The 67,029-nt window shown below is 38.5% G+C and overlaps 2 protein-coding genes and 1 pseudogene across 5 annotated transcripts; all 3 read right to left on the bottom strand.

The window, feature by feature from the left end:
* Positions 1 to 43,278: 43,278 nt before the first annotated feature.
* On the bottom strand, positions 43,279 to 43,967 carry LOC107790036 (protein VACUOLELESS GAMETOPHYTES-like; annotated as a pseudogene).
* Positions 43,968 to 44,884: 917 nt separating this feature from the next.
* LOC107790038 (uncharacterized) lies at positions 44,885 to 52,494 on the bottom strand. Of its 4 annotated transcripts, none has more exons than XM_016611935.2 (9): positions 52,325 to 52,494; positions 51,078 to 51,241; positions 50,573 to 50,882; positions 48,950 to 49,194; positions 48,586 to 48,801; positions 48,419 to 48,511; positions 48,202 to 48,318; positions 47,739 to 48,119; positions 44,885 to 45,172 (listed from the first exon to the last, which is right to left on the bottom strand). In XM_016611935.2, the coding sequence occupies exons 3-9, from the start codon at positions 50,877 to 50,879 to the stop codon at positions 45,086 to 45,088; spliced, it is 1,446 nt and encodes a 481-aa protein (XP_016467421.1). In that variant the 5' UTR covers positions 50,880 to 50,882; positions 51,078 to 51,241; positions 52,325 to 52,494; the 3' UTR covers positions 44,885 to 45,085. The 4 variants fall into 4 exon arrangements, with proteins under 4 accessions (XP_016467421.1, XP_075094983.1, XP_016467419.1 ...); XM_075238882.1 differs by having other exon boundaries at positions 51,074 to 51,241; positions 52,325 to 52,493; XM_016611933.2 differs by lacking the exon at positions 44,885 to 45,172 and adding an exon at positions 46,821 to 47,061 and having other exon boundaries at positions 51,074 to 51,241; positions 52,325 to 52,493.
* A 9,840-nt stretch (positions 52,495 to 62,334) lies between these two features.
* On the bottom strand, positions 62,335 to 63,055 carry LOC107790037 (protein VACUOLELESS GAMETOPHYTES). Its single transcript, XM_016611931.2, has one exon. The coding sequence runs from the start codon at positions 63,053 to 63,055 to the stop codon at positions 62,483 to 62,485; it is 573 nt and encodes a 190-aa protein (XP_016467417.1). The 3' UTR covers positions 62,335 to 62,482.
* Positions 63,056 to 67,029: the final 3,974 nt, after the last annotated feature.

Below are 67,029 nucleotides of genomic sequence, written 5' to 3' on the forward strand. Positions count from 1 at the left end.
TCACTCTTTACATTGTATTCCCCCACCATATGTCCCCTTCTCATTATTCCTGTGTTATTTCTTTATTTACTGTTGTTGCCACTAGCATGATTATATTGTTCAGGTAATATGTGGGTGTCTTGTCCTAGCCTCGTCACTATTTTGCTGAGATTAGGCTCGACACTTACCAGTACATAGGGTCGGTTGTACTGATGCTGCACTCTGTACTTTCTGTACAGATTTTGGTACCGGCTCAGGTTGATCGAGATTTTGCTATTGGTCCGCTGTCCGGAGACTCAAGGTAGATCTGTCAGCATTCACAGACCTTGAAGTCCTCGTCTATCTTTTATGTCCTACTGCTTTCTTTCATTCAGACAGTTGTATTTCTTTCAGATTATTACTTGTAGTAAATTCTAGAATGCTCGTGAATTGTGACTCCAGATTCGGGTAGTAGTAATTAATACAGTTTTATAATATTCTGTACTTATTATATTTCATCTTAGTTAATTATTGTTATTTACTGAATGGAAATAAGGAATTGGTTTAATGATTCTCTAACGTTGACTTGCCTAGCAAGTGAAATGTTAGGCGTCATCACGGTCCCGTCGGTGGGAAATCTCGGGTCGTGAAAATTCATATCTGGTCGGTACCCCATGTGGAATATATGAGTGTTAATACAATGATAGTGCTGGCAATAAGGCTCCGGCTATACCTCAAAATACGATAACACATACGAAACAAAAGATGCACAACCCCGGAATGAGATGAGGCTCACCAAGTCAGCTGGGAAGAATGAGCACCGCTATCACTAGTCAATATCCTCCGTTGTGGAACCACCTGCATCCATTAAAGATGCAGCGCCCCGGCATAAAGGACGTTAGTACATGTCAAATAGTACTCGTATGAAAACCAAACACCAATTTAATAACTCGAAAATACAATATGAATATGATGAACCAGGGTGACAATAGGATAGCATAGATAGTCGTTTAGACCAAAGCAAGCTTATCAAGAGTTGTCATTAACATTTATAAAATTTAAGATGAGATCCTCTGTAACCATTTTCACACAAAGTGGTCATGCCGCCTCACCCCCCAATGTATGCAGGTGGAGGTGTAAGCACAATACCAAAACTCTACTCAAGCGGCCTTGCCGTCTCACTCCAATGTATGCGGGTGGAGGTATAACCACAGTACCAAAACCCTACACAAAGTGGCCATGTCGCCTCACCCCAATATATGCGGGTGAAAATGCATCAGCGATACCAATACCTACACAAATCGGCCATTTTGCCTCACCCCAATATATATATATGTGGGTGGTGATGAAACAACAATACCAAAATCATACACAAAGCTGCATTGTCGCCTCACCCCAATGTATGTGGGTGGAGGTGTAATCACAATCACAATCTCTACATAATTTGACATAATAATTTCAACATAAATCACTACTTGGAATCAAAACATGTAGATACAAAATTCTCAGTTTGGAATACATCCTCAATTTATAATACAATATGATAAGAGCGTTTGAAACACGAATTGAACATATATCTTTGTCAAAAAACTTATTCGGAATAATCGATTTGTAATAAATATCTTGGAACTTACAAGGATATTGGGGGTTCCAATTCTTAAAGAAGAGTTTAGCCAACATACCTCAATTGAGCTTCCTTAAACTCTAAAATATTCTAGAATTCTTAGCAACTTCAATCTATTTTATAAATATAACAAGTTGAACCAAAATTAGGAAGATGATCATGGTTCTAGCTCATTTGAGCATTTTATCAAACACTAGGTATGCATTAAGGTTTCAAGGTCCTTTTATGGAGGATTCCATCATCCCACAACCCATTCTTTACCATTTTTAGCTCACAATCTTCCTACACCCTTTGATAACACATGCATGCAAAATAAACAAATCTCATACCCAAGAATTGTCTTGCTAATTACCCATTCTTAGATAAATTTCGAAATTAAGGGCTAGGGTGTAGAATCTTACCTCTAGGATGAAGACCTAGTGAGTTTTCCTTGTTAATCTTCAAAGATTTGAGCAAGAATCGAAGGACAATTTGTTAAAGATCACTCTTCCACTCTAGGTCACTCTCTCACTCTCAAACTATCAGGTTTTAGCTCAAAAATGGTCCATTGCTTACTTAATTTGAAATAAAAAGAAAAACAATAAATTCTTCTTCTTTATATGTTTTTGTCGTTTCTCTTTCCCAATTCCAACTGAAAGTTTTGTCAGGGGTACAATTATTTGATGTATAGCGTATATTATGGATGCGCTATACATGTATAAATTATTGGTGCGTCAGTTAAGTGCAGATGACTTATTGGTGGGGGGCATATTTTTTTATATAGCGCGGTTATCTACCGCGCTATACTTTAATGGAGAAAACTGTCGTTAAGGTATAGCGTAGTCGATAATCGCGCTATATATAAAATGGTGCCCAACTTTCTTTTTAACATATGTATGTCTCTTGAGTCTAATGGAACCATACTTTGGTTCCGGACTCATATATGTCAATCGTGCTCAAGTCTTCACAAAATGACACGCCAGCTTGGAAACTACCTATTGTGACATAGTATAATTGATCCACAATTTCTGCAGCCACCATATCCTTGAGCAGTGACATTGTTGCTTATTGAAAATTTAGAGGGAAAAAAAACGGGTTGGGGTGGGGGCATAACTAAGGGGTCATTTGGTTGGAGGGATAAAGGATAATTAATTTGGGGATTAAATTTGAGATGAGTTTATCCCACGTTTGGTTGGGATAAAATACCGTATAACTAATTTCAGGATTAGTTATCCTGGGATTGTAATATTATTTTTATCCCTATATGAGGGGAACAGTGTAACTAATTTCGAGATAGTTATCCCGTGATAATTAATTTTGGGATAACTTGTTTCCCAACCAACACCCCATACAGAACTAATATAAACTTTGCTATGTTTAGGGACACATGAACACACTTCTTGACAATTATTCCATGAACAAATGGAATAATAATGATAATATTATTTTTGGGATTCAATTAAGTTGCAATATGAATCTAAAATAAATTCAACAATGAATTTAGAATGTCCAGAATCATGAATTGAAAAATATTCAAGAATGAATGCGACTTCTAATTCGCATTAAAATTTATCAAGTGTTATTATGCATATAACTCCGACCGGAATTGTCTGTGTTTATTAAGAAAATTACTTTCCACCTACTTTACATGATGAAAATATTGGTAAGATCAATCTATCAGGAATTGTTTCTAAACATCCCAACCAAAATTGGGGATTTGCATCTATACCCAGTTTTTGGATCACATTTTAACCTATACCCGCTTTGCAAAAAAAATTGCAAGCGTACCCACTTTTCGGGTAACTTCAGGCATACGGGCCTGAAGTAGCAAATATTTATGTCTGAAGTTTGAACTTCAGAATTTTTTGCCTGAAGTGTAACCTTATCAAAGCAAAACTTCAGATATTTTTGCCTGAACTTTGGCCTGACTTGCAACGGCAATCACGCAAACTTCAGTTCATAGTGCAAGGGAAAACTTTAGTTTTCCCGCACTTCATAGTGCAAACTTCAGACAAATTAGTCTGAAGTTCTTCAATTTGTAGTGCAAACTTCAGGAACTTCAGTTCATAGTGCAAGGACAAACTTCAGTTTTCCCTCACTTCATAGTGCAAACTTCAGACAAATTAGTCTGAAGTTCTTCAATTTGTAGTGCAAACTTCAGGAACTTCAGTTCATAGTACAAGGGCAAACTTCAATTTTCCCTCACTTCATATTGCAAACTTCAAACAAATTAGTCTGAAATTCTTCAATTTATAGTGCAAACTTCAGGACAAATTAACTTTTCAGTGTAACTAAGAGCTGGTTTGGCATCACATCGGGCTTTACCTCATGGGAAATTCTTCATGTTCTTCATACTGGATTTGGAACTTCTGTATATTCAGTATGCGATAAACACATAATAAGATGAACTAGAGAGTATCTGTTGCGCTCTCGATACATTTGGATTTGTATCTCGAGCTTGCAAAATAAAGGATTGTAAAATTTGCAGAAACCCACGTTTTACCTTCTGTTGACAGGGTTTCTGAATTCAAATAGAGAACAATAACAATACTCTATTTTATTATTTTATGACAGTATTTGATCAACTGTAGGTTAAGTTGTTAATTTGACTTCACATTTTATTAGTGAATATATTAAAGTAGTGGTTGAAAAGTTAATTTGATAGACAAGAAGAGGAGGAAGAAAGAGCGCATAGGTCAGGAGGAAGAAGATGAGGCATATGAAGTTGTTAAAATTAGAGTATATGTTAAATAATTTTAAAAATATGGGTATAGGTTAAATGAGGGCGACCAAATAAGGCGCCCCGTGCAATTTTTACCCAAAATTGGTCTATAAATTCATTAAGTGAATACAATCTCATCCTCTTTTATTTATAATAAGTAGAAATATGCACATTCATTACATCTTTTCAAAAAATGAGAATTTTATTGATGGATCAACAATGGTAACTTTACTTATTTATCCGTTTGAATGTAAGATAATGATATTAGGTAGGATTTTCAAAAAGATTAATTAATTTATAACAAGCTTTATCTCATTTCTTTACAAGTTTCAACCACTAATTCTTTGCCTAATCCTTTGATCGAAGGATTTGCTACATTACACATGAATTTCACATGTTAAAGGGATATTATGCCATTCTCCTATAATTTTCTCCCTTGATTGCGTTTCCAAAAATTACTTTCAAACACAAATCATTAGGGTAATATCTCAAACTTGAATTGTATTAGTGGAAAAAAGGCATGACACGTGGATCATCAAAAAGGTGACATGTGGCATTGAGTTAAAGAATTCAAGAAGGCACGGGTAGTCAAGGCAATTAATGCTATTAATCATCCCAAATTAAGTATAAAAACCGTTATAAATTCTATACTACTTTATAAGGACTGAGTCCTCATTTATAAGATCATCGGATAATTATTAAAATTTATGCAATCATTCTTTACTTTATTCTCAAAGTTCTAAACCGTAATTTTGGGAGTGATTATCAATCTATTTCATATTTTCTTTATCAATGATTTCCATTCCTTGATTTATTCTTCAAATTATTTGGAAAGTGAAATAAATCTTGGTTATTAGTAACCTGATCTCTTCTTGATATTGACTTTGACCGAGAAATCTATTTTTGGGCTGAACAAATTGGTTTCGTTACCAAAAATCTGATAATCTGTTCCCTTTACAAACTTCATTTTTAACGATCAAGTATGTCAACCGTTATCACGCCCCTCTTTCTCCCGAAATCGGGTTTCGACGTTGACAACTCTTTTAAAAGGAAGGGTTATTAAAAGAGAGAGTCACCACCTAACGGATTAAGGTGCGTTAGGGCACCTATTTGTAAATGACTCGGGTTTACTAGTTTGCGTCACCAAAGATCGGGTAACGGCTCAAATTACCTCGAGGAGAAGGTGTTAGGCACTCCTCGAGGTCCATAACGGTGGGTCCCGACCGAACTCAAATCATGTGAATTAGTCTAGGAGAAAAGAAATAATGTAGACAAAGAAAGAACTATTTTAACAGGAAAGGGGGGGTCCTAAGTTTTTTAGTGTCACGACCCGAATGTTTTCACCGACGGGACCGTGATGGCACCTAACATTTCATTTGCTAGGCAAGCCAACGTTAGAAAATCGTTAAACCAATTCCTTATTTTCATTCAGTAAATAACAATAATTAACTAAGATGAAATATAATAAGTGCGGAATATCATAAACTGTATTAATTACTACCACCAGGATCTGGAGTCATAATTCACAAGCATTCTAGAATTTACTACAAGTAATAGTCTGAAAGAAATATAACTGTCTGAATGAAAGAAAACAGCAGGACATAAAATATAGACGGGGACTTCAAGGTCTGTGAACGCCGACAGATCTACCTTGAGTCTTCGGACAATGGACCAGTAGCAAATCTCGATCAACCTGAGCCGGTATAAAAATTTGCACAGAAAGTGCAGAGTGCAGCATCAGTACAACCGACCCCATGTACTGGTAAGTGTCGAACCTAACATCGGCGAAGTAGTGACGAGGCTAGGATAAGACACCCACATATAACCTGAACAGTATAATCATGCTACAGGCAACAACAATAAGTAAAGCAATAAATGCAGAAATAATGGGAGGGGAACATACAGTGGGGGAATACAACATAAAGAGTGAGTATAATGAAAAGACATAATTAAACCGGAAATCCTTAAATGAATTGAGCAATTAAGACAGTAAGGAAAACTGCACGGCATCTCTCTTCATGCTTTTACTCTCAACCTAACCAAATAACAAATAAGACTGCACGGCATCACCCTTCGTGCTTTTACTCTCTTCCTCACAATATAAATAAATTATGCACGGTATCACCCTTCGTGCTTTACACTCTTCCTCACAATATAATTAAATTATGCACAGTATCACCCTTCGTGCTTTACACTCTTCCTCACAATATAATTAAATTATGCACGGCATCACCCTTCGTGCTTTACACTCTTCCTCACAATATAATTAAATTATGCACGGCATCACCCTTCTTGCTTTACACTCTTCCTCACAATTCACAGAATCAGTAACAAAGGATAGAGAGAAGTTTCACAAAAAATCAATATTTCATAAATGATTACTTTCACAATTTAACATCTCAACCTCGAATCAATATTCACAATTTTATCGTCCTTGGTGGAACAGGATACAAGTCTTCCAACATTTCAACAACAACAATAAGCATGGATAACAAGATTTAAGACTACAAATTTGCAAGAAATGGAATTTCACTCGCATGCTATGACTCGACCACAACGTATAGATGCTCGTCACCTCAATTATACGTCGTATTCAACAACAAAACACGTAGAAAATACTCACACAATACCTATTCCCTCAAGCCAAAGTTAGACACCACGCTTACCTCGCTTCGAAGGCCACTTAATTCTCAATCACAGCTTTTCCTTTGGAATTCACCTTTAAACCACTCGTATCTATTCAAAAATGACTCATTAATATCAAATATTTCTAAAGGAATCGATTATATTTCATAAATTAAATTTCCAAAATTTTCCACCAAAAAGTCGAAAAAATCGACCCCGGGCCTGCTTGGTCAAAACCCGAGGTTCGGACCAAACTCCTCTTACCCATTCACCCCCGAGACCGAATATGTAATTAGTTTTGAAATCCGACCCCGAATTGAGGTCTAAATCCCCAAATTTCCGAAATCCCTAGTTTCTATCCCAATCCCTAATTCTACCATGAAACTCTAGATTTTTAGGTTGAATTCTAGTAAAATGAAGTAAAGGATTGAAAGAAACGAGTTAAGGAACACTTACCTATGATTTGGGGAAGAAAATGTCTTTGAAGAATCGCCCTAGGCCTCCTATCCTTTTGAAAACGAGAAGAAAAATGGCTGGAGTCCGAATTAAATGCTCGTTGCCTAGCGACCTTTGCACCTGCGGTGCTTTGGTCGCACCTGCGCATCGCCATGTGCGGACGGGATGTGCGCTTCTGCTGGGCTAACTTGGGCCGCTCCTGCGGATAGGGTTCCGCTTCTGCGGTCCCTCTCCTGCGGAGAAAAGTCTGCATCTATGGAAAAATGATGTCCAGGCCTGGGTCGCATCTGCGGGGCTTTCGCTCGCACCTGCGACCAAAGGCTCGCAGGTGCGAGTACACCAGATTTGGTGCACCAGTAGCCTTGTTGATGTTTGAACTCAACTCGTGCATCGCCCGAATGGCACCCGATCCCTCGGGGCTCCAAACCAAACATGCACGCAAGTCTAAAAACATCATACGGACCTGCTCGCCTGATCAAATCGCCAAAATAACACCTAGAATTCTAAATTTAGCACCAAATCAAATGAAATTTTCAAGAACACTTTAAAATTTCTATCTTCTCAACTGGACGTCAGAATCATGTCAAATCAACTTCGTTTCTCACCAAATTTCACAGACATGTCTTAAATATCATAATGAACCTGTACTAGGCTCCGGAACCAAAATACGGACCCGATACTAAAAATGCCAAATATCAATCAATTCTTAAAAACAAATAATTTCCAAACTTTTAATTTTCATCAAAAATTCATAACTCAAGTTAGGGACCTCCAAATTCGATTCTGGGCATACGCCTAGGTCTCATAATTCGATACGGACCTACCGGGACCGTCAAAGCAAGGATTCGGGCCCGTTTACCGAAAATATTGATCGAAGACAACTAAAATCAACTTTTAAGGCAAAAATTCTTATTTTCATTAGTTTCCAACATAAAAGCTTTCCAAAAACCTGCCCGGACTGTGCACGCAAATCGAGGAGGGTAAAATGAGTTTTTTAAGGCTTAAGAGCGCAGATTCGAGTTCTAAAATATAAGATGACCTTTTGGGTCATCACATTTAGCCTAAAGGATTACCCCATGCCACATAAATAATACTTCATAACTCTCTCAAGACGGGGTGTTACTCATATTATTCAGCGGGTACAGACTATCATCTCCTGCTACCCGATTACTATCTTTAAGTTGTTTACCTAAAGCGCTCTATTTGATTATAAGTCGTACCCTATGCGTGCACTACTCGTCCCATGCCTATGGTCCAGGAGGCATTTGGACCTCTATTTCAGGGTAGTTCTAGACCTTAACTTAGGTTGCTCAAAAGGAGAAAACTAGGCGACATACAAAAACAGTTAGGACTTTCAAATAGAAACAAGTATGGGCTCAAGTTACCATCCGCATTTAGACATCAAATGCATGCCAAACTGATTAGCACTAACAAGTTTTATTAAGTGCAAAATCGCAGAATCCTAAAGGCAGGATCTTTACGTGATACTGAACGAATGAGCAGACAGTTATACGCAAAAGCTAGTTTCTTAATACGATTACCAAGACCTACATAAATTTGCCTACTGATCTTTAACATAATGAGATTAAACCTACTAGCATGATGTCTAGATGTTTTGTGCGATAGCAAATAGTGGCAATCACAGAAGCATATCCAGAATCACTTGTTTTGATCCTATAGGCATGTTTTCTAATGAGGATAGTAGCACAGTGTTTGACAAAGCTCCTGAACCAACGGGCAAAATGATAAATAAACTGATTCAAACCTATAGGCATACTTTCTACAATTTGGTCCAGTTTTAGATCCTATAGACATGGTTTCTAGAATAACGCAGCACGTAAACAGAATTTTTGCACATACATTGAATCACACCATTTCCTATAAGCATGGTCTCTAACAAGCAGAAATAGAACACAATTGAACCAAGTATTGAACCTATAGGCAGGGCTGCTAGCATATGATGACTGAACATAACAAAGTACCCATAGGCATGATTTCTAACACACGACATATAATAACATATTATCGAACCTATAGGCATTATCTCTACCAACTTGTTGCAAGTAATATAAAAATCTCTTTCCAAATTTTACTAATACCCCAAAATGTTATTATAATAATTATTACAGACCCAGAATGAATATAGTAAATTACAGAATACATATAGCTATAGGGAGCCTACAGCAGTCCCAAATACATCTGGATAGGCCAGGCATTCATTCTCACAATTCACAACAGCTCCAAAATTTCATATTCATAGATACAAAATAGCTAATTGTTGAGTGATTCACCCAGTGAGCATATGTCAAGGCTGAGCATACAGAACCCAAGACCCTAGTGTGTCAGAGTTCCCAAGGGCTTCAAGAACCCAGGGCAGTGCTCATGCTAGGGAGGTTGATCAGAAATAATTCAGAGGAAAGACTAGGGACCAGGTCCTAGTGTGTCAGAGTTCACAAGGGTCTCAAATGAACCTTGTGCAGTGCTCACACTAGGGAGGTCGAAGGACAGAATCTAAGTAGACTTGGCTTTCAGCCGGCTAAGGATAAGAATTCAGAAGGACCAGATATAAGAGGAATAGAATGAAGTCAAGGGATTCCACTGAAGGATAGAATCAATTGGGCATATAAAAACAAATAACAGACATGCTTAAACTTAAGGCAGATTTAATCAAGTTTTAGGAAATGAATTCAATCACATGCTAACAAGACAAGTTACAAGACAGATTTATAGTGGTAAAAGAGAATTCACATTAGGCTAAGTGCAGAAACTAGTGTCATAAGAAGAAATAATATCAATTGGCAATAGACCATAACATGCTGAAAACTAATTAGGGCAATTACTAGAGATGTCAAGATATAATGAAAACAGGATCAAGTGGACCACATTATAGTGAATTCAGAAACAGACTTTTTATCCTATTAATGAATACATCCATACCTAGTTAATTAATCCATAGAAGGATATATGAGACCATGTTCAAAGAGCAGGATAATAACAAACTTAAACTTCAAGAGGTGGCTATCAGTGACATATAGGTCTCACGACCCAATTTTCCCTCTGTGTGACGTCGTGACAGTACTTAGTCTCTACAACTAGGTAAGCCTAACATTTTTTCGAAATAGTAAAATAAAAATATAAATTTAACCAACTATTCAAAAATACACAACAAATTTCAAAACCCGGAACATCGTGAATCACAAACTACAGAAGAAAATATCTAGTGTCTCTATACATCAGAATCTAACAATGAAAATACAGAAGATAATGGACATGAGAAAGAGTAGAAGGGGACTCTAAGGTCTGCGGACGCGACAGATATACCTGGAAGTCTCCAAAGCTATCCCGGCTCAGTGATAGTGTGGCTGATAAGATGCGCCTGGATCTCCACACGAAAAACATGTGCAGAGAGTAGCATGAGTACACCACAATCTGTACCCAATAAGTGCCAAGCCTAACCTCGGTCGAGTAGTGACGAGGTCAGGTCAGGGCCCTACTGGAAAATATATAATAAAAACAATATAGAGTGAAATACCGCAATAAAATAAAGGCTGAAATGAAACAACAATGAAATCATAGAAGGTAACAGTTCAGTACATAGAAATTACAACATGGGATCTCCCGAGATGCCGTCTCGTAGTCCCAAACGTAAATGTGCAGGGGGATCTCCCGGATTACCGTTCCGTAGTCCCAAAGTAAATATGAAAGACAAGGGGATCTCCCGGAATACCGTTCCGTAGTTCCAAAGTAAATATGCAGTACAGGGGGATCTCCCAGAATACCGTTCCGTAGTCCCAAAGTAAATATGCAAGACAGTGGGATTTCCTAGAATACTGTTCCGTAGTCCCAAAGTAAATATGCAGTACAGGGGGATCTCCCGAAATACCGTTCCGTAGTCCCAAAGTAAATATGCAGTACAGGGGGATCTCCCGGAATACCGTTCCGTAGTACCAAAGTAAATATGCAGTACAGGGGTATCTCCCGGAATACCGTTTCGTAGTCCCAAAGTAAATATGCAGCGCGAATGATAGAAATACAACTACATCACGAAATTCTTACAATTTAGACTAAGTACGAGTCAGGGAAGAAGCAGGAAATTCACTAAGCATGCTGCACAGAATTCATATAAACAATTAAGACACGTAGACATGTTGTATTAGACTAAACATGATAGCTACACATATTGGAATAACTCAATTAAGAATGAAAATAGATTAGTACTCATTAAAATGGTATAACTCAAAATAACAGGAAAACATGTTGCTGCTCAGTAAGAAAATTGGGTTTTACCACAACTAGCCCGTGTACGTACTCGTTACCTCACGTACACGGCGCTCATATATCACAATAGTTCCAAATCTTAAGGGGATTTCCCCCACACAAAGTTAGGCAAGCCACTTACCTCGAACCAAGCTCAATCAGTCGGTCAAAATACTTTTCCCACGAATATCCGGCTCTGAATAGCCCAAATCTAGCCAAAAGCTATTACATATCATAAATACAACCATAATAGACTTATCTAATTAATGAAATCAACACTTTAACAAACAATTTGGAATTAACTCAAAAATTACCTGTGGGGCCCACATCTCGGAATCGGGTAAAGGTCACAAAATACGGACACCCATTCACTCACGAGTCTAACCATATAAAAATTATTCAAATCCAACAACAAATCCTCTTTCAAAACTCGAAATCTTTGTTGAAGAAGTTCTTCCAAATGTTTTCCAATTTCAACCCCAAAATCCGAAATTAAATGATGAAATCAACCATAGATTAGTAGAATATAACTATAAAGGAGTTAGGAATCATTACCCAAAAACTTCCTCTAAAAATCTCTCCAAATTTCGCCTTCTACCGAGCTATCAATCAATTTTTTGAAAAAAAGGCAAAACCCTCATTTTTGGAATGTTTAAGCACTGCCCAGGTATGCCCTTCTTCACGAACGCGGTCAAAGCCTCGCGTTCGCGAAGCACAAGCTATTTCAGACGAAAATATACTCATCGCGAAGGGGAAGCTCAACTAGTCTGACCCTATGCGAACGCAGGACATCCATCGTGAACGCGTAGGCTATCATGCCTAGAACCCATCTGGCTGTTGACTCTACGCGAATGCGAGGTCCTTATCGCGAACGCGTAGCCTTAGTGTTACATATCTTCGCGAACGCGGGAACGAAGTCGCGAACGCGAAGAACAACTTAACTACCTTTCCCAGATTCTCTACGCAAATGCGAGACCTCTCTCGCGAACACGAGACCTCTCTCGCAAATGCGAGACCTCTCTCAAACCAAAAACTAGTCCGTTAAGCACCCGAAACTTACCCGAGGCTTCGGGACCTCGATCAACCATACCAACCAATCCTAAAACACCATACGAACTTAGTCGAATCCTCAAACCACATCAAACAATGCTAAAATCACAAATCATCCTTCGATTCAAACTTAAAGAACTTAAAACTTCCAAATTCGACAACGGATGCGGAAACCAACCAAACCACGTCTGATTGACCCCGAATTTCGCACACAAGTCATATTCAACACTACGGACCTACTCCAACTTTCAGAATCGGATCCCGACCCCGATATCAAAATTTTCACTACCGGTCCAAAACTCCAAAATTTTGACTTTCGCCATTTCAAGTCTAAATGAGCTACGGGCCCCCAAAACACATTTCGGACACGCCCCTAAGCCCAAAATCATCCAACGGAGCTAATGGAATCGACGGAATTCCATCCCGGAATTGTCTTCACATAGTTTTGACTACGGTCCAAATTCTAAGACTTAACCTCTCATTTAGGGACTAAGTGTCCTAAACACTCTAAAACGCAAAACCAATCATCCCGACAAGTCACAATAGTAGAAATAGATATGGGAAAAGCAGTTAATAGGGAATCGAGGCTATTACTTTCAAAATTACCAGTCGGATCGTTACATCCTTCCCCTCTAAAAATAATCGTTCGTCCTCGAACGAGCATAAAGACATACCTGAAGTGGTGAAAGGATGAGGATAACGGTTGTGCATATCCTGTTCGGTCTCCCAAGTCGCCTCCTCGACCGTATGTCCCCTCCAATGAACCTTCACGGAAGCAATGTCCTTTGATCTTAGCTTTCTGACCTGCCTGTCTAAAATAGCCACTGGCTCTTCAACATAAGGTAGATCCTTGTCCAATTAAACTAAGCTGAAATCTAACACATGGGACGGATCGCCGTGATACTTCCTGAGCATAGAAACATAGAATACCGAATGAACTCCTGCTAGACTGGGAGGCAAGGCAAGCTCATAAGCAACCTCCCCAACTCAACGCAACACCTCAAATGGACCAATGAACCTTGGGCTCAGCTTGCCCTTCTTCACAAACCTCATAACGCCCTATATAGGCGAAACCTGGAGCAAGACTCGCTCTCCAACCATGTATGCCACATCGCGAACCTTCCGGTCCGCATAACTCTTCTATCTGGACGGGGCTGTGCGAAGTCTATCCTGAATCACCTTCACTTTTTCCAAGGCATCCTGAACCAAGCCCGTACCCAATAATCTGGCCTCGCCTGGTTCGAACCAACTCACTGGGGACCGACACCGCCTACCGTACAGAGCCTTATACGGTGCCATCTAAATGTTGGACTGATAACTGTTGTTGTAAGAAAACTCTACAAGTGGAAAGAACTGGTCCCAAGCACCCCCAAAATCTATCACACACGAACGGAGCATATCCTCTAATATCTGAATAGTGCGCTCAGACTGCCCGTCCATCTGAGGGTGAAATGTTGTGCTCAACTCAACCCGAGTACCCAACTCATGCTGTACAGCTCTCCAGAACCATGATATAAACTGCGTACCCCGGTCAGAGATAATAGATACCGGTACGCCATGTAGCCTAACTATCTCACGGATGTAGATTCGAGCTAGTTGCTCGGAAGAATAGGTAGTTATCACAGGAATGAAATGAGCCAACTTGGTCAGCCTAACCACAATCACCCAAATAGCATGAAACCTCCACTGAGTCCGTGGGAGCCCAACAACGAAATCCATAGTGATCCGCTCCCATTTCCACTCCGGAATCTCTAACTTCTAAAGCAATCCACCTGGTTGCTGATGCTCATATTTTACCTGCTGGCAATTCAGACATCGAGTTACATACTCTACTATGTTCTTTTTCATTCTCCTCCACCAGTAATGTTGTTTCAAGTCCTGATACATATTTGCGGCACCCGGATGAATAGAGTACCGCGAACTGTGAGCCTCCTGGAGAATCAACTCATGCAACCCATCTACATTGGGCACACATAGCCTGCCATGCATCCTCAATGCACCATCATCTCCAATAGTGACCTCCTTAGCATCACCGTGCTAGACCGTGTCCTTAAGGACAAGCAGATGGGGGTCATCATACTGACGCTCCCTGATACGATCATAAAGAGAAGACCGGGAGACCACACAAGCCATTACTCGACTCGGCTCAGAAATATCCAATCTCACAAAATGGTTAGCTAAGGCCTGAACATCCAACGCCAATGGCCTCTTTGTTGCTGGTAGATATGCTAAACTCCCCAAACTCTCTGCCCGGTAACTCAAAGCATCGACTACCACATTGGCCTTCCCAGGGTGGTATAAAATAGTGATATCATAATCCTTAAGTAGCTCCAACCACCTCCGCTGACGTAAGTTATGATCTTTCTACTTCAACAGATGCTGCAAACTCCGATGATCAATGTAGATCTCACAAGGCACACCGTACAAATAATCCGCCATATATTCAACGCATGAACAATAGCTGCTAACTCAAGGTTGTGAACAGGATAGTTCTTTTCGTGCACGTTCAATTGTCTGGACGTGTAGGCAATCACCCTACCGTCCTGCATCAACACCGCGCCGAGACCAATCCACTATGCATCACAATATACAGTATAAGACTCCGAACCTGTAGGTAATACCAATACTGGGGTTGTAGTCAAAGCTGTCTTGAGCTTCTGAAAGCTCTCCTTACATTCCTCTGTCCACCTGAACGGAGCACCCTTCTGGGTCATCCTGGTCATAGGTGTTACAATAGACGAGAAATCCTCTACAAATCGGCGGTAATACCCCGCCAAACCAAGAAAACTCCGGATCTCTGTAACTGAGGACGGTCTGGGCCAACTCTGCACTGCTTCAATCTTCTTCGGATCCACCTGGATCCCCTCACTCGATACTATATGACCTAAGAATGCCACTGAGTCTAGCCAAAACTCACACTTTGCAAATTTTGCATATAACTTCTTTTCTCTCAAGGTCTGAAGTGTAGTCCTCAGGTGCTGCTCATGATCCTCCCGACTCCGGGAGTATACCAGAATGTCATCAATAAAAACAATAACGAATGAATCAAGATAGGGCCGGAACACACTGTGCATCAAGTGCGTAAAAGTTGTTGGGGCATTGGTCAGCCCAAAAGACATCACAAGAAACTCATAGTGACCATATCTGGTCCTGAAAGCAGTCTTCGAGATATCTGGTTCCCGAATCTTCAACTGATGATATCGTGAACGTAATTCAAACTTGGAAAATACTCTGGCACCCTGTAACTGATCAAATAAGTCATCAATACGAGGCAATGGATACCTGTTCTTCACTGTGACTTTGTTCAACTGGCGGTAATCAATACACATCCGCATAGAACCATCCTTCTTCTTCACAAATAAGACAGGAGCACCCCAAGGTGACACACTGGGCCGAATGAAACCCTTATCAAGCAACTCCTGTAATTGCTCCTTTAACTCCATCAACTCAGGAGGAGCCATACGATATAGAGGAATATAGATGGGCTGAGTGCCCGGCAACAAATCAATGCCAAAATCAATATCTCTATCGGGCGGCATGCCCAGAAGATCAGCTGGAAACACATCTGAAAAGTCCCTCACTACTGGAACTGACTCCAGAGTAGGGGTATCAATACTGACATCTCTCACATAAGCTAGATACGCGTCACACCCCTTCTCAACCATTCGTTGAGCTTTAAGAAATGAAATAACTCTGGTGGGAGTATACTCTAAGGTACCTCTCCACTCTAACCACGGTAAACCTGGCATAGCTAGCATCACAGTCTTAGCGTGACAATCAAGAATAGCAAAATGGGGCGACAACCAGTCCATGCCAAAGATAACATCAAAATCTACCATGATGAGCAATAATAAGTCAGCTCTGGTCTCAAAACCACAAAGAGCAATCAAACACGACCGATACACGTGGTCCACAACAAGAGAATCTCCCACAAGAGTGTAGACACATAAACAGGGGAACTCAAAGAATCCCGCGATACGCCCAAATATGAGGCAAAATAAGAGGACACATAGGAATATTTAGAGCCTGGTCAAATAATACCGACGCATCTCTATGACAGACTGGACCAATACCTGAAATGACAGAATCAGAAGAAACTGCCTATATACGAGCAGGAAGGGCATAATATCTGGCCTGGCCTCCCTCTTTAGGGCGACCTCTACCTCCCCGACCTCCACCTCGAGCTGGCTGAGCAGGTGGGGTGGCAGCTGGTGCTGTAATCATAGCCTAAGGACCCGGTCGAGCACGCTGTGGATGAAAAGTATGTGGAGGCGCACCCCTCCTAATCCTAGGGAAATCCCTCACCATATGGCGAGTGGCGCCACACTCAAAACAAGCTCTGGCAGGGCGTGGCTGGCTCAGGCCAGGTCTGCTGGACTGGCCGCTAGCAACACCCCGTGTACGAGGCACACTAGATACTAGCGGTGCATAATAAGGCTCCTGGGGTCTAGAAGGAGCTGGAACACCACTGGCGGCTAGAAGAGCTGAATGAACGGGGTGGCTCACATTACCCCTAACATGGTGACCTGCTGGGACACGAGCACCAGAATAAGAACCAGTCTCTCAAGACCTCTTGGCCTCCCTCTCCTCTCTATCCCGAGAAAGCATGCCCTCCAATCTCCTGGCGATACTCACAACCTGCTGATAAGAAATATCCATCTCCAACTCCCCGGCCATACTAATCCTGATACTGGGGTGAAGTCCCTTAATAAATCCTCGAACCCTCTCTCGAACTGTGGCAACCAAGGACAATGCATGTCGGGACAAATCACTCAAGCAGACTGCATACTCTGACACAGTCATAGCACCCTGGCGCAGCTGCTCAAACTCCGTGTGCCATGAGTCCTTAAGGCTCTGAGGGACATACTCTCTCAAAAATATGTCCGAGAACTGAGTCCATGTAAGTGAAGCTGCCTAAGCCAGACTACTCAACTCATAAGCACGCCACCACTGATAGGCTGCTCCTCTAAGCTGGAATGTTATAAAAGAAACCCCGCTCATCTCGGCTACACCCATAGTACGGAGAATATAATGACACTCCTCCAGAAAACCCTGAGCATCATCTGTAGCCAATCCGCTGAAGGTAGGTGGGTGGTACTTCTTGTACCTCTCAAGTCTGAGCTACTCCACCTCAGAAGTTGTTGTCCTAACCTCGGGCTGAGCTGGAGCTACCGGCTGCATTGGTCCAACCTCTGGAACCTGGTCGACCTGAACCCGCTGCTCTGGAGTACCGGCGACGGGAGTCTGTGCTCCTCCCCCATCCTGAGATGTGGTAGGAGCAAGTGGAATCAATCCAGCCTAAGCTAAGGTGATGAACATGCTCAGAAAGTGGGCTAGAGTCTCCTGGAAGGCTAGTGCAGGAACAGGTATCTCAGGTGTGCCCTCCAGCTTGAGCTACTAGGGGCTCCTCTGTAGCAGCTCGTGCGGGTGCTCTGGCTGCACCACGTGGATGTCCTCGTCCTCTACCCCGGCCCCGACCTCTCGCGGCCCTAGCAGGGGGCGCGGGTGCCTGGTCATCAGATCTGCTTGTACTTGTCCTCACCATATGTGAGAGAATAGAATACAGAAGTTTATAATCTTTGAAGTCAACAAAATTTTCGCACTGCAAGGAATCAAAGTAGTGAAATTTTCCTAACATTTTCATAGCCTCCCGAAGATAAGTACAGACGTCTCCGTACTGATCCGCGAGACTCTACTAGACCGGCTTGTGAATATTATGGCACCTATGAACCTAGAGCTCTAATACCAACTTGTCACGACCCAATTTTCCCCTCTGTGTGACGTCGTGGCGGTACCTAGTCTCTACAACTAGGTAAGCCTAATATTTTTGCGGAATAGTGAAATAAAAATATAAATTTAATCAACTATTCAAAAATACGCAACAAATTCTAAAACCCGGAACATCGTGAATCACAAACTACAGAAGAAAAAATCTAGTGTCTCTATACATCAGAATTTAACAAGGAAAATACAGAAGATAATGGACATGAGAAAGAGTAGAAGGGGACTCTAAGGTCTGCGCACGCGGCAGATATACCTGAAAGTCTCCAAAGTTGTCCCGGCTCACTGATAGTGCGGCTGATAAGGTGCACCTGGATCTCCACACAAAAAACATGTGCATAGAGTAGCATGAGTACACCACAATCGATACCCAGTAAGTGCCAAGCCTAACCTCGATCGAGTAGTGACGAGGTCAGGTCAGGGCCCTACTGGCAGATATATAATAAAAACAATATAGAGTGAAATACCTCAATAAAATAAAGACTAAAATTTAACAACAATGAAATCATAGAAGGTAACAGCTCAGTACATAGAAATTACAACAGGGGATCTCCCGAGATGTCGTCTCGTAGTCCCAAACATAAATGTGTAGGGGAATCTCCCGGATTACCGTTCCGTAGTCCCAAAGTAAATATGCAAGACAGGGGGATATCCCGGAATACCGTTCCATAGTCCCAAAGTAAATATGCAGTACAGGGGAATCTCCCAGAATACCGTTTCGTAGTCCCAAAGTAAATATGCAAGACAGGGGGTTCTTCCAGAATACCGTTCCGTAGTCCCAAAGTAAATATGCAGTACAGGAGGATCTCCCGGAATACCGTTCCGTAGTTGCAAAGTAAATATTCAGTACAGGGGGATCTCCCAAAATATCGTTCTGTAGTCCCAAAGTAAATATGCAGTACAAGGGGATCTCCTGGAATACCGTTCTGTAGTCCCAAAGTAAATATGCAGTGCGAATGATAGAAATACAACTACATCACAAAATTCTTACAATTTAGACTAAGTACTAGTCATGGAAGAAGCAGCAAATTCACTAAGCATGCTGCACAGAGTTCATATAAACAATTAAGACACGTAGACATGTTGTATTAGACTAAACATGATAGCTACACATATTGGAACAACTCAATTAAGAATGAAAATAGATTAGTACTCATTAAAATGGTATAACTCAAAATAACAGGAAAACATGTTGCTGCTCAGTAAGAAAATCGGGTTTTACCACAACTAGCCCGTATACGTACTCGTCACCTCACGTACACGACGTTCACATATCACAATAGTTCCAAGTCTTAAGGGGATTTCCCCCACACAAAGTTAGGCAAGCCACTTACCTCGAACTAAGCTCAATAAATCGGTCAAAATGCTTTTCCCACGAATATCCGGCTTTGAATGGCCCAAATCTAGCCAAAAGCAATTACATATGATAAATACAACCATAATAGATTCATCTAATTAATGAAATCAACACTTTATCAAATATTTCGAAATTAACTCAAAAATTGTCTGTAGGGCCCACGTCTCGAAATTAGGTAAAAGTCAAAAAATACGAACACCCATTCACTCACGAGTCTAACCATATAAAAATTACTCAAATCCGACCATAGATTAGTGAAATATAACTATAAAGGAGTTAGGAATCATTACCCAAAAACTTCCTCCGAAAATCTCTCCAAATTTCACCTTCTACCGAGCTCTCAATCAAATTTTTGATAAAGAGGCAAAACCCCCATTTTTGGAATGTTTAAGCACTACCCAGATATGCCCTTCTTCGCAAACGCGGTCAAAGCCTCGCGTTCGCGAAACACAAGCTGCTTCAGACCAAAATATACTCATCGCGAAAGCGATGCATTGGTCGCGAACGCGAAGTTCAACTAGTCTGACCCTAAGCGAACGCAGGACATCCATCATGAACGTGTAGGCTATCATGCCTAGAACCCATCTGACTGTTGACTCTACGCGAATGCTAGGTCCTTATCGCGAACGCGTAGCCTTAGTGTTACATATCTTCGCGACCGCGGGAACGAAGTCGTGAATGCGAAGAACAACTCAGCTGCCTTTCCCAGATGCTCTATGCGAACATGAGACCTCTCTCGCGAACGCGAGACCTCTCTTGCGAATGCGATGAAGGATTGTCTGCAACAAAAATACAAGAAATCTACTATCTTTCAAGTCCAAAAACTAGTCTGTTAAGCACTCGAAACTTGCCTGAGGCCCACGGGACCTCGATCAAACATACCAACTAATCCTAAAATACCATACGAACTTAATCGAATCCTCAAACCACATCAAACAATGCTAAAATCACAAATTATCCTCCGATTCAAACTTAAAGAACTTAAAACTTCCAAATTCGACAACTGATGCGGAAACCAACTAAACCACGTCCGATTGACCCCGAATTTTGCACACAAGTTATATTCAACACTACGGACCTACTCCAACTTCCAGAATTGGATTCTGACCTCGATATCAAAATTTCCACAACCGGTCCAAAACTCCAAAATTTCAACTTTTGCCATTTCAAGCCTAAATGAGCTACGGGCCCCCAAAACACATTTCGGACACGGCCCTAAGCCCAAAATCACCCAACGGAGCTAACGAAATCGACGAAATTCCATTACGAAACCGTCTTCACACAGTTTCGACTACGGTCCAAATTCTAAGACTTAAGCTCTCATTTAGGGACTAAGTGTCTCAAAATACTCCGAAACTCAAAACCAATCATCCCGGCAAGTCACAATAGCAGAAATAGATATGGGGAAGCAGTTAATAGGGGATCGAGGCTATTACTTTCAAAATGATTGGCCGGGTCGTTACAATAGGTTAGGCAGAATCAAATTAATCAACTTAAAGTGGGACTATTCATGTCTCAAACTACGGACATAATGGAATTTACGTTAGCAGAATCTAATTGAAGTAACACATTAAACGAAATGACAGATAAATCAGAATGAAATGGCAAAGGCTTGGTAACTCACCAGTTAAAATAAAACAAGAAAGAAAGGAATCCCACAGTATTGTGAAAATCACTCAAAGAGCAAGAACTCAGAATTTCTGGCCTTGGCTTTCAGCCGGTCGGGAACCAGAGTACAGAACAAGATTATTCAAGAGTAAGGAGTATACAGCTTTAGTTTTATAGCTTTTTAATGATTTTTTTTTTTTTGAATTTCCCCAAAGGGGAGTGGGGAAAGGTTTAAATAGTGTAGGAACTAAGCACATAAATATGGAAATATAATTAATTCAAACAATCAGTAAACAAGAAAAATTTTGAAACCCTAGTTTTTAGGTAAACTCCACAAAATCGGCAGAAAATAAAGGCAAAGAGTCACATATTGTATAAAATGAACATAGACATGAATATTATTCACAAAACACAGAATCGAACCAGATTTGGTTCAAATAAAAAGGATCTGAAACCCTGATTTAGGGCAAGTAAAAATAATCGACAGAAATAGACAAATTCATACATAATAAGGCGAATATAGACGAGATAGTACTTAAAATTAAAGCTTGAACCAATTTCGGTTCGAATCAAAGAGAATATGTAAACCCCACCCTTAGGGTTAAGTATGAATCAGCAAGATACGAACAAATCGGACTCACACGATGCAAAATAATATGTTTGGACTCAATATCGTCCAGATTCAAGAGACGAAAGTTAAATAGGAAAGAATCAAAGTAAGAGTACTTGCCATGTTTAGGAAAGTACTAGGTAATACCGTAGAGAATCACCCAATAATGGAAATATATTGAAATGGTAAGTGAATGGGAAGAAATTCCCATTAGAAGCGGGATTAGGAGAGGAGTTTTTGTGAGGCGGCGGGCTAGGGTTCTTCAGAGGGGAAATAGTAGAGAGGCGGCGAGTTTGGAGGAATGGGGTTAGGGTTTGAGGACGGGTGATATAAGGAAAAAGGGGAGGCGTTTGTGAGCCCTTGATCATTTTTTATCAACGGCTGGGATTTGAGTAGGGGTTGGGTCGGGTTAATTAAATGGGTATGGGTACTGGGCTAATAAGTTTGGGCTTGGGGTAATTGGGCTATGTTTGGGTAGTTAGGTCCGAAATTAGTTATGAAATTAGGGCCAGATTTTAAATACCAAATTTTAACAAATAAATAATTTATAAAAATAATAGATAAACAACAAAAATATCATTTGGTAATGCAAATGATTAGAAACAATTATTTAACATTATAAAAATATAAAAAATTATTTGTTTGCATAAATAATGTAATTATACATGCATATATTGTATTATTGCAAAATGTGCAATTTAGCCTTAAAAATACAAATGTAATTATAAGAAATGTACTAAAAATATTTAAAACCTTATATGGGTATAAATGATAAGTTTATATGATTAAATAATCATAAAAAATAATTGTAAGGTAATTATTGGATATTTATATAATAAAATACAGAAATAAATTGATTTAAAGTCTTTTAAAATTATGGAAAATTATGAAAAAATACTTGTGTATGCTTATAAATCAAATGATGATGCATATGCGCTATTTTGAAAGTATAAATATATATTTGAAAAATATGAGGGAAAATTGGGTATCAACAGTTACCCCTCTTTACCCGGGAAGGATGAAAGAGTTGTTGGGTAAAGAAATGATGACCAATTTTGACCGAATTGGGTGTTTTGAAAAATATAGGCCACACCCTGGTCTCTCAGCTGCCTACATATCCCTGGTTTTACAGGTTTCAGGCCATGTGTAGTTCTGGATCCGACGGTGGAATAAACCGATGGAATTGTTGTAAGAATGGACTGAATATTCTGGATATGACAGGTTGAGAATGGTTACGGATATTTGAGTGGGCATAATGTGAGAATAAGTAACAGACGATGGTCTGTTGCGTTTGAAATAATTGAAGGATATGAACGTTGAATGGAAATTGGAGCGAAGATTGCTCCCGTTATGAGAACGGTTACTTCCCCGATTACCTGCAAACTCATAATACAATGCATGCATGCAGATTATTGCATAAATTTAAACATGATGAAAATTACCTTTGGACCATGGAGATCGTCCTTGGAAGGTGAGGATGACATCCTTAGACCATGATGTATCGGGCCATGAATTGTGCGGTAAAGGATTCGCAGGCTATGAAATGATGTTCTCAGGCTATGAAGATGGTGCCTCTGAACCACGATGCCTTTGAATAATGATGTGCAAGATTAAGAGATCCTCAGGCCATGGCATGGTGTCTCTCGGCTATGAGGATGATGCCTTCGGACTATGACGCCTTCGGACAAATTGGCTATCTATTAGCCCATGAGATGCAGAGATATGATGCCTGAGATAAAACAAAACAGAGCTTAGTCCTGTGTAGAGTCGGGAGCAGAGCTTAGTCCCAAGAAAAGAGAATAATGCAAGGTTTGGAGTAGAGCAACATTTGTGGTTATGCAAGGAGAGACAATGATTAGTCTCATGCAATGAGAAGGCAATGCTTAGCCTTGTGCAGTTGAGGAGGTACGGATTAGCCTCATGCAAGATGGAGACAGTGCTTGGTCTCATGCAAGGGGAAGGCAATGCTTAGCCTTATGAAGTTGAGAAGGCAGGGCTTAGCCTCATGCAATATTTGAGACAATGCTTAGTCTCATGCAAATGGAAGGCAATGCTTAGCCTTATGCGGTTGAGGAGGCAGGGCTTAGCCGCATGCAAGATGGAGTCAATGCTTAGTCTCATGCAAATGGAAGGCAATTCTTAGCCTTATGCAGTTGAGGAGGCAGGGCTTATCCTCATGCAGGATGGAGACAGTGCTTAGTCTCATGCAAATGGAAGGCAATGTTTAGCCTTATGTAGTTGAGGAGGCAGGGCTTAGCCTCATGCAAGATGGAGACAATGCTTAGTCTCATGCAAATGGAAGGCAATGCTTAGCTTTATGTAGTTGAGGAGGCAGGGCTTAGCCTCATGCAGGATGGAGACAATGCTTAGTCTCATACAAATGGAAGGCAATGCTTAGACTTATGCAGTTGAGGAGGCAAGGCTTAGCCTCATACAAGATTTGAGACAATGCTTAGTCTCATGCAAATGGAAAGCAATGCTTAGCCCTATGCAGTTGAGGAGGCAGGGCTTAGCCTCATGAAAGATTTGAGACAATGCTTAGTCTCATGCAAATGGAAGGCAATGCTTAGCCTTATGCATTTGAGGAGGCAGGGCTTAGCCTCATGCAAGATTTGAGACAATACTTAGTCTCATGCAGTGAATAAATAATAAGTGATAGCGGAGCATTTCTTAGCTGTGGATGAGTTCGGTAGCCTTGTTGTTGTGAAGACAGTGATTCTAAGGCGCGCACGTACTAGCGACTATCTCTTGTTCCTGCATTCAAAGAAAAATCGTGAGTTTTGCGGGGGAGGTTGGTTCGTGCCTTTGTCTGCTCCGCTCCGCATTGGAATCCTGTTCAAAATTCTGCCCCAGTTACCTAGACGAATTTCTGGCTATTCCGCATACGGTGCCGTTGGCTGAGCTTGCCCCAGAATTTTGAGGGTCCTCCTCAAAATTCTGCCCCAGTTTCTGATTGTGGGGAAAATGAAAATTTTATTGAATTCTGACCGAACCCATAGGGCTGCCTACGTATCCCCTCTTAAATGGGAATCAGGTCAAGCATAGTTCAGTTACATCAATTGCATAAATGTAAACAGCTTTAAACATAGTATATTTTAAGTGATTTCGGGTTGATAGGCTTTGGCCCTCTCCATCCATTTCTGCGAGTATGAGCGCTCCTCCTGTTAGTACTCTATGAACCATATAGGGTTATTGCCAGTTGGGTGAGAATTTTCCTTTGGCTTCATCCTGATGTGGAAAGATTCGTCTTAACACTAGCTGCCCCGGTGCGAACTGTCTAGGTTTGACCCTTTTGTTGAAAGCTCTAGACATTCTGTTCTGATAAAATTGACCATGACACACTGCATTCATTCTTTTCCCGTCAATGAGAGCTAATTGTTCATAGCGGCTCCTTATCCATTATGCGTCACTGAGTTCAACTTCTTGTATAATTCTTAGGGAGGGAATTTCTACCTCGGTGGGAATGACAGCTTCAGTACAGTAGACCAATAGGTAAGGAGTTTCCCCGGTTGACATGCGGACTGTGGTGCGGTATCCCAATAAGGCAAATGGTAACTTCTCGTGCCACTTCTTGTTATTCTCTACCATTTTCCTTAGTATCTTCTTAATATTTTTGTTGGCGGCCTCCACGGCTCCATTCATTTGTCCTTTTCAATTGCGTTGACGTGCTCGATGCGATGGTATGTTTCTCCACCCAACTTCTTTCTATTCTCGATGATCGGAATAGATTGACTGGTGTAAATGGGATTACTTTCGTCCCCATGGATGATCACTTCCTGATAGTTTCATTCAAACTTCACGACCTGACGTAGAGTAGAAGTTACGGCCCCAACGGCATATATCCAAGGTCGTCCCAACAATAGGTTTTAGGTATCAGATATGTCCAATACTTGAAACTTAACATCAAACCAAGTTGGGCCTATCTGTAGGCTGAGGTTGGTTTCCCCAATTGTGGCCCTTTGAGACCCATCAAATGCTTTCACATTCATACTTCCTGCTAGTATCTCGTGCAGGCCTTTACCCAATCTTTTCAGAGTAGTTAGTGGACATATGTTAAGACTCGAACCCCCATCTATCAGGACTCTGGCAATGAACTTATCCTCAAATTGCACTGTGATATGCAGTGCCCTGTTGTGACTAAGTCATTGGTAGCTCGTCTTCATGAAAAGTAATCGTGTGGCTTTCCAACACTTGTCCTACCATATTGGCCATCTCTGTTATTGGGTACACAAGCCTCATTCAACACTTTCATCAACGCGTTCCTGTGTGCCTCAGAATTCTGTAGTAGTTATAGAATGGATATATGAGCAGGGGTTTTGTTCAAATGATCAACCACAGAATACTCCTTTGCTTACACCTTTCTCCAAAGATCATCCGGGTCAGTTTTAATGATGGGCTGCTTGGAAGCGGCTTCTTTACTTGTTCCCCCCAAATGCTCGGGCGTGTAAACCCTACCAGTTCTGGTCATACCTTGTGCTGCACCAGTTTCTTCCATTTTCCCCTTTCCTTTCCTTCTTGATTCTTCAACATAATCCATGGTATAGCTTTAGACTTATAAGACGGTGTAGGTGCTACCATCACGGTGAAGGGTGTTGTTACTTCAACGTCAAACAGAGTTGGTGTAGCTACCTCAACTTCAATTGGTGCCTGAGTTTGTACCATGATAGGTGTGAGAGTGACTAGAGATATTTCAGGATTATCCCCTTATCGAATGAGTCCAATTGACCCCTCTGAGTCCCATTCTTCATCGTTCTCTATCATGTTTACCCCTCTGCCCCTCTGATCAGGGAGAGGATTATTACGGACATTGGGTGCAGCCTCTTTTACATGTATGACTTTGGTGTCAATTAATGTCTAAATCTTATCCTTCAAAGTACGACACTCATCAATAGTATGACCTTTCATGCCTGAGTGATAGGCACATGTCTTATTTAGATTGACCCATTGAGAGGAATTTTCCATGGCGACAATGAGAATGGGAGTGATACAACCGGCAACCTTCAGTCTCTCGTACAATTGATCTACAGGTTCAGCAATTGGGGTGTATTGTCTGGGTGGTCTGCGGTCGAAATTCGGTCTAGGTTTTTAGTAGTTTTGGCGGGCTGGTGGTGAGTGGTAGTATGCGGGTTGGGTGTTATAGGTATGGTAACTGGTGGCGGGTTGTTGGTATCTGGGAGGTGAAGGCTGATATGTGGGTGGAGGTGTTTGGTATGTGAGAGGACACTTCAGACCTTGGGCTACCATTACTGCACCTACTTCTTTCTTCTTGGAGATACCTCCTAACTGCAGGGCCTTATTTGTGTCTTGGAGTGCTTCAAAATTTGTCACCATTCCGCTTTTGATCCCTTCTTCTATTCTCTCTCCCAACTTGATGATATCAGAAAATTTATGGTTTTCAATAACCATCAATCTTTCGTAGTATTGCAGATCATGAGCTCTGACGAAGAACTTATTCATCTGTTCTTCTTCCAGTGCTTGCCTTACTTTTGAAGCTTTAGACCTCCACCGAGTAGTATACTCGTGAAAAGTTTCCGTTGGCTTCTTCTTGAGATTTTGAATATAGAAAACATCTGGTGCGTTTTCTGTGTTAAACCTGAACCGATCCATGAAATCTGATGCCATGCCTACCCAATTAACCCATTTCTTTGGATTTTGGCTGATGTACCATGATAGGGCGTATCCAGTGAGGCTTCTCATGAACAGTTTCATGAGAATCCTTTCATCTTTTCCAACTCCTACGAGTTTGTCACAGTATGTCTTTAGATGCACCGTTGGGTCACCTGTTACATCAAACATCTCAAACTTGGGAGGTTAGTAACCCTCCGGCAGTTCTACATCTGGATGAATACCAATATCTTCATAGTTCAAACCCTCAATGCCTTTACCTCATTCGACACCCTGGACTCGGCTTGTGATCTTCTTAAGTTCCTCTTCCATATTCTCGATGCACAGGTCCTTCTCGGCGGATTCTGGTATGTATGGGTTTTGTTGAGTGGGGTGAGGAAGAGTTTCTACGTATATGGGGTTACTTTGGTGGATACCATGGATTTGGGTGTAGTGATGATCATTGGTTGAGTTCTGCGGATCGGGGGTAGGTTGCGGTGTATTTTGAGGAATATGGTAGGTAGTAGTTTGTGGATACTGAGTCGGAAGATATTGGTGTTGAGGAGGAGTTGGCACTGGCGGAGGGTTAGGATTTTGAGGAGGTGTGGCGTATTGATGAGGTGCGAGAGGGTTTTGTGGATGTTGGTTTGGTGTGTTTTGAGAAGGTTTTGGGTTTTGGGCGTTCGGTTGGTTAATATTCGGGATGTTTAAGGTGAGGGAGAGGTTTTCCAAGTTGCGGACCTGCTCAAGTTCCCCTTGCAATTCCAGTATTTTCTGCTCCAACCGTAGAACCAAATCATTCTGTGCCGGAGTACTCCGACCATCTGAAGTTTCAACATTTTCCGCATGCGTAGCGTTATCTTTCCTGATACCACTCATGTTATCCATCTTAGCCTTTCCCTTACTTTTAGGATCACTCAGAGGAGGAGGTGGTGGAGGGCCTCTGGATCTAGTATGATACGCTGATGATGCCAGTATGCAAGAACCAACCTTAGGGGATGGGAATAAACAAAGAAAAAAAGAAAAACAAAAAGGTAAACAAGTCAGTAAGGGATTATGGAAGGATATTTGCAGTATTTAAACATGTATTGCGGAATTATAAATTCTGTCCTAATTTTGGGGACCTCATTGTACCTGAGGTAGGCCTAGCGACACATCGATTTGGAGAAACTTGATGCCGATAACTGCCTCATTTCATTTCCCCCTCCGGGTTTGACTACTTACACATTAATGATTAGCATATCGGCATGTTTTCTCCAAATAATGCACATATCAAGATCGTGCCCGTTGGGACTATGGAAATCCTTATGGACTTTGGACAAGGCTTTCCTTAGAGATTTATTATGCGGATAACATTCTAACTCATGCTAGATTTGGACATGATGCATGCACAGTTAACATCAGAGTAGGGTTTTCTATAGAAGTTTAGACTGGTACCCTCAAGCGGACAACTTGAGAGGCAAAGGCACGGAACTGTCGACTGCACCACTGATCGACTAGTTTTACCGCAAATAAGCCTTTCCAAATTTAAAAAGGGTAATATAGGAAGAGCGCAGACACTCATCAAGTGCCGCTATAGTATTAATTGTGCACGAGTAGAATATGATGCAGAGCATGTAATTATGCAAAAAATAAAACAACACCTTGTCAAGTATTTTGCATGATAAAAGCGATAAATGCGGTATTTAATAAATGTAAAGACAGGAAAGAAAGAAAAAAAAAGGAGTTAGTTCGCATAAAGGAAAAATTATAATAAAGCGTTAAAAGGGGTAGGGATTGGGAAAGACATAAAGATTGAAGCCAGCGAACAAGGTTAAACGAAAATTTGCATGTAAATTCATGTAAAAGGAAAAATAGGGAAGGGAGTGTGCATGAAGCAAATAAATGGTGAATTTGAGCATAAAATAATAAAGACACGCTTATCGAGGGAGACTAATTCACATAGACCAAGTTCATTATGGTAAGAGCCTAAGGATTTCCCCAGCAGAGTCGCCATGCTATCACGCCCCTCTTTCTCGCGAAATCGGGAGTTGACGTTGATAACACTTTTAAAAGGAAAGGTTTTTAAAAGAGAGAGTCGTCACCTAACGGATTAAGGTGCGTTAGGGAACCTATTTGCAAATGACTCAGGTTTACTAGTTTGCATTACCAAAGATTGGGTAAGGGCTCAAATTACCTCAAGGAGAAGGTGTTAGGCACTCCTCGAGGTCCACAACGGTGGGTCCCGGCCGAACTCAAATCATGTGAATTAGTCTAAGAGAAAAGAAACAATTTGGACAAAGAAAGAACTATTTTAACAGGAATGGGGGGGTCATAAGTTTTTTAGCCTAAAGGATCACCCCGTGCAACATAAATAATACTTCGTAACTCCCTCAAGACGGGGTGTTACTCATATTATTCAGTGGGCACAGACTATCATCTCCTACTACCCGATTACTATCTTTAAGTTGTCTACCTAAAGCGCTCTATTTGATTCTAAGTCGTACACTATGTGTGCACTACCCGTCCTATGCCTATTGTCCAGGAGGCATTTGGACCTCTATTTCAGGGTAGTTCTAGACCTTAACTTAGGTTGCTCAAAATGAGAAAACTAGGCGACATACAAAAATAGTTAGAACTTTCAAATAGAAACAAGTATGGGCTCAAGTTACCATCCGCATTTAGACATCAAATGCACGCCAAACTGATTAGCACTAACAGGTTTTATTAATTGGAAAATTGTAGAATCCTATAGGCAGGATCTCTACGTGATACTGAACGAATGATCAGACAGTTGTACTCAAAAGCTAGTTTCTTAATACGATTACCAAGACCTACATAAATTTGCCTACTGATCTTTAACATAATGAGATTAAACCTACTAGCATGATGTCTAGATGTTTTGTGCGATAGAATATAGTGGCAATCACAGAAGCATATCCAGAATCACTTGTTTTGATCCTATAGGCATGTTTTCTAATGAGGATAGTAGCACAGTGTTTGAAAAACTCCTGAACCAACGGGCAAAATGATAAATAAACTGATTCAAACCTATAAGCATGCTTTCTACAATTCGGTCCAGTTTTAGATCCTATAGGCATGGTTTCTAGAATAAGGCAGCATGTAAACCGAATTTTTGCACATACATTGAATCACACCATTTCCTATAAGCATGGTCTCTAACAAGCAGAAATAGAACACAATTGAACCAAGTATTGAACCTATAGGCAGGGCTGCTAGCATATGATGACTGAACATAACAAAGTACCTATAGGCATGATTTCTAACACACGACATATAATAACACATTATCGAACCTATAGGCATGATCTCTACCCAACTTGTTGCAAGTAAGATAAAAATCCCTTTCCAAATTTTACTAATACCCCAAAATATTATTCAATAATTATTACAGACCCAGAATGAATATAGTAAATTACATAATAGATATAGCTATAGGGATCCTACAGCAGGCCCAAATACACCTGGACAGGCCAGGCATTCATTCTCACAATTCACAATAACTCCAAAATTTCATATTCATAGATACAAAAGAGCTAATTGTTAGGTGATTCACCCAATGAGCATATATCAAGGCTGAGCATACAGAACCCAAGACCCTAGTGTGTTAGAGTTCCCAAGGGCTTCAAGAACCCAGGGCAGTGCTCACACTAGGGAGGTTGATCAGAAATAATTCAGAGGAAAGACTAGAGATCAGGTCCTAGTGTGTCAGAGTTCACAAGGGTCTCAAATGAACCCTGAGCAGTGCTCACACTAGGGAGGTCAAAGGATAGAATCTAAGTAGACTTGGCTTTCAGCCGGCTAAGGATAAGAATTCATAAGGACCAGATAGTAAAGGAATAGAATGAAGTCAAGGGATTCTGCTGAAGGACAGAATCAATTGAGCATATAAAAACAAATAACAGACATGCTTAAACTTAAGGCAAACTTAATCAAGTTTCAGGAAATGAATTCAATCACATGCTAACAAGGCAAGTTACAAGATAGATTTATAGTGGTAAAAGAGAATTCTGATTAGGCTAAGTGCAGAAACTAGTGTCATAAGAAGAAATCATATCAATTGGCAATAGACCATAACATGCTGAAAACTAATTAGGGCAATCACTAGAGATGTCAAGATATGATGAAAATAGGATCAAGTGGGCCACATTATAGTGAATTCAGAAACAAACTTGTTATCCTATTAATGAATACATCCATACCTAGTTAACTAATCCATAGAAGGAGATATGAGAGCATGTTCAAAGACCGGGATAATAACAAACTTAAACTTCAAGAGGTGGCTATCAGTGACATATAGGTTAGGCAGAATCAAATTAATCAACTCAAAGTAGGTCTAAACATGTCTCAAACTACGAACGTAATGGCATTTAGGTTAGCTGAGTCTAATTGAAGTAACACATTAAAAGAAATGACAGATAAATCAGAATGAAATGGTAAAGGCTTGGTAACTCACCAGTTAAAATGAAACAAGAAAGAAAGGAATCCCTTAGTATTGTGAATATCACCCAAAGAGCAAGAACTCAGAATTTCTGGCCTTGGCTTTCAGTCGACTGGGAACCAGAGTACAGAACAAGATTATTCAAGAGTAAGGAGTATACAGCTTTAGTTTTATAGCTGTTTAATGATTGTTTTTCTTTTTTTTTTGAACTTCCCCAAAGGGGAGTGGGGAGGGGTTTAAATAGTGTAGGAACTAAACACATAAATATGGAAATATAATTAATTCAAATAATCAGTAAAGAAGAAAAAATTTGAAACCCTAGTTTTTAGGTAAACTCCACAAAATCGGCAGAAAATAAAGGCAAAGAGTCATATATTGTATAAAATGAACATAGACATGAATATTATTCACAAAACACAGAATCGAACCAGATTTGGTTCAAATAAAAAGGATCTGAAACCCTGATTTAGGGCAAGTAAAAATAATCGACAGAAATAGACAAATTCATACATAATAAGGCGAATATAGACGAGATAGTACTTAAAATTAAAGCTTGAACCAATTTCGGTTCGAATCAAAGAGAATATGTAAACCCCACCCTTAGGGTTAAGTATGAATCAGCAAGATACGAACAAATCGGACTCACACGGTACAAAATAACGTGTTTGGACACAATATCGTCCAGATTCAAGAGACGAAAGTTAAATAGGACAGAATCAAAGTAAGAGTACTTGCCATGTTTAGGTAAGTACTAGGTAATACCGTATAGAATCACCCAATAATGGAAATATATTAAAATGGTAAGTGAATGGGAAGAAAATCCCATTAGAAGCGGGATTAGGAGAGGAGTTTTTGTGAGGCGGCGGGCCAGGGTTCTTCAGAGGGGAGAGAGTAGAGAGGCGGCGGGTTTGGAGGAATGGGGTTAGGGTTTGAGGACGGGTGATATAAGGAAAAAGGGGAGGCGTTTGTGAGCCGTTGATCATTTTTTATCAATGACTGGGATTTGAGCAGGGGTTGGGTCGGATTAATTAAATGGGTATGGATACTGGGCTAATAAGTTTGGGCTTGGGGTAATTGGGCTAGGTTTGGGTAGTTAGGTCCGAAATTAGTTATGAAATTAGGGCCAGATTTTAAATACTCAATTTTAACAAATAAATAATTTATAAAAATGATAGATAAATATCAAAAATATCATTTGAGCATGCAAATGATTAAAAACAATTATTTAACATTATAAAAATATAAAAAGTTATTTTTTGTATAAATTATGTAATTATATGTACATATGGGCTATTATTGCAAAAATATGCAATTTAGCCCTGAAAAATGCAAATGTAAGTATAATAAATGCACTAAAAATATTTAAAACCTTATATGGGTTTAAATGATAAGTTTAGATGATTAAATCATCATAAAAAATAATTTGTAGGGTAATTATTGGATATTTATATAATAAAATACAAAAATAAATTGATTTAAAGCCTTTAAAAATTATGAAAAATTATGAAAAAATACTTGTATATGCTTGTAAATCAAATGATGATGCATATGCGCTATTTTGAAGGTATATATATATATATATATATATATATATATATTTGGAAACTATGAGGGAAAAAATGGGTATCAACAACTGTTAACGAGAACAACCAGGTGAACCAACAAGGTGGAACTCCACCACACCACACACCTACAAGATCCCCTCAGGAATCCTGTGGAAGTTCACCTGAAAGGTCTGCTTCGCACGCGCTGATGATCAGCAGGGTGATGATCAAACCGAGGAGCAGGATGCTCTAAAGCAATTGATTGCAGAACATGTGAACAGTGCACTACAGGCTTTTGTCAGAGGGTTACCCAATGCAACGCAAACTCCTCCACCAATTAATACAATAACTTTGAAGAACCTGCGTTCAGGGCTTGATAACTCTGGAAGTGGAGAAATTCCCAATGAATCTTGTGATGGAGAGTCAGGTACACCAAATAATTCTAATTTACAAAGTTTAGTGCTAACTTTGCAGAAACAGTTGAAGGAGCAAAATGATTGTATAGAGCAAATACCTGGCGTGCCTCCCGTGATCAAAGATGTGAATATTGACAAGTATTCACAGCAACCATGGAAGCCAAGTGCAGCACCTTTACCAATTCCCAAAAAGTTTAAAATGTCTGGTATTCCCAAATATGATGGAACAACTGACCCTCGTGATCATGTAATCGCGTTCACTACCGGCATCAAAGGCAATGATTTAACCAAGCATGAAATCGAATCATTTTTGGTTAAAAAGTTTGGGGAAACACTCACAAAAGGAGCGTTAACGTGGTATTCTCTTTTATCTGAAAATTCTATTGATTCTTTTGCTGAGCTTGCAGATTCATTTATAAAAGCATATTCGAGAGCTCAAAAAGTTGAAAAAAGGATGGAGGACATCTTTAAGGTTAAACAAGGAAGTATAGAACTGCTCAGGGAATTAGTAGATAGATTCCAACGGGAAAGGATGATGTTGCCTTGAGTAACTGATAACTGGGCGGCTATGGCATTCGCGAGCAACTTGAACAAGAAAAGATCAGAAGCCACGAGGAGTTTGAAAGAAAGTTCGCGAGAATTTCCTACAACAACTTGGAACGATGTGTACAATAAATACAATGCGAAGCTGCGAATAGAAGAAGATACAGTCGCACAGCCAAGGGTAGAAGAAAGACCAAGTTCGGGACGCTCAAAATCAGAAAGGAGGTCCGGTAAAAATAGGTACGAGCCATACGCGGGACCTCCGAGGTGAGATTCACAATATAAACAGGAGAATGCACGATTTGATTCAAGATCAATAACAAAAGACGCGAGTTCTTCATCCAAGTTCAAAAAGGAGCGGGATTCCTGAAGCAATAATTCTGGTACGAAAGCAAGAATATGGGATTACAGCTTTAACATTAGCACCTCTGAATTAGTGACTGTTTTAAGAGGTATGGGAGATAAGGTGCGATGGCAAAAAGATATGAGATCAGATCTGGAAAAAAAAAACAGATTTCTCGTGTGAGTTTCATAATTATCATGGCCATAGAACATCAGATTGTAGGCTTTTGCAAGGAGAGGTCAAACATTTATTGAAGCAATGCTACCTTACTGATCTGTTTAGTAAGAAAGGGAGAAAATCATACCTGAAGAACATACAGGAACCCCCAAAAACCCCATCACCAAAAAAGAACAGTCAATGTCATAACTGGAGGAGATAAGGTCAATGGAGTAACATATACAGCCGTGTAAAAAACATCAAAAGTCATTGTCACTCACGGAAAGCGAGTCCGCCAAGTCTTGGATAGCGACAGTATAACATTCGACGATGAAGACGCGAATGGCTTGATGATTCCTCACAACGGTGCACTAGTAATATCTTTACTTGTATATGATACTAATATAAAATGAGTTTTGATTGATCCAGATAGCTCAATGAACATCATTTTACTGAGGGTGGTAAATGAAATACAAGCTACTGATAAAGTCATACCAAAAGCACGATCCTTGTCCGGATTTGATAATTCAAGCGTTGTTACGAAATGAGAAGTTGTACTTACCACATTTGCAGAAGGGGTCATCAAGGATACAAAGTTCCAGGTGATAGACGCGAACATGGCCTATAATATAATTCTGGGAATACCATGGATTCATGATATGGACGTTGTCCCATCCACATTGCATCAAGTTATAAAATTTCCTTCACAGTGGGGAATCCGTCAAATCCGCGGAGACCAACAAGCTTCACGAAGTATCAACTCGGTGGTGATTGCAAGCACAGTACCCAATGATACAAATGTGAAATAGAAATTAAAGAGTTAAGTTGAGCACATTGCTGTTAAAACCTCAACTGAAGACGTGCAAGGGAATACTGATGTCGACTCGAGACCCGATGTGATTCAAGAGCCTGAGAAATGAGAACATTTAAACAACCATTGAGGAGCTCGAAGTTGTAATATTATTTGTCCACTGGCCAGACAGAAAAGTTTACATCATAGCAAATTTGAGCCCAGAAATGAAAAGTAAGTTAATTGAATTTTTACATACTAACGTAAATTGCTTTGCTTGGTCGCACTCAGATATGACAGGTATACCACTGGAGGTGATGACTTATAAGCTAAATGAGGATCCATTACACTCATCTGTCAAGAAAAAGAAAAAGAAGCAAGGGTCCTTCAAAAATCAAGTGATCTAAGATGAGGTACAAAAGCTTTGAAAATTGGTTCAATATGAGAGGTAAAATACCCTGACTTGTTAGCTAATACCGTTGTGGTTCCAAAAAAAATGAAAAATGGCGAGTTTGCGTAGACTATACTGATTTAAATAAGGTTTGTCTTAAAGATTCATTTCCTTTACCGCATATAGATTAGTTAATCGATTCTACTACAGGACATGAGCTTTTAAGTTTTTTAGATGCATATTCAGGATATAACCAGATAAAAATGAACCCTGTAGATGAAGAAAAAGCTTTGTTTATCACAAACAGAGGAACTTATTGTTACAAAGTCATGCCATTTGGCTTGAAAAATGCTGGAGCCACATATCAAAGATTGGTGACTATAATGTTTCAAGAACACTTGGAAAAAACATGGAAGTCTTCATAGACGATATATTGGTCAAGTCAACACAGGTGGAGGATCATTTTCAACACTTATCTGACACCTTTGAGGTTCTCCGCAAGTACAATATGAAGTTAAACCCTAAAATGTGCGCTTTTGGCGTGGCCTCGGGTAATTTTTTAGGTTTTGATTTTTCTAACAGAGGTATTAAAGTGAATCACGCATAGATCAAAGCTATTGAGGAAATACCATATATACTCACGAGCAAGAAAGAAGTGCGGAGATTAACAAACAGGATAGCAGCTCCGGAAAGATTTATATCAAAGTCATCATAGAAAAGTTTTAAATTCTTGTCAGTGTTGAAAAAGCAAAATCAGTTTGAATGGAATGACGAGTGTCGACACGCTCTAAAGGACCTAAAGTCATATTTGTCAAATCCGTATGTGTTAGCCAAACCAAAAGACAGTAAAAGATTGCTCATTTACCTAGTTGTGTCAGAAGTAGCAATAAGTATTGTGTTGGTACGTGAAGATAAAGGTAAACAATCCCCAATTTATTATATTAGTAAGTCTTTACTAGATGCTGAGACACGATATCCACATCTAGAAAAGCTTGATTTAGCTTTAATTATGGCATCAAGAAAATTACGAGCTTACTTTCAGTGTCATCCTATTTCTTATAATTGCTTTCCCACTAAGAAACATACTACATAAACACGTATTATCAGGTAGATTAGCTAAATGGTCAATAGAACTTAGTGAGTATGATATCATATATCAGCCTAGAACTGCAATAAAATCGCAGGTGTTAGCAGATTTTGTAGCGGATTTTAGCACGAACTTAGTTCTTGGAGCAGAAAAAGAACTACAAGTGTTTACCGGAGCTAATCCGGAGACTTGGACCATATTTACTGATGGTTCCTCAAATGTTAAAGGAGAAGGTTTAGGTATTGTTTTAATTCCACCCTCAGGTGAAGTCATAAGACAGACAATAAAATAGTATCCAATCACTAACAATGAGGTAGGGTATGATGTTGTGATTGCATGCTTGGAGCTGGCACAAGAACTTGGTATCACATAAATTGCGATCAAAAGTGATTCGCAGCTGGTGGTTAATCAAATGCAAGGGACTTACATGGCAAGAGATACGCGAATGTAGCAATACCTCGAAAAGGTACGAGAATTGCTTAGACAATTTCAGACATGGAAAGCCTTGCAAATACCCAGGGAGGAAAATGCAGAAGCAGACGCGTTGGCAAATCTCGCATCTGTCACAGATGCAACAAATGTAGAAAATGCCATTGTGATACATTTGTTTCATTCAGCACTCGATCAAACCAAGAGTGAGGTAAATTTCAATAATTTAACTTGGGATTGGAGAAACGAATTTGTGAACTTTTTGCAGTATGGTATCTTGCTTGATGATAAGAAGATATCCTAATTGTTACGGATGAAAGCTGCCTGGTACTGCTTAATTCGTGGAAATTTATATCGTAAAATGTTTGGTGAACTTTTAGCAAGGTGCCTTGGACCATCATAAACGGAGTATGTAATGATAGAAATACATAAGGGGCATTGCGGAAACCACGTCGGGGGAAGATCGTTGGTGAAAATATTAATAAGGGCAGGATATTATTGGCCAAAAATGGAAGAAGCAGAAAACTTTGTGGTCAGGTGCGATAAATGTTAACGATATGCCAATAACATGCATCGACCGGCGGAGCTGTTTCATTCAGTTATTTCTCCATGGCCCTTCATGAAATGGGGCATGGACATAGTAGGGTCGTTGCCTCAAGCTAAAGGAAAGGTATGGTTTCTGTTAGTTTTACCATATTATTTCTCAAAATGGGTCCAAGTGAGGTTAATACCCACGGTCAGGTATCACGCAAAGTTTGATTTTATTTCGTTCATTTGAATTTTACTAACCATTTTAGATGATAGGTAAAAAGTTGGCATGGTACTAAATGATAATATTAGACCTGAAAGACACACAGAATACTAAAATATTCCCGGTCTAGGTTACAACTTTTCTGATGGAAAAAGGGTTGTGCAGTCATGATCTAAAAAGTTATCTCCGAGTCCTATTTTGTATTTTCCTTTTCAGTAAAAGGACCAAAAGAAAGGTGTTGATCCAGTGTTCAAGATTTCATACTTCAATGCTCTAACACTGGGGGGACTATGCATATAGAAGGTTACACAAGGAAGAAAGATGTATACCAAGGGCATAGTTCAGCCTAAATTAAAACCTTGAAGAAACCCTTAAAATGTTTTCAAAGGAGTTCAAACTCGCAAAAAGGATGCAAGATATTCCCACGAGCTTCTAGGTTGAGGCCGTAAATTTAGTCGCGGGAAAATAGACCCGAATTTATAAATTTGCTACAATGAAAGCAGTTATGAAAGTGTTTTATGAACAGTTATGAAAATAATGTACATAATTTATTCACTTGAGAGTTCAAAAAATAAAACTTCCTCAAATTATTTCTCTTTTCATATCTACTTCATGTTTCATATATTTGCACCAATATGAAGATGAGACGCCATCTTCATCAGTGTCATTAATATAAAAGGGCCCTCTTTTATAAAAAAAATCATGTATATCGAAGTCACGGTCTATTAAAGCATTTTAAGTGCAAGAGTGAGCTCAAATGCAAAAAGCATAATATGTGACAAAATAAACAAAGATATTTATAACCCCAACGAACATGGGCGGTATTTATATCATAACCCCAAAAAAGACAAGGGCAGTAAAACCTTCCAAAAGTTGCCCAAAAAACACAAGAGAGTTCCAAACAAAAACCAACAAACAAACACTTTCAAAAAAATGTCTAGAAAAGGGAAAAGTTAAGGAGCATCATCAACGGGAGAAGAGGGTTGAACATCAGCTTCACCGGGAGTAAGTCCATCTCCATCACCCTTAGAACCTTCGGCTTCACCGGGAGTAAGTCCATCTCCATCACCCTTAGAACCTTCGTCTTCAGGTGTGGAAAAGCTTTGATGCTGCTGAGTCTGTTCAATTGTTTCCCTGGCCTTAGCAATCTCAGTATTAAGGTCAAAACCTTCATGGCTGACTTCAGTTAAAATCTCGAAACAAGTATTCAAAATAGTCCGGCTAACATCCAGTGATGACTTATCCTCAAGAGCTTCATAATCCTTCTCTCATTGCTCGATCTCAGCTTCCAATTCTTCTTTTTCTACCTCTGAGGCTTCATAAGTTGTCTTCAAAGGAGCAAGAGAACTTTCAAGGAACTGAACTTTATTTGTAGAGGCACGAAGGTCTTCTTGAACTTGGGTAAGCATCTGAACCACATCACCCGCGTAAACATTTTTTTGATTAAGGAGTTCTTTCAAACTCCGTATCTCTTCAGTATCCTTGGAATGTTGTTCAGCAAAGGAAGATTCCAACCAATCTTTGTCTTTCTCAACTTGGCTAGAAAAAGCTTTTAAAATCGCTAACTCAGCGGAGACCATCCCCAGTTGTTGTTCTAGAGCTCCTTTCTCCTCTACAAGAACGTCCTTCTCCAATTGAAGACCTTCAAACTGTTCTCTCTAGTTGTTAGCCTTGGTGTGCAACTCAATTAATTGATGATCAGTCCGAGAGATCCTTTTCATGAGCTCAGTGCCTATCAAATTAATCTGCCAAAAAGGCGAAAGAAGAAGAGTCACAAATGAGAAAAAGAAAGGAAAGAAATATAAATAAAGTTATACCTTGAGAGAGGAATGAACAATGTCATTCATTAAAGTCAAAGAACTGTGACCCTCCAACTTCTTCTTCTCCACAGGTCCTAACAACGGCTTCAGCCACACATCAGTTTGTCCCGATTTTCTCAACATATTTCCACCCTCGGGGACTTCAATTACGACTTTTCTCACATCCTGCCTGCTGCTAGAAGGCTCAGCTTGTACATGAGGAGGAGCAGTGGGAGCAACCATTGGAACAATACTAGGTAAAGACACAGGGGGTTAACAGTGGGCAAAACTGGAAGGGAAGAAAGTGGCAACTCTTCGAAAACAGGCTCGAGTCCTTCTTCAACCTCAAAACCATGGGCGATTTTTAATGGGACTAGAGGGGGGATTGGCTAAGTTACCAGCATTTTCATCAGAAATTTCTAAAATAACACTCTCTGGCTCATCAACGAGTCTGAATGGAATTGAACTTGATGGGGGGATCAAGAAAAACAGCGGCTTCATCATCTGAAACCACGCGTCTTTTGACACACGATTTTCTCACCAAGGAACCCTCTTCGGCACCCTCTTCATCATCAGACCCACGGGTTACCGTAGCTTTTCTCTTTGAGGAAGAAACACTCAAAATCGTTTCTTGTGCAGAACTCATAAAACTTCTGATTGAGGGAACGGATGCGGGACTGATGCCACGAATGGCAAACCCTAATAAGAAAGGGATGGTGAAAAAGTTACACATGAACAAGTAAAGAAGAAAAGAAAACACGAGAATAAAAAATACCGCGAGTTTTCACTTTCCAACCAAATTTCTGTGAAAGAAATTTCCCAAATATTTTGTCCATATGAGCAACAGTCAACATTTTTTCTACCCAAGCACGGAAGTCAGAAATTTCTTCGAAGACTTCCATGGTTTCTGAAAAAGTAAACATATGACTATGTAAAAGAAATCAAAACATTCAAAAAAGAAAAGAAAAACTTACTTGTAAAGTTCTATTTTTCTGGAAAAGGCATGTTTTCTTCACTCACTAATCTACTGGTAGGGGGCAGCAACAAAACGGGCGTACCAGTTACGGCCACGATCATCCTCGGGGATGACTAAAACCCTTTTACTTCTAGCCGCGAGTAAAAAGTTACCCTCACAAAACAGCTTAGGAGAATAAATATGAAGCAGGTGACGGAAGGTAAAAGGAGAAACCAAATCCGACAAATAACGAATGCATGCCACTGCTCTTCACACAATGGGAACGATTTGGCCAAGGCAAACGTTAAAATAACGACAGAACTCGTTGATCACTATAGGAGGTTTAAACCCTAAAGTGAAGGGGTAGGTATAAACGAAAGAAAAACCAGTATGGTAAGAAGTGATTCTTTGGTTGGCACCAGGAATTAAACCTGGGAAATCTGGTTTCCAATGACATTCACGTCGAACTAAAGAAAGAAGTGCTGGAGTAATCAAACTTGGATAATGTTCAGCAGGATTAAGAGAAGCTATAGAAGAAACTTCATTTTTCATGGCTTCACGGTCTGACACAAAAGAAAACTCTTGAGGAACAATCTCAGAAACTGTAGGTTCTCGCATGGGTTCGTTCTGATACTCTTAGAAGAAGACGTAGGGGTTGAAGAAGCTTTAGACCTAGAACGAGATGGCTTGACAGAACTACTTTGAGGAGTAGAACTACGATTAGATAATGAACCAAGACTGCATAATCGACTACCTCTCATACTCCTAGTAGGGGCAGTAGAAAAAGAGAGATCATCGACGATCACAACCTTTATGAGGATCTGGTGCGGAAGAAGACATATTTCACAAAGAAAATACAGTAGAAAGATAGAGGAGTATGTTGCAAAGTTAAGGAGATGAATGCAAAGAAGAAGGAAGAAGATTTCAGGAAATCAAGCGTGATGAAGTATTTATAAGAAGAAGCAACCGCCATCCGGGTTGGCCATTATGAACTGTCATAATAGAACCATCACTTCGTGACTGGAGCAGCCGTAGTAAAAACCCTAAAAATATTGAGAAACTGCAGAACCAATCAGGGTAAGCCACGTGGGTTGGGAATTAAATAGACATGACGTATGTCACATCGATTCTGAAGAAGGCATTATGATACTCGAGAAACGGCGGCAAAGAATTCCCGCCATAAATACTTATCACTTTCCGAATATTTTGTTGAGAATATTCAGAAAGTGGGGGGACTATCTGTATTAGTAGAAAAAGGCATGACACGTGGACCATCAAAAAGGTGACAGGTGGCATTGAGTTAAAGAATTCAAGAAGGCACGGGGAGAAATACCCTCGGGATTTCTCTAGGAAAGCGACCGGCTTTGATAGCTGGAAAGAAGAAAAATTGGGGCGGGATGTATTAAAGACCATTAAAGAAGGAAGGTGCACAAATCTGTCTTAAATAAGGAAGGGAAATCGATACATAATTGTGATTACGGGAAATCCTCAGTCTTAAACGCTTCCATTACGGTTATATACAAAAATGGGTAATCAAGAAAATTAATGCTATTAATCAGCCCGAATTAAGTATAAAAACCGTTATAAATTGTATACTCTTATATAAGGATTGAGTCCTCATTTGTAAGTTCATCGGATAATTATTGAAATTTATGCAATCATTCTTTACTTTATTCTCAAAGTTCTAAACCGTAATTTTGGGAGTGATTATCAATCTATTTCATATTTTCTTTGTTAGTTATTTCCATTCCTTGATTTATTCTTCAAATTATTGGGAAAGTGAAGTAAATCATGGTTATCAATAACCCGATTTCTTCTTGATATTGACACTCCAGTATAGCCGCTGTAAAAATAATAGTCGAAATAATATATAAATTTTGTATATTTTTGTATATATATACATTTTGTATGTTATATATAAAAATTATACAAATTTTATACATTTTTTCGGCTACTAAATGTAAATAGTTTCTGGTACGGGCTAAAAGTGATAATATCCCATTTAGGATTGTAGTAGTAACTGAAATAGTGGTTCTTTTATATTATGCCTTGTCTGTTGTCCTTGAGCTTTGATTGTTGCCATCATCAATCTTTGCTCCTTAGTCATATTCTCTTCCTCTTCATCTTCGCTCTCAAGGCTCGAACCATCTTCTCTTTTAACAGTCGCGCATTTCAAGTGAGTTCTAAATTTACACTCGGCACAATAATAGAGCCATTTGCTATCATTGCAAAGTCCATCACACACCTTGCAAAAGAGATGCACATAATCATCAATAGGAAATGGCCATTGATATTATAGAGTAAGAGAGTGTTGGTGATCGTCACGACTCACGAGTCACAGTTTCTGGCCAAGAGATAGTACAATTAGCATGGAGGCTAAAGTTGCAATCGAGGCATTCGTAAACAATGGCTTTTGGTTCTTCACCACATGCATTGCAACCAAAATAAATTGAGTCTCGTTCGGGTAGACTAGGGTATAAAGTGAGAGGGTGATTAGGATGGGAATTGTGTTGAATTTTTCTTGGTAATTCGAAGCATGATTTGTGAAGGGTGAATTCACAATTAGGTTTGGTGCATTTGTAACTTGTAAGAAGTGCCAGAAAGTTTATTCTCACAACCTGAGCAGATTATCTCATTTGTTTCTTGAACTTCAGAGAGTTCCAAGGAATGGGGGTGGCTGAAATGCTTCATATTTTTTAAATTTTTTTTGCTTATTCGTAAAACACTTAGTACTAGTGTGGTTTTAAGTATTCTGTAAGTGATATACATAGCATGTTAAATATAGAAATCTTGGCAAGTTGGTAACATGAAAGTCAAATATTTAGGGTGAAGGAATTTACGTTTGTGGAAAATTTTACGGGGTATAATGAGTTGACTAATGACTCTTCGTGCTTCCAAATTTGGACATTTGAAATATCGTAAGCAAGTTGAGTGATTAAAAAGTCAAAGATGAAATAGGACTTTAATTGGATTGGATCAGCTTGTGCTACTATAGCAAGTTGCTTATTGACCCTACGTTCTACATTTTTGGAGCAAATCTTTTTTTTTTTTTTTTTTGGGGGGGGGGGGGGGGATATTTCAAAAAAAAAAATTGCTCCTAAATATTATGTTTAACGTTATTAGACGTTTTAATTGTCAACTAGTTTATTTCTTCCTTCTTAAAGTAAAGAAAATTAAAAGTTAACTTTCTGGCTGCGACCATTTCAATTTTTCTTTTAGAAATTAACTTTCTGGAAACAAAGTGTAGGCAATGCTTAAACTTTGCTAACTGAACAACATTCAATATCCTGAATAAGTGATATCTAATATCGAAGCAAGGCCAATGCCTCTCGCTTAAACGTCTCACTGAGGGGAACAAAGACATCCCCTCAATCAATGTGGAAAATAAGTTGTACGCTACATCTCGCTTAAACCACACTTTGCACCAAGTCACTAAGGCATGCATCTCATTGTCCATAGACTCTACACTAAACAATAAATATTGCACCTAATAGTAATCTTTCAAGAATTTGTTGTCTATCTAATTGTTGTTTGAGTTTATAGATATTACTCGTGAATTACATATACGTATATATATTTTTTTATATTCCTTAAATTGCACGTGTTCATAACAAAATGATGAAGTAGTTTCATTAATGGCATTAAGCACATGCAAAAAGAACAACAGATGATGACAAAGATAGTTTCAGCTCCTATACAAGTTTGCTAAGGCAGATACAATGAGCCAACAAAATCCAAAAAATGATCAGGGGAATTTACAAGGGAAAAATTACACCAACTAAAAAAGAAACAAAAGACATCTAGCTTTACTAACGCTTGCGCTTAACGCCCCAACTGGCTTCCGTGCCTTTTTGCTTTTTCCCTTGGATAACACGGGCAGTTGAAGAACCTTGACTCTGCCATTAAAGAGGAGCAAAAAATAACTGTGATCATTCCAATAACAAACAACTTGAACTTACTAAATTCAGGTTACTGCTAAACCATATAAGTTGTTAAAATGCAGTGAGACTTCGAAGCAAGATGAACTTCTTGATGGAAATATGGCTTGTTAATTAGCTCCACAGAATAACAAGATCAACTTTCGGAAAATCCTCTGAAGACATACGACAAAACACAAATAACCAAGTTCAATTTTCAGACTTTCCCTTGCATTATATCTAATTGTATTTACAATTTTCTGTGTTCATTTTTATATGATTCCAGAGGCTAAGGTGTGCAAATCAACTACTCGAAGCACAATTTCAGAAGCATAAAGAATAATGCATTCAAATATTACAGGATATATTGAAAAGAGAATTAAGTTTAAAAATCCTACAGAGTGCCCAGCAAGTGGCCAAGCCAAAATACCACATTAACATCAATCAGACATGACCAGGCTTTTCTATAATATTTCCAGGGGTAAGTGGAGTAAACAGGAGCGTTCAAATAGATAAATACCTGACTCACAGCTTAGAACTGTCTCCAACAGACAGAATATCCAAAAGGCAACAAGCTACAAAAAAGTGATGCTTCAACTAAAACATCAATGTTTGGAACAAACTTTGCTCTGGTGGTATGCTTCTTGTTCTAGGTAAAGTGAGGGAACTTTGCTCTGGTGGTATGCTTCTTGTTCTAGGTAAAGTGAGGGGTCAGGTATGAGAGACCACATAAGAAGCCGCGTTGACTTGCTATATCATAGGCGTAACTTACTTGTCCTTAGGATACGCGTATGGTCTTGGATTGGGCTACCTCACAAGGCAGCGTCTTTTACAGAAACATGTGTTTTTTTAATTATTTTCTGTAAATAAAAAGCAGCCACCAAGAACATTTCCTCTTAAAGTTCTCTTTCTATTCAAAAATTGACACCCCCACTTGTATTACATTTTCTAGAATATGTGTTTAGTATGCCTTCCTTTGCCATATTTAGGGGTCTCACCCTTTTCAATGTCAATACCTTTTATCTTCAATATCATAGTTAACCTCTATGCTTTTTCCTTTTTCGTCTTTTTAATAACTTATTGCACATTCTACTTGATTAAATAAACAGTTATTATGAACTTGTTTTTCAAAAAAAAAAACTTTTCCATTTGTACAGATCATTTGACAGTGAGATCTGCTCAATAACCAAAGCATCTCAGGCAAATGCCGTTTGTCTTAATGCACGTCAATTATACAATGTTCGGAAACCACATAAACCATGCAGGCAATGTGATAAGTTCTGCTGGTGTTGGAATGTGGCAAGACTTCAAACTTCATCCATCTAAACAACTAACCAGTTATGACCTCTTTTTTAGCAGTAAGCATAGCTTAACAACTGAATTACTAAAATGCAACTCGTTCAAGTGTATGGTACTACCATATGTTGTTGCTTGCTCCTGATTAATACTCTTTAGTTTATTGATTGCAAAAAACTAAAAAGAAATCAACGATCTTCCCTATTTCAGAAGTGATCATTTGTGTTCATTGTTTAACATAGAAAAAGAAAATAGAAAAACAGAAAACAGAAAGAAAGAGAAAACATATTGGAAGGGCTAATCAGCAAATGAAAAAATATACACAAATAACAAGCAAAGTAGTATTGCTCCAATGATCACATAGCAAACTAGATTGGCAACTACTGGGCCGACGATAGAAGTTCCAGCCCAGATTAATACTGGCAACCTGGGATACACCAAGATTAATGGCATTGTCAAACCATGAGTTCCCAATAGCTCTTATATTTCATACTGGCAACCTGGCATACACCAAGATCAGTGGTGTTTCCAATCCATGAGTCACAGATGCGTGTTCTTGTTTCTAACCATACCTTACAAGCCATAATTTTTTCTGAAATCAGATTTGTCTCACGACATATAGCAGCCCATAAATTGACTTAAGTACAAGTGTCTTTTATGCGGTTTTTAATGGCAGGAAAGCATGACTAAGTTGCCAATTGGACACTAATAGCCTGTTTGGCCAAACTATTTTTGGGCAAAAAGTGCTTTTAGCCAAAAATTGAGGTGTTTGGCCAAGCTTTTAGAAGGAAAAAAAGTGCTTTTGAGGAGAAGCAGAAACAATTTAAAAACGTAGCTTCTCTCCAAAAGCACTGAGAAGCACTTTTGATAAAAATACACTTAGAAACAGTTTTCAAAAGCTTGGCGAAACACTAATTACTGCTCAAAGTGCTTTTCAAATTAATTAGTCAAACACAAACCGATTCTCACCAAAAGTACTTTTTTGAAACGCACTTTTGAAAAAAACACTTCTCAAAATAAGCAGATTTTAGAAGCTTGGCCAAAGAGGCTATAAAACTCCTTTTTCTGCAATATCATGTCTCACGCCATTAGCTGGTTAATTAATATGTAACAGTTACTTAGGGCACACAGCAATGCATTGAAGTGAAGGTTGTGAATAGAAAAAGGAGTGGGAGCTCAAAAGATCACATTAAGAGACTCAATCCCATTAAAATAATGATCAGGCAGCAAGGCAGAAAAAGAAGAATACCTGTTGCATTCTGACAATTAGAGCAGCCATCTCCATCTTATCTTGGATCCTTTTGTCCATTTCTATTCGCATTTGTCTACGCACCTCTTCCATCTGCTCTTGAAACCTTTTGTCCATTTCAGCTCGCATTTGTTCACGTTCTTCTTGCAACTTTCGCTCCATGTCAGCTTGCATCTCATGACGCACACTTTCTATTGCAGAAGACAGGGACCCTAAGTCTGCCAGTTGCATGCGGCTCTTTGTGAGAGGCTTCTTTCCATAACCTTTTCCACGAACATAGCCTGTTCTCTCGCCAAGTACAATGGCTAAAATCTCATCTCCATTCATTGGACTCTTGTTTTCTTCATATTCTTGCTGACCCACAAGTTCCTGGATCTGGTCCTGCAATTATGCATGAGCATTTATAATTAACATATAATAATAAATATATAAAAATAATAAGCCAATGATTGTCGGAAATTACATAAATTTGTTGAGATCGTGGATCTGACCACAGCAGTTCTCCTTTATCATTCTTACGTGTATGTTGGAGCTCCCAGACACGATCTGGTGGTGCCTTTTCTCCAGTAAGAGGATCCCTCTACAATATATTTCAGTAGAGGAAAACACATGTGAGCACATAATACGGCATAAATAAATAACAAAGAAGTGTATGATTGTTAAAATAAATGCATTTTCACCGTAGATTCCTCTACTTCTGCAAAAGACTTTGAGCCACATGAATGCTTAGTTGTTTGCTTTTTCCTGTTTGTTTTGTTTCTCTCGCTTACAGCCTGCAATTCAAGTCAATAGATTAAGAGACCAACATCCAAATGATAATATACCAAACATTCTTTTATCAAGCTACCTTGAATGTCGGACTTCCAAAATATTGTACCAGAAATTCCCAATCCTCAGGCATAACATCTTTTGGTGGATGGGACAGTCTCTCCTCATCAGTATTATAACGTGAGTATTCAGCATGCAACCGAGTCTTCCACGTTCTAAAAAGCCTTTGCATAGTGCTGGCTACAAAACCTTGCAACACATGCTCTCCCCTACCGCCACCAACTTCAAATTTCTCCTGAAACATGTATGTGAAGTTATAACTCTCTTTTTGAGAGGTAAGGTAATTTTATAAATAAACTAGCATAAAGAAAGTTACAATTGTTATCCTAACAACATAAATAATGCATGATTTATAGAATCAAATATTGATAGTAACATATTACCTGAACCTTCAGCCACATCGCTTGTCCATGCCTTGCAAAAACTTTTGCCCACTCACCATCTCTGAATGAGATAGTGCTCCTCATGATCAAGCCACAATAATTAACGATATCCCTAGCCCCGGGACCCACAGCTCTATCGATGTCATCCGGAATGTAAACTGTGATTTTGCTACCACACTGAGTTTTCATATCCACGTGTATGGATCTATATTTTCCCCTGCCTTTCTTAGTATTGCTGAAAGAAACTGCGAAGCAAGAAATATAGGACAATTAGAAAACTTTACAGCAAGAGATATATTATACAGATTACAAAAGAAAAACAGAAACCAGCTGATACTGATTTAAAAAATTGAAGTTTTTTCTGTCTAAGCTAAACTAAATGATACTGTTTTCCCCACCGCAGCAGCCTGCATCTAGAACTGGTTATAAGCCAATAGCTTTACCAGCTGAGAAAGGGAAAACATATATGAACACCTTTCAGAACAATTCCAAAGCAATCCAACAGGGATATGGCTGGCAAGAATTATAGGAGATCTTGAGGGTACTTTCCAGAGATGGTGGTTCGTGTAAGCTGTGGTGATATAATTTAATAGATAAAGTATCAACAGTTTCAGCAAAATGACTCAAAAATACAGTTCCTCCTATCATGGTTGTCCCTGCTATTGAACTGATATGTAGCTCATTCTGTTGACAACAAATACCAAGAAAAAACTTGCTTATTACAGAAAAATAAGTTTTATGCCAGCACACCACATGAGTAGATTACAGCATCAAGAAGCACAATTTGAGAGAAGATACTGCTAACTTCTTAGTCATTATGTGACTGCTAAGTTTAAAGCTAATATATAGATGGACAACCTGAGAAGGAACAAATTTTATTTGATGGCTATTTGGCAAAGATTAAGATACCTTAATTTTTTGCAATAATTTCAAATAGGTATTTCAGTAGTTCAATTAGCCAGGCTTCTGTTACCACCCAACTGATAGTCTGATATAGCTAACATGTCTATCTTTTTGTAACTACCAATATTATTGCACTCAAATTTTGGTAGTTAGCTCCTTGGTTTTGCCCAGCAGCAATAGTCAATTTCTCTACATAAATTTTGGATGCGGTAGTTTGGCAGAATCCCGATGTGTTTAGTGCATTGCCATAACAGATATTCAATGGTTGTTTCATGCCAGAACAGCCATGCCAATTATAGAGGCCATGCAAGATGATGATGAAGAAAACTTATACATAAGAAGCTAGATCTGAAGTCCATGGAACACTTACATAGGTACAGTTTAAGTAAATAGGATTAAGAGTGTAATAATCTCTGTACATTAATATTTATTACATTATACAGCCTTGAAGATTTTCATTGAAAAGAAAAGAAAGAAGACATCATCATCTCATTAAAACAGATTATTAGAAACTGAACAACAGTAGAAATACATAATACACCCTAGAAAATAGGACAGTGGCGTCGAGCCAACAATAGAATACTAGAATCCAGCTACAGAAATCAGTTTCTAAAAAACAAAATGAACAAAATAGATTAAAAATTGTAAAAGTAATTTTATAAAGCAAATAAGGTAAGAGGGAAAGAGACCACTTGTAAGTATTGAAATGCAAAAACTAACCTGCACCGCTATTTAAATTTTCTGAAGAAGGATGTACACTCCCTTCCAGATTCCTTGAGAATTCTGACCCTGAAGACGGTCCTTGACTTGTTTCAGGGCTCCTCAATTCTAGAGAAGTTCGCTGACTTGCTTCAGGAATCCCTATTGGTTGTGCCTGTGGTTGAGATGCTTGATCAATCGTAGGTCCCTGTGGTAGATTAATATTCACGGATGACACCACCACAAAATTATCACGTATTCCTTCAACATTACCACGTCCACGGCTCTTTCTACCTCGCCGACCGCTACCTCGTGCAAATCCTATCATTTCCTGCAACATCGCATAAATGTATAAATAAAGATTCAAATTTTGGGAAATATAAAATAATGAGATGTGGAGCCCAAGGACACTTGATGTGCCTTATACTAAGAACCCAATAATCAGACATCAAAAACAGTAAGGCCAAAAAACAATGAAAAGCAAAGGTTAAGTCCATCAGAATTTTCATAGCACTAAAATACTTGCTTCAGGAATCCCTATTGGTTGTGCTTGTGGCTGAGATGCTTGATCAAGCGTAGGTCTCTGTGATGGATTAATATCTACGGATGACACCACTGCAAAATTATCACTTATTCCTTCAACATTACCACATCCAGGGCCCTTATACCTCGGGCATATCCTGTCATTTCCTACAACACCGCATAAAAGGAAAAAATAAACATTCAAATTGTGGATATACTATAGAAACCATAAAAATACAAATTAATGAGATGTGGAGCCCTAGAATGCTTGAAGTGTACACTAAGAACCCAATAATCAGACAGCGAACACAATAAGGCCAAAAAAATTGGAAAGCAAAAGTGAAGTACATCAAAATATTCATAGCAGAAAAAGTTAACTACAAGAAATTGAAAGCGGAAAAGTATTTTTTGGAAATTGAAAGCGGAAAAGTATTTGCACTGAGGCAAAAGTCCTTCCAAGAGATTCCAGCAAATTGTTCACTCAGGCTCAAGTTTCTCCGTTATTTGGCTGAACTTCTTTGAGAATCTCTAAAGCCTTTGTAAAGGAGACAGTTGAATGAGACACGTTAGACAAAAGAGTAAACAAAATTGAGACATAATATCTATTTCTGAAAATCTTCTTCAGAGTATGGACTTGGTGTTAATAGGTTAATGCTTCTTACTGAAATTGTTTGCTGGTTCTCTGTTATTATCCTACTTTAACTAACTTATATTATCACTCTTCAAACTGCAACAAGATTAATTTTTGTTCAATTAATAACAATCTTCAAATGATCTTTTGGAGATCAAATGAACACAAATTCGAGGTCCCGTTGTAGTCATCTGATCACTGAGCTCTTCCTTGGTCCCATCCTTCTTCTTTTGCAAGTCATCTCTATAAGCCTTCACTCATATTATAAGTCCCAAAACTTCCTTGTTTTATTGTTTTTTGTATTTCATCAGTTTAAAAATATTCTCATTGTTTAATTAAAAGTTCACTATTGAGAATTTGAGATCAAATAATAGCCCTCCAAATGAGGGTTAGGATTTCCGAAGCAACCAACCCTCAGCGGGTTTGGCACTAAAATAACAGAGCTAAGCTGGATTTATAGCTCGAGAAGCCCAATTCGAAATAAGTATCGGAAGAAACTGTTTAAAAAATTTACATAAAGTAGGGAAGAATATAACCTATAATAAGAGGAAATTAGATAAATGAAAAAGCTAACTTCTTCAATACTTGGCTGTATTTGATGCTTAAGAGTTAAGACTCACCTTTTATGCCCAGAGAATTGAAAGAAAGCAATCTTCGAAGTCTAATTTGGGGGTTTTGGCTTTGAGAAGCCTTCGTTGGAGTCTGTGGTGACGACGAGCTGTTTATGGGAATTGGGGGCTTTTTTTTGGTTTATTTCATTTCTTCTTCTGTAAGAAAACGAAAAAGCATAGCAATTGGTGGCGACCTAGTCACCTTAAATAGGTTACGTGGCGATTAAAAGGTCGTTCGTAAAAGTTTTTCGCTCAATTTTCTTTTTGACTCTTCGCGGGAAGGGGGAACTTTTAAGTTTTAAGTTTTAGATGTGGCAACCGTTTTTAAGCTGCCATTGATTAAGTTTGACGAAATAAAATGCTCGCCCTAAAAGTATTCTTTTATTTCAATTTGCATGGCGTAGTATAATTGAGTATGTAGCTTAAAAAGAACACTTAGAACTTATAAATGATTTTCTGAAATTACTAACACATTGTGTCAAGGTTCAAACGAGAAAGGTTCAAGCGAGAAATTAAAAATTAAATAATTATTTTGAAAAAATATCATAACTTTAAAAGGAGTAACCAACCTAATAGTAACTAGAGTTCAATTTTGTATCTTAAATGATCGTGTATGGCTTGGATTTCCTAGCTGATTACTTTGGTTATGTTCAAGCTTGAATACGATCAGAGATATACGGTAAAAGTGGAAAAAGGAGGAAAAACAAAGTCTAATGTGCATGCTCGAGCAATATATTTCTAGTGGGGTGCGCACGTGCACACAAGACGGACCAAGTAAGCTTTCAGATTTATGCTTTCTTTTAAGCTTTCCTTATTTATGTTTCGAGTTGCACTATTCAAATGTCGCTTCATTTAAATTTATTCTAGTGTAATAATGTTATAAAAGCTTAGCTATTTTGAATAAATAAGTACAGGTAGATTTCATCATAGTTTTAGGATCCAAAATTTGTTTCTCTTCGTCCTTTGACATAATTGTGATTAATACTTGTTATCTTGTAAAGAGGTAGTTATAAAAAAAATTAAATAAGAATCTAAAAGGATCAAACAAAAAAGGCATTGTAAGAAAGAACACAAAAAAACGCTACTATTGTTGTGAATAATTTTAGATAGTGGATGCCCATGTTGCTAGGGAGACCCATTTCCTTTGATGGAGTGCAAGATCACTTATTAGGTTTATAAATAGCCTTGTATTCTGATGGAAAAATTGTACACAGGAGTGAAAAAAAGAAAAGAATTTTATTATCTCTTATATAATTTCTATTCTTGTTACTTTACTTTGCTACATTACTTTTATTTTATAACACGTTTCAACACAAAACTCTAATTTTATCTTTATCTTTGCTAAGTTGAGTCATATTTTACTAAGGTATGTGTTATTATATTCATTTTGTTTATGACAGTACATATCATATGATTACTTATGCTCTTGGACATCTTAAATAATTTAAGTACACTGCAATGATAAAATAACTATTAGATGACCTCAAAGTCATTAAACTAGCTACCCACTAATGAAACTACTTATAATATTTATGGACTTCTTGAATCAAAAAAACAGTAATTAGGAAAGTTAAAGAGAACTGTAACCGTACAATATGCAAGAAATTCTATAATTATTGAATTGGAATATATAAATAATATTAGTAACGTTCAAATATATTAACACATACTATATAGTAGCTTGTTTACATGATATATCTGTATTTCTGTTTCTTTTTCCCTTGATTGTTTTGTTTCATTAATTATTTATTAACATAATTATATATTTCTCTAACTTATTCATCTTTTATGATAGTTTTCACTATGTCAAATTTACCAAAGCTTGAATTTGTGGTACTTGACATCTCCGAAAAGAATAATTTATCATGGGTCCTTGATGCTGAAATTCATATTGCTGCAAAAGCTTTTGAAAATACTATTATATAAGGAAATGAAACATCATGTCAGGATAAAGCAAAGGCTATGATTTTCCTTCGTCATCATCTCGATGAAGGGTTAAAGACTGAATACTTAACTCTAAGAGATCCATTTGAATTATAGAGTAGTTTGAAGGAACGATATGACTATCTTAAGGCAACGGTATTGCCAAGAGCTCGATACGAATGGATTCACTTACGGTTACAAGATTTTAAAATTGTAAGTGAATATAATTCTAATGTATTCAAGATAACTTCCCAACTTAAATTATGTGGGAAAATTGTGAATGATGAGGATTTACTAAAAAGACTCGTTCTACTTTTTATGCCTCAAATATGGTATTGCAGCAACAATACCGTAAAAAGGGTTTAAATAAATATTCTGATTAATCTCATATCTCCTGGTGGCTGAGCAACATAACATTCTTTTAATGAAAAATCATGAAGCACGTCCAACTGGATCTGCACCATTTTCCGAAGTGAATATGGTAGCAGCTACTCAAAAGTTTGAAAGAAGACAAAATTATTATCGCGGTCGTGGTCGTGGCCATATTCGTGGACGTGGACATGGAAAGGGACGAAATAATTATCGTCATCATAGTGAAAATAAACAAGAGAACAATAAGGATCCTCAAAATAATCCTTTAAAATGCAGAGTTAATATTTGGCACATGTGTGGTATAAAAGGTCATTGGGCACGTGTTTGTCATACACCTGACCATTTTGTCAAACTTTATCAAGCATCCAATAAAAGAAAAGCTAACAATGCGGAGGCACACTTGACTTTTCAAAATAATGATGATAAATCAGTTCCCTCAAACAAATATGATGATGCTGAGGCAAATCTTTCATATAAAAATGATGATTTTGAAGTACAAATATTACTCATTTAGAAGTTGGAGACCTCTTTGAGGATATTGACTAAAGAAGTGATTATCTTACTGGGGAATAAAGCTTTAAGAAAAGTTATTATTTTCATATTATGTCTTTATGTAGTTTGTTCTTCTTAGTGTACTTTCCTAAAGCATCATATATGCTAGTTTCTACATTCCTTGTGTAATTTCTAATGTTTCTTTTATTTATAGTCTTTCGTATTTCTTATGATGTACTTTTTGTTTATTTATGAAGAATATGAAAAATTTTCAGTCTTCAGTTAGATCCAAGATCAATAAAGATGATATATGTCTTTTGGATAGTACTACAACATATACTATTTTAAGAGATACGAGATATTTCTCTTATTTGGTGATGAAAGAAGCCAATGTTAATCAATATCTGGCAGTACAAAGTTAACTGAAGGCTCAGGAAGAGCAAATTTATTACTACCCGGAGGAACAAATTTGGCGATTAATGAAGCATTATATTGTAGTAAGTCTCAAAGAAACTTACTAAGTTTCAAAGATATTCGCCAAAATGGATATCACATTGAGACTACAAATAATGAAAAGAGTGAATATCTTTATATTACTACAATAAAGTCGAGTAAGAAATTTGTGCTTGAAATATTACCCGATCTTTCCTCCGGCTTATATTACACAAGTATTAGCAGGATTGAAACACATGCCCTAGTAAATGAGAAGTTTACTAATCAAGATAATTTTATTATTTAGCATGAGCGGTTGGGTCATCCTGGTTCTACTATGATGCGTAAAATAATTGAGAATTTACATGGACATTCAATGAAGTACCAAAAGATTCTTCAATTTAAGGAATTCTCTTGTGCTGCATGTTCTCAAGATAAATTAATTATTAGACCATAAACTATTAAAGTTAGGATGGAATCTCCTACATTTTTAGAACGTATACAAGGTGATATATGTGGGTACATTCACCCTCCGTATGCTTGTTATCAACTCGCAATATGCATTTGCGAGATTGTTGGCTCAAATAATAAAACTAAGAGCACAATTTCCAGATTATACAATTAAGATAATTCGTCTTGATAATACTAGTGAGTTTACATCTCAGGCCTTTACTGATTATTGTATATCAACTGGGATAACAATTGAGCATCTGGTTGCTCATGTTCATACACAAAATGGTATAGAGGAATCGTTGATCAAAGGGCTCCAATTAATTGCTAGACCAATGCTTATGAGAACAAAACTCCCCGTTTCAGTATGGGATCATGTTATTTTGCATGCAGCAGCACTTGTGAGGATAAGGCCCACAAGTTATCATAAAGTCTCCCCATTGCAGTTGGCTTTTGGTCAGGAGCCAAATATTTCTCATCTTAGAATCTTTGACTGTGTGGTATATGTTCCAATTGCGCTCTACCATAACGCAAAAAGATGATTCCCCAAAGAAGGTTGGAGATATATGTTGGGTATGAATCTCCTTCTATTATAAAATATCTGAAGCCTATGACTGAAGATTTATTTACGGCAAGATTTTCTGATTGTCATTTTGATGAATCAGTATAACCTACATTAGGAGGAGAAAATAAGCAGCTAAGAAAGGAGATAGATTGGAATGTATTATCACTATCTCATTTAGATCCTCGAACAAATCAATGTGAACAAGAGGTTCAAAAAATAATTCATTTGTAAAATATTACAAATTAACTGCCAGATGTATTCACTGACCTACCAAGGGTGACTAAGTCACATATTCCAGCTGCTAATGCTCAAATTCGATTTGATATCCCGGTAGGACAATCAATTAAAGCAGATGAGTTTAAACCACTTTTGAAACGTGGTAGACCAATCGGTTCTAAGGATAAAAATTCCCGAAAAAGAAAAGGAGCAAATGATCAAAGTGATCATAATACATAGGTAGTGACTCAAGAAAATCACAAAGACATAACAAATGATAAGACCTCAAGGGAGGTTCGGGTACCTGAAAATGATGAGAATGGAGATCTCAATAAGTTATGTCTCAACGGAAAAAAGATGGAACCGAAATAATATTGTTATCGATAACGTTTTTTCTTATAATGTTGATGTTGAAATAATGCAACAAGATGAGGATCTTGAACCAAAATCTGTCGATGAATATTGACAGAAAAATGATTGGCCAAAATGGAAAGACGCTATCCAGGCAGAATTAACTTCACTTGCGAAACGTGAAGTTTTTGGGTCTGTAGTCCAAACACCTAATGGTGTTAAGCCTGTTGGCTATAAATGGGTCTTTACACATAAAAGAAATGAGAAAAATGAGGTACAAATATATAAGGCACGCCTTATTGCACAAGTATTTTCACAAAGGCCTGGTATCGATTATGAAAAGACATATTCTACTGTTATGGATGTTATAATGTTATGTTATCTCATTAGTTTTGATGTCCATGAAAAGCTTGACATGCTTTTAATGGATGTGGTTACATCCTACCTTTACGGCTCACTTGATAATGAGAAATACATGAAAATTTCCGAGGGATTTAAAATGCCTGACATACATAATTCAAAGTCCCGGGAAATGTTTTCAATCAAATTGCAGAAATTTTTGTATAGTCTAAAGCAATCAGGAAGAATGTCCTTAATGAGTATTTATTAAAGGAGGGTTATATAAATGATGCCATTTGTCCATATGTTTTTATAAAGAAAACAACATCAGAGATTGTTGTACTTGTTATATATGTTGATGACATAAACCTTGTTGGAACTCCTATAGAACTCTAAAAGGCAATTGATTATTTAAAGAAGGAATTCGAGATGAAAGATCTCGGAAAGACAAAACTATGTCTTGGTTTACAAATTGAACATTTGGCAAATAGGACATTTGTTCATCAATCTGCCTACATAGAAAAGGTATTGAAACGATTTTACATGGATGGAGCACATCCATTAAGTACTCCGATGATTGTTCGATCACTCGATGTGAATAAGGACCAATTCCTACATCAAGAAAAGAATGAAGAGATTCTTTGAAAACTTTACAAACATAAAAGGGAAGCCAAAAGAAACGAACTCAAAAATTGCCAAAGGGAAAAGAAAAGCCTTATATACATTGCAATAAAAGTCTTTTACAAATGCCAACGATAACGGCCTCAACAAAATGAACAAAATACAAAAACAAAGAAAATACCTAAGGTAACTAGGCCTGATCTTCACCGGAACCCACCTCGTCACCAGAGCCGTCGGGGTCTTCTCCATCCTCGGGTTCATCGGATCCCTCAGAGCCTTCCTCACCCTCGGGGTTAGCTAGCTTCTTGGCCTCGGCCTCGAGCCTTTTCGCATCTTTGATCTCGACTGACAGGTCGAAATCCTGAGCATAGACCTCCTCGAGGGCCTCCTTTTGGTACAACTACTTCACATACTTGACAGTAACTTTCAGGCAGTCCTAGGCTGCCTCAGCATCAACCCTGTACTAGGCCACCATCTTTGCAGCATAGGCCCTGGTTATTTCTGACGCAAACTTCGTTGTTTCAAGCTCCTTACCGAGGGCATCCCGTTCAGCAATGGTCTAGCCCAGCTGAGACTGGAGATCTTCGATTCGTTGATCCCGTGCTTCGGCATTTTCTCTCACCACTCGGAGTTGGACCTCCACCGATGCCCGCTGCTCCCGGGCAGTCTCCTTATCCGAAGCCAATCGGTCCATTTTTCCTTTCCACCCTTCGACCATGGCCTTGACCTCGTCTATCTTGGCTTAGAGTTGGTCGATCATGTCAACCTTCTGTTGAACCTGCAGGGTTTGGCCGTTAGTCTCCATGTCTAACTCATCATCACTAACTTCGAAAATCTTTACATGTTCCACTAAGTTGGCATGCTCCTTCTGAGTCGCATCCAACTCAGCCAGGAGTCTCTTAGCCTCTTCTTCACGTTGCTCGCTGAGAAGCTTATACATGTCCCTCTTCTCACTAATCTCCTTGACCTCAGTCTCGAGCTAGTTGACCTCAGCCCGGTACCGGAGGAAAACTTTCGTGATAAAGTACCGAAGCCTTCAAAAATATAAAGGAAAAAAGAAAAGGCACGAGAGATATCAAAAATTAAACCCGAAGATGAAAGAGTGTAATGACACCTTACCCGGTTCAGCACCTACTGTGCTTCGTCAAACAAGCACGGCGTATCCACCTCATTCATTTTTGCCTGGTCTTCTTCGATCACCAGGCACCGGAGGTAGCTAGCTACTCCAACGGGGGAGAAAGAACCTGGGCATCCTCCGGGACGGTGATGATTATTGACCGCTATTGGCCTAAATCCATGCTCGAGGTGGGGAACCGGATGATTAATTTTGTGCTCGAGTTTAGCCTGCCAACCTCTGAATATGGGTCTTTCCTCGGCACCTCCAAATCACCCGACCCGGAGAAGTCTTCTAGGACGGTTGAGTCCACACCTTCAATAAAGGAATTGAGGGGATCGTCCACACCATGAGCCCCTTCGTTGGACCGCTCCTTTGTTGATCGAGCCTTTTTGAGCATACACTCGGTATAAGAAAGCGACCCTAAAATATATATCACATCGAGTGTCTCCTTTGAGGCATGGCCGACATCCTGGGAAGTCTCGGCTCCGATCTCCTCATCGACTTCCTTAATCTGAGGGAGGTCGGCCTCATGAATCCCTCGTTCAATAACCACCCGCTCTACGGGACACAAGAATATCATCCACTTCGGGCTCATCCCTGAGCCGATAAATTAAGCCCGAGTCGGATGCTCGAGAGCCAGAACTCTCATTTGGCTTGCGGGCCAATCTTGGTTTCTTTTTCTCCGAGCTCGGGGAACTCGGAGCCTTTCTTTTTTTCTTCTCTCATGCAGCAGCCCCGGGCTGTCACGAGGCAGAGAGATCAATGCATAAGTCCTCATCCCCTACTGAAGGCCTAAGCTCAATGGTCTTAGGCAAGCATGCGAAAAGAACAGAAAGAAAATGAGAATGTGATGCTAAAAGGGGAGCCTAATGTAACTTATCCGGGAAAAAGATCTTACCATGAGAACGAGCCTCCTAACGGCCCTTCGAGAGCTCGCACCATGAGCGCTCAGAATAAGGTATCTGCGAGCAATTGCCCTCGATCCATTCCTTGAGCCGAGGAATGGCGTTTGGGACCCGAGCAAGGGCTGCACCGCAATAAATACTAATGAGAAAATAAAAAATAAAACATAAAATTGACATTTAAAAGAAAGATATACTTGCGTGATACATTCCAATTCTCGGGGAATGGCCTGAACTCGGCAGGTATCAAGTCTGCGGTTCTCACCCAGACAAAGCGTCCCCGCCAGCCCCAATCCCGGTCCTCGTCCATACTTGAAAATGGGGATTTGCTGGCCCAGTGTACGAGCTTTATCAGTCCCACTTAGAAGATTCGGGGACTGTACATGCAGAGTAGATGATCGATGGTGAACAAGCAAGAGTCGATTTTATTCACAAAGGATCGGAGGCGGATTACGATCCTCCACAGCGATGGGTGGATCTGACCGAGGCACACTTCATACCTCCTACAGAAGTCCAGAATAACCGAGCCCACCGGGCCTAGTATGAAAGGGTAAGTGTAAACAATCATATACCTCTCCACATGGGTAGTAATGTCATCATCGGGCCCGTGGATTACTATGTCCTTATCCGCCCAGCCACAGTCCTTACGAACCGCAGGAAGAACGGCCTCGATGATGGAGAAAATGTACCTAGACACCACCTCGCATCGGCCTTGCACCGATGAGGGTTTTTCGACCTTAAAGTCGTCCGCGACCGAACACTCCACCGGGGATGAATATTTTAAAGGGAGGCTCGGCTTCCGGTTCATCGGTAGCCATGCCCGGAGTGGACCTCTCAAGGTCAATCATATCGGGAGCGGTCTCCTCGACTTCGGTGGTCGGCCCTGAAGTAGCAAATTTTTGGGGAACAGTCTTAGAAGTCTTTGCCATTGTTATCTAAAAAAGAGTTAGGAGAAGTGAGAAGGAAGATTAGGAGATGAAGGGTAAAAGCTTTCCGAGAAAATCAAATGCGTTGGTTTGGGTAAAAGATTAATGAAAACCAGTGATTTGCTGAAAACTCTTGAAGAACGAAGGTAAAAAAAGTTGGGGTATGAAGAAAGGCAGTAATATCTTGAAGGTACGAAGGTAGAAGCTTGGTAAAAAGTAAAAAATGAACAAAGGAGGGGAGTATTTATAGAGGCTTTGCGTCGTTTCGTGTTCAGGGACGGTCTATCGAGGGCCGACACACGTTTGAGGTCATTATGACGCGACTGACGGGACGTTTCGGGTTCTGTCATTTCTGTCACGGCGTATTGAAGTAGGAATCGAGGTTCTCATGTCATTTCTCATCGTTTCCGTAAACCCACTCTCCGAGAAATGAAAGGACTATCTGTATACGGGTGAAACCGAGTCCGTGGGACGCCTCGGTTTCCAATGAAGTGAATGGAGCAAGGAACGTAAAGGCAAGGGACCGAAATCGAGGCAAGAAGCCCCTTGGTCCGGGGTCAGGGCAGAACACCTGCCCTTGGAAGTATTGGGGCCATGACCCCCAGGTCCAGTTCAAACCCCAAAAGCCTCGGAGAGCATTACCAGACAATCGAGCACAACTAACAAAAGGCCATGATATCCGCGACCGGCCGGATATCACGGCGTAGATCTCGGCAGAGAACCGGTGATTTGTTAAATGAAAGATTTTTACCTTTTATTGAATTGTACTTAGGGAAAAACTCCTCTACTATATAAAGGGGGGCTGGTTATTCATTAAGGATACTGTAACACACATATCAAGGCAATATACTATTATTTTCTATGTTATTCAAAGTTCTTACTCTTGTTCATCAGTGCTTCGTTATTGTGAGTCCGGGATCAAGGGCAAACATCTCATTAAGGGTGTTATTGAATCCTAAATCACCCCCTTAAGTGGTTTGACAATCTATTATGCCCTTTATATGTTTAATCTAACGTAATTTTTCGTTTGTATTGAATTAATCCACGTATGATTAAAACTACTTACAAATTTAATTGTTATCCATTTTTTTAGGTAAACAATAAGACTGATTAAGCATAATTGCTTTGGTAGGAGAATTGCTGTTCGTGCGATATATTAAAATGAGAATATTAATATATACATCATCTCAAATCCATCTTATTAGCAATAAATATCTTAATCCAGCTAACTTACCAGTACATATTTATCCATTTCCGAGCTCTAATCTGCTTTAACACCAACCACGAGAAAAATGAAAAAACACTCAACAAGGTTCAATGAATTAAAGACAAAATTAATCACAAATGTGTCAATCAAACAAATGACATCAAAAGGCAGCTCTCGATTAATATTGGATTTCTTCAAAGGCATACATTTTCTCTTAAATTTGCACTTCGGGAAAAGAAACTTCAAAAAGTTTCTCAAATTTCTGAAACTTGAATTTCTTGAGTAGACACACAATCCATATGGGTAGCAAATTTACAAGCCAAACAATAATAAAACCAACAACGCTTCCCAACACCTCTTTGACAAACATAACACATCAAATCCACGTCCTTATCCTTCCCAAAAAAAACATTACTATAACACAACGTAAGAGGATGTTGATGATCTTTCCTCTCTTCAATCTCCGGCAACGAAGCACATTCAACATGAAGATCAAACTTACATTTCTCACAATGAAACGTAAAAGCATGACCCGAATTCCCACAAGCATCGCACGTGAATTCTCCGTCGTCATAAGGAGGAAAGAAGAGGAGGGTTAAAGTGTGTTTTGGGTGAGATTTGTGCTTAATTTGCCTAGGCAACTCGAAACAAGAATCGTGGAGGATGAAGTTGCAGTTCATTTTGGTGCACGCGTAGGCGGAGCCACCGGAGAGATCGTGCTCGCAGCCGGAGCAGATGACTTGATCTTCTTCTTCTACATCGGAGATCTTTAATGGGTGGCGATGGCTGAAATGGCTATAGTATTGTTCCATTGGTGTCATCTCCATTGTTGAGCCTTGAAGGATTTATGAAATTTGTAAGAGATAGCATGTAACTTGTATGAACAAAAATTAGTATGTAACTTGTATTTTTGGCACTTCTTGATTAGTTCCTTTTTCTTCTCAATGGTGGTATTAGCACCTTGTTGTGAACATTTCATAGGGGGGAGGAAGACTAAGAAAGATATTGCCATATTTTTTATTGCTATAATAAAATTACAAGATATTGCTTTGAATATTTTTTTACAATATTTTTGTCTTTAAATTTAAATTAAAAATTTAGGTCACAATACTATAATAAAATTAAAAGGCATTGCCTTAGATATTTTTTAACATCTTTTTGTCTCTAATTTATATTTAATTTTAAAAAAAAATCACAACTTAGCCACTTAGCCCACTCAGCCAGCGGGGTCGGCTTGTTTAGCTCGTGACTATGAGTTCGTGAGCCCGATCACGAACCGATTCCTATAAAAAAACCGTTTAACCCGAGACCGCTAAGCCTTTTTATTTAATACCCGAGACCGCGGCCCACGAGACCCGTTTAGGACCCGGATCGGCCAACTTGACACCCAAATGTTGGACTGCGCTTTTGGTCTTTTCAGTAACAAATGTATGTAAATTTAATTTATTTTTTAAATGTAAAATCATGTGAATGTTCGTCTTTAATGTTAAAAGGAAGTAATGCTGATATAGTTTCATTTACTCTATTAATTGAAGATTAAATATATTTAGTGAGATAGTACAAGGATCAAACTAGAATATGCCAATAATTTAGGGAACAAAATTATAATATTTTATTTTATTAGCCTTTAGTTAAATACTTTTTTTTTAACCCCAATTAAGTTAAATTCTTTTTCATCTGTTCCCTTTTCACAACGATCAGGCATAGATGGGACCCAACTCCTTGTGCACTAATGTGACACTAACAATTTTGTTGATCAAGTCAACCTTATGCCTTTACGTCATAGCGAAACATTCTTCAAGTTTGAGACGTTAACCTTATTAAATTCCTTATTGCTTATGCACGAAAAATATTTAAATTAAGTTTGTATGTCGATTCAATTTGTCTTCTTTTGGCTACGGAAATTGAAAGCTAAGTTTTTTCCAAAAAAATAAAAATAAAAATTGATATATTACTCTTCCAATTTTGATTCAGTTTTGCTTCTCAAGATCTACAAGATGATCTTTAAATAATATTTCAAAAAAAAATTTGTCTGTCATTTATCGGACCAACGACTTGTAAGTCATTCACATAGTTGTTTATATATCTAATTTATTGAGAAAATGATGCAAATACTCGAAGCAAGTAAGTTTTTACAGAAAAAGAGTTAGTGGAAGAAGAATAACAGAATATGACCGCGAGAACCTCAATCACAACCTAATAAAATAATGAATCAAGTTATTTTTATAAAAAAAAAAAGGAAAGAAAAAAAGATAGTGGTTAGATGTAATCCTATTGAAGCAAAAAAGGAATGTGATTCAACTAGTTTGGTTGGAGCTGACCAACTATTATATTATTTCTTTTTTGTTTTCAACTAGACTGGATGTGTCATGTTTATGAGAGTTTAATGGTGTAGTAGCATTTATTGATTCCGACTTCCCTGTATATTTTTGCATTCAAAGCGGTAAAGTTCTTCATTATATTATCTCACGGGAAAGAGGTCATTTAAATCGAACATATTCTTCATTATATGTCAATGAACCTATTGACAACTTCTATCCTCTCAAAACTACTTTTAGCAAATAGCAAAAGTTCTAGTAATTACTTTTTCTGGCAAAGTATTTATAGGGATCGAAAGCAAGAGAAAAGTAGTCCTTGGAATTATTGTTAGCAAAACATGCTACTCAAAAACGTTTAGAGAGGTGAAAACTCTTTGTGATAGGCAGAAATAAATTAAATAACAACATATTCCTTGGTTATACAGTTAAATTTCTCTATAACAACATCTATATATAACCGTCATTGACTCATTCACTATAAAAGTCAAGTTTTTCTCCTAACCGATTTTTTAAGTTGTAGTTTACCTCTCTATAACATCTTTTTACCTATAACAACAACAGTCATATTTATAACAGAATGTTCTTTGTAAAATTACCTATTTATAACAGCCATATAGAATCTTTAAGATTACTAATAATAATTCTAAAAATGTGCATACAATCATTTTCATTAAATAAAGTTTTTATCTTGCATAAGATATAAGATTTGAAAATTTGCAAATGATATCTTTTCCATTGGACAAATTTCAAAAGATATTTATATAGAAAATTTAATTGTTAAGCTCTTAGATTGTCTTCAAGGAAAAACTATTGGATGCCTTTTTGCTGAAAATTTGGACACGAACTTTCACCTATTCAAGCGTTATATCACTAATAAGAGGATGAAATATACTAAACAAGCTACAATTACAAAGTTTTTCCATCAATCTTGAAAGAATATATTTTTCTAGGTAGCTTTAAAATATTTGCCTTAGAGTTAAATCTTTATTTAGTTATGAATTTATTAATACTGTATTAGCTTTCTTCAATATTTAACTAGTAAAATATGCATATCTTTTGAGATTTTAAATTTGAATAATCTTTTTATCTTTTATATGTAACATTAAAAGGGAAAAATAATCGATTTTTGGATAATTTTTATCTATAACAGCCAAAAAAATTTAAACGTCAAATGTTGTTATTGGTGTTTAACAGTCATTCATTATAAAAATTAAAAGATCTTGGAACAAACGATGTTGCTATATAGAGGGTTGACCGTAGCAAATTCGCACTTAGCCTTGACTTTGAATATTCAACATGACAGGTCATGGATGCAAGAGTGTTGTTTAAGCCTCTAAAAACAAAAGAATTATATTTAGTAATCTATTAAAAGAAAAAGATTCTGTAGATCCGATAGCTTGGTACTTGTAACGAATTTGCACAATAAAAAATTATGAAGAAATAAATAAAAACAAGGCCGCGCCATAAAATCCTGAAAATTATCGATTGTAGACGCAGATGTGGTCAACTACTTGTTAAGGACTACATTGGAGCTCCTAAAGATTTTCTTTTCCAGCTAAAAAATAAAATAGAAGATTAGTTGGTTAAGATTAATTGATTGTTTCAATTATGGAAAGTCAACCCCTTGAATGTACATTTCTGGACTAGCTCTATACGAATTCGACGGTAAGAAGCTAGACGTCAAACTTCTCCGGAGAACATATATATCCCCAAGAAATTCTCAAATTACATTATAAAATAAAATAATAAGTAAGAGGTTTAGAATCTCATAAGGGATATTTTGTTCATATAATACATAAATTATAATGCGAGAAATGTCATACAGAAATTAAAAACACCTGTTTAGCTAATATTGGTATAGCTGTCCCATTTTGCATGAAGTATCTAAATTGAAGTATAAATTAATATACCAATTAGTTATATCGAAAATGAAAATAACAACCAAGCCGAATACCTAAACACTAAATTTTGCACTGCAAGAATTTTTCAGTCATTCCTCCAACCAAACGACTTCTTAGCTCTGTCCAAACTTTAGCTTAAGTTTCAATAAGCAACAATGTCAACGTTCAAAAGGATATAGTGGGAGCAGAAATTGCGGACCATTTATGCACAATAGGTAGCTTCCAAATTGTCAATGTATCGTCGTGAAGACTTAACAGCACGATTGGCATACATTTGGTTACTTCCAAAGAGTTTGACATACTGATTTTTTAGAAGTTAGAGTTTCCCACGGAGGTAAATTGCTACAAATGTATCTTGCGTCTAGAATAACACCTGAGTATTTAACCAACAAGTGTTGTGTTGGAGTGATAAATACTCATTCATCTTTAATCAGAGATCTCAAGTTCGAGTCTTTGATATGGAATCGCCTTTGTTAGGGAATATTTTACCTCAAATGCGAGATTTTTCGGCACGAATTCGAATTTATTCGGACCCCAATGCAAGTATCGAATATTAAATGAGGAACCAAAAAAAAAAAACTA

This window comes from Nicotiana tabacum, chromosome 19 (genome assembly GCF_000715075.1).
Source record: "Nicotiana tabacum cultivar K326 chromosome 19, ASM71507v2, whole genome shotgun sequence".
NCBI lineage: Eukaryota > Viridiplantae > Streptophyta > Magnoliopsida > Solanales > Solanaceae > Nicotiana > Nicotiana tabacum.

Excerpts from the sequence above, each read along its gene's own strand:
- LOC107790037 (XM_016611931.2), bottom strand. The coding sequence starts at position 63,055 with ATGGAGATGACACCAATGGAACAATACTATAGCCATTTCAGCCATCGC.
- LOC107790038 (XM_016611933.2), bottom strand. The coding sequence starts at position 50,879 with ATGATAGGATTTGCACGAGGTAGCGGTCGGCGAGGTAGAAAGAGCCGT. Across the intron at positions 49,195-50,572 it reads AAATTTAAATAGCGGTGCAG|TTTCTTTCAGCAATACTAAG; the intron begins GTTAGTTTTTGC and ends CTTGCTTCGCAG. Across the intron at positions 48,319-48,418 it reads CAGAAGTAGAGGAATCTACG|AGGGATCCTCTTACTGGAGA; the intron begins GTGAAAATGCAT and ends AATATATTGTAG.